Source organism: Gossypium hirsutum, chromosome A01 (assembly GCF_007990345.1).
Source record: "Gossypium hirsutum isolate 1008001.06 chromosome A01, Gossypium_hirsutum_v2.1, whole genome shotgun sequence".
In the NCBI taxonomy this organism is placed as follows: Eukaryota; Viridiplantae; Streptophyta; class Magnoliopsida; order Malvales; family Malvaceae; genus Gossypium; species Gossypium hirsutum.
The window spans coordinates 26,119,629-26,191,717 of record NC_053424.1 but is presented as its reverse complement, the minus strand read 5'-3'; the positions used below and the strand labels follow the sequence as shown (position 1 = coordinate 26,191,717).

At 34.5% G+C, this 72,089-nt stretch overlaps 4 protein-coding genes and 2 long non-coding RNA genes across 7 annotated transcripts; 2 read left to right on the top strand and 4 right to left on the bottom strand.

Annotated features, from left to right (window-relative positions):
• The first annotated feature begins 15,282 nt into the window (after window positions 1-15,282).
• Window positions 15,283-22,721, top strand: LOC121211342 (uncharacterized). The gene is made up of 7 exons (XM_041084080.1): window positions 15,283-15,422; window positions 19,063-19,545; window positions 20,073-20,214; window positions 20,675-20,794; window positions 21,267-21,347; window positions 21,705-21,995; window positions 22,608-22,721. The coding sequence occupies exons 1-7, from the start codon at window positions 15,283-15,285 to the stop codon at window positions 22,719-22,721; spliced, it is 1,371 nt and encodes a 456-aa protein (XP_040940014.1).
• A 9,754-nt stretch (window positions 22,722-32,475) lies between these two features.
• LOC107916822 (protein DA1) lies at window positions 32,476-37,099 on the top strand. Of its 2 annotated transcripts, none has more exons than XM_016846196.2 (12): window positions 32,476-33,080; window positions 33,559-33,710; window positions 34,007-34,085; window positions 34,245-34,380; window positions 34,476-34,596; window positions 34,713-34,796; window positions 35,331-35,450; window positions 35,567-35,779; window positions 36,142-36,204; window positions 36,306-36,424; window positions 36,611-36,669; window positions 36,758-37,099. In XM_016846196.2, the coding sequence occupies exons 2-12, from the start codon at window positions 33,600-33,602 to the stop codon at window positions 37,069-37,071; spliced, it is 1,419 nt and encodes a 472-aa protein (XP_016701685.1). In that variant the 5' UTR covers window positions 32,476-33,080; window positions 33,559-33,599; the 3' UTR covers window positions 37,072-37,099. The 2 variants fall into 2 exon arrangements, with proteins under 2 accessions (XP_016701685.1, XP_016701684.1); XM_016846195.2 differs by having other exon boundaries at window positions 32,480-33,080; window positions 33,995-34,085.
• A 2,406-nt stretch (window positions 37,100-39,505) lies between these two features.
• Window positions 39,506-40,514, bottom strand: LOC107917626 (uncharacterized). The gene is made up of 2 exons (XR_001689771.2): window positions 40,230-40,514; window positions 39,506-39,957 (listed from the first exon to the last, which is right to left on the bottom strand). It is a non-coding gene; the product is annotated as an uncharacterized lncRNA (long non-coding RNA).
• A 2,901-nt stretch (window positions 40,515-43,415) lies between these two features.
• LOC107916600 (probable galacturonosyltransferase-like 1) lies at window positions 43,416-44,813 on the bottom strand. The gene has a single exon (XM_016845893.2). The coding sequence runs from the start codon at window positions 44,749-44,751 to the stop codon at window positions 43,594-43,596; it is 1,158 nt and encodes a 385-aa protein (XP_016701382.1). The 5' UTR covers window positions 44,752-44,813; the 3' UTR covers window positions 43,416-43,593.
• A 2,883-nt stretch (window positions 44,814-47,696) lies between these two features.
• On the bottom strand, window positions 47,697-49,071 carry LOC107918034 (E3 ubiquitin-protein ligase RNF185). The gene is made up of 2 exons (XM_016847529.2): window positions 48,825-49,071; window positions 47,697-48,530 (listed from the first exon to the last, which is right to left on the bottom strand). Exon 2 carries the CDS (start codon window positions 48,497-48,499, stop codon window positions 47,789-47,791), a length of 711 nt encoding a protein of 236 aa, XP_016703018.1. The 5' UTR covers window positions 48,500-48,530; window positions 48,825-49,071; the 3' UTR covers window positions 47,697-47,788.
• A 1,351-nt stretch (window positions 49,072-50,422) lies between these two features.
• LOC121222009 (uncharacterized) lies at window positions 50,423-51,881 on the bottom strand. Its single transcript, XR_005919156.1, has 2 exons — window positions 51,248-51,881; window positions 50,423-50,957 (listed from the first exon to the last, which is right to left on the bottom strand). It is a non-coding gene; the product is annotated as an uncharacterized lncRNA (long non-coding RNA).
• Between the last annotated feature and the right edge of the window lie 20,208 nt (window positions 51,882-72,089).

Sequence of the window (72,089 nt, the reverse complement as noted above, 5' to 3'; positions counted from 1 at the left end):
CTTGCTAAGTTTTTTGTACTAATACCGAACCATATCTTCCACTTTGTTGGAGAGAAATGAGAGGTGAGCAAAGGAGAAATAAAGAGGTGAGTTTCATGATCACATATAGGGGAAATGAGAACAATGTCATGTGCTATACTATATTGGGAAAAATAAGATTCGAAAAATTAAAATTTTTAAAGTCGGTTAGTGATATTTATAGTAATAAACCCTTTACCGAAATCACACTTGTGTTTTTGACTAGACGAATCCTTGTCATTCTCGGCTTTCAACCGAACGACCTTCTACGTTATTCTTGTACCACAAACTGCTTTGAGTGTGGCCTTGAACGAATTCGAATCAAATACAAAACTAAAAATTATTAACTTTAAATACAAAACTAAAAATTATTAACTTTACTTCCAATGGGAAAGCAAATCACTTTTCAATAGAATATGATAGATTTGCTATTCTCGAAAATAGAATTTATACTTAGAAAATAAATTATTACTATTTTCGGGCAGAATAACAATATCTCAAAGTTATAGATTTAGTTCTACCAGTACCATCTATTTATAAGGAGAAGAAGTGAAACTCATGTTGAATTAATAAAAAGTTTATTTCAATAGAAAAACTAGATCCTATTCTAACTAGAATTGGGGGCAACAACCTAGTTAAATATACTAGGGTTTGTCGTCCCTAGCATTAACATGAGGACATAAGGGGCTTTCGGCATCTCTTATATCAGGTCCATTATAAATATTTCCTAGACTTTTAACCTAATACTTTATAACTTCAATCCAACCAAATACTTGTTTTTCCATTTCCCCAAAAAAACATTACAATTAATTTCTCAATTAAATATTTTCTCAACCCAATTCCAATTCCGTTAAAATCAATACAACTTTACCATAATATAATCTATAAGAAAATATATCTAATATTTCTACATTTAGCGGATTCAAAACAACCAATTAATTTACTTCCATGTTTGAACTTCAATTATTTAATTAAACAAGTAAACAATAATTCGAAAAATTATAAATTAATTTTCAAGTAATTTCATTTAGAGAAAACCATATTTATTTTCCCATTTTTCTAACTTTACTATTTTTATTCTTTTGATTCAACATGCAATCCATTTTTGGTTTCAACAAGCTAATGGAGGGACATATTAGACATATGCAATTTGGTCTTAAATGATTTATAATTTAAGTTCCAACTTTTCACCTATTAATTATAAACTTATTTAGTCATGGAGTCATTCTACTATAGTATCGTGACTGAGCTATCCTTAATGACATACCATTACGAAAGTAACTCGATCAGTGCTTATCTAATGACCTTGTCATAAGTGTGTTACCCTCATAGGATATCCTTAATCTCTTTGGGGATAAATTAGCTCTTCCAATATGATTTTATTTTTATCTCATGGTAACCATTACAACTTCCTTCATGAAAAGTCAATTACTATTAAATAATAATCAAGTCATTCATCAAAAAGATGAACGACTCATGGCCATGTTTACTTTTCATCTATCATGTAATGCCAATGAGAGGATATCATTTACCCATATCTTGGGCTATGAATTCCACTATTTTGAATGATACTACATACTACAGAAGTCGTATACCCAACACACCAATTTTTTGCTCCTTATCAATTTGAACTCAGACTTTTATTTACATCAAAGTATATGAGTCACTCATACATAGTTCGTCATCTGCTCAGGAGGCATTATAGATGGAGGACGGGGTATTTTTTGTTGAGGATCTGAAGGGGTAGCTCTCATTTATTGTGTAAACCGTTGGTTCATCATTTGTAAGACAAAATCTCTTGCCTCACTCCTTAGCCCTTGCAAAATGGGCAAGCTTTGGGTAACTCCTTGATCGGAAGTGAGCGTATTATTTTCAACCTCATTAGATAAGACTCAATTGGTTTCAACCGACATGGTTATCTATATTGAAAAACAAAGTCAACTCGAATAAAAAAACATCACACTATTATAGATTATTGTGGCATGTATTTCTAAACTCAACACACGGTATGTTTCAATCTTAGAATTGACTAAATCGTAGTTCTGATACCATTAAATGTAACGCCTTTCACCCAACCTTATCGTCAGGTCCAAGCTACAGAATGTTACATTCGTTACAGAGAAAAAAATAAATTCATATTAAAATAATCATTTACATATGCAATCCAATGTTAATGACATTCATTTCAGGTTAAACAATCAATTCCGAGTCTTAATTGAGTTTAAAAAAGCTATTTTTTCAACCCGATCACAAAATAGGACCAAATTGCACAATTTTAGAAGTTCAGGGTCGACGTTGTGACGTCACCAAAAAAATTATGTCACGTCACGACCTCATACCACTCGACATCACGATGTCACTCACTATTAGTTGATATTGCAATGAGGTAGGTTGGTCGTTGAGACGTGTGTAATGACCCGAACTTTACGGTTATCGAAAAAGTATATTTTGAGGTCTCCATTTCTGAAAAATGTATTCGGAAATATTTATTAAAAATATTTACGAAGTTAAGTGAATGGTTAATTAAAGTTTAATGAAGTGAATTAGCTTAAATTAAGAGTAATTAGATAAGAGGATTAAATTGAATATAGTGTGAAAGTTTAATTATAAAATAAAGAAAATTGAAGTGACTAAATAAGTAACTAAGTCAAAGAGAATGCCAAGTGTGTGATAAAAATAAAATACATGTGTAATAAATATTATACATACATTTGTAATACATGTATGTATTTACTTATTATTTAAGTAAATATTATTATATTAATATTATTTTATATTGATTAAATAAATAAAATAAATAATTGAAAGACAAATGTGTGGTTATGATTTGATACAAGTCTATTAATAAAAAAAAATATATAGATTTGTAATGCATGTATTTAATTATTAATAGATATTTATTATTTATAAAAGATATTTATTAATTAAGTAATTATATTATAAGATATTTATATAATAAATAAATTTAATTATGACAAGTGTATGGAGATTATGATATACAAATTTAAAATGAATATTTGATATTAAATAGAAATTTTTATAGTTATTGATGTTATTATATTATATATATATAGTTAAAACATAAAATAAAAGAAACGAACAAAAGAGATGAGAAAAAGAAAGAGAATATGAAACGTTAGCACGAGAAGGTAAGAATGAAAGAAAGAAAAGAAAGAAAAGAAAGAAGAAAGGGAAATTTGGTTTGAAGCTTGAGGTTTAAATAGGTATTTTAATTAAGTCATTTATAGAAATTTTAGAACAAAGTTTTATAGAAATTAAGTTGAGATTTTGGAAGTTCTTAGGTTTTTGAGTATAGTTCATGTTGAGCAAATGATTGAATTAGGGATTAAATTGATAGAATCCTTATTTAGAATTGATTAAAGGATTAAATTGTAAAGTAAGCTATAAGTTTTATGTTTGAGGGGCTAAATTGGAAGAAATTTGAAATTAGAGTTTTATCATGAACATTGGATATTTATGTTGAGTATGATAGAAAATTGAATAGCAATGAAGTATGAATTGAGTGATAAAAGCAAATGTGTTAATTGGGATTAAATTGAAATTTTGACAAAAGTTGAATAAAAATTGAAATATTTAATGTGAAATTGAGTGGTAGTGTATTGATATTTAATTTTTTTTAATTTCCATAGCTAACGTTGTGCCGGAAAATCTCGGCTAAGCAAGGAAAAAGGCAAAGTCGACGAGGGTTAGCTCGAAAATTACGATTTGTGTTTCTATAATCCGAACTTAATATTTAATTATTGAATTTATTACTTAATATGTATAGAAAGTGCTTTGAGATGAATATTTGAATTAGAATAGATATCAGTTAGAGTTCAAAAGTGAAATTATTTATTAATTGTTGAATTTTGATTGAATATTATGATAGTAATTGAGGTGATAAATATTGTGTTTTATAATTGAAATGGATTGATTAGGTATGTGTTAAATTTATTGAATTTATACGGATATATGCGATTATTGTGAAAATTGAATATTTGTTATTGAAAAAGTGAAATGAATTATATCGAATTATGAATATATATGATTGTTGAGAAGTGTAATGATTGGAAACTGGAAAATGAATTAAAAATCCTATTAACAGTATCGGGCTAAGTCGGATATAGTTGGCATGCCATAGGATTGGAAGTGTTTAGGGATATTCCGACTTTGTGTCAATGAGACACTATAAGTGTCACTTTACTGTTACTGTTCTGGATTCGTTCCGAAGAGGTACTCCGTACCTTATTGTTACTGTTACTGTTCCAGATTTGTTCTGATGAGGTACTCTGTGTACCGCTACTGTTGCTGTTGCTGTTACTGTTACCATTACGGGTATTCCGGCCGATGAAACACTGTATGCTATCCCGGTGTGTGGGTTGGATCCGTGTATCCGTCTAGGTCCGAGTATGTTAATGGGGGGTAAATTACTGTACTAAAAAATTGAATGACACTCACAGTTACTGAATAATTGACTGATACTGAATAACTAATTGTCACTGAACAATTGATCGTTACTAAATGATATTGATAAAGTGATTAATATTGAAAATACTGACTGTTACTAGAATGGATAAACACAGAATAATGATTGATAATTGAATCGTTGAATAATATTTATTGATATTGAATAGTGAACTGAAGTATGAAAAAGACATATGAGTTAAGTATCTCTGAATTGAATTAGTTACAAGGAATTTATCTATGTATTGAACAATTATATTAATGTGATTGATATATGATTTTTATGTAAATGTTATATTTTCATATTATTAAGGGTTCAGATTATAGAGATACCACTGAGTTCATATTCAGCGTACGGTTTGTTTCCGTGCTCAAGTTAGGTTAAGGTCAGACCATTGAATCAGCATCTTAGGCCGATCCCGAACTCAATAAGGTAAAGCATGTTAATTGTTGATAATGGCATGTACCTAGGATGTCTTAAGTGTGTTATTTTGCATTGTGATTGTAATAGTGAAATAAGTAAATTGATAATTGATAATGATACATGATAAGTGTTTTAAGTCAAGTATTGGATTGGTTTAGTATTGGTATTTGTATTGGTTATGGTTTGAAATTTGCAAGGTTGGCTAGTAAAGTGTGAAAGATTCATTATTGAGTCCACACAGCCTGGTACACAGGCGTGTGACCAGACCGTGTGAGACACACGGCTTGCACACGGGCATGTTGTTAGGCCGTGTGTCCCCTGCACCTAAAATGTTACAAAACAGATTGCCACACGAGCTGAGCACACGGACGTGTGTCTTGGCCGTGTGAAATTAATTTGTTCATAGGTAAAAGTCAGAGAGCTCCACGGGTAGTGGACACAGACGTGTCCAGGCCATGTGAGTCATACGGTGTGGCCACACGGACGTGTCACATAAGCTACACGGGCGTGTGGTACTGTTCATAAAAGGGAAATTTTAAAAATTTCCTGGTTTGGTTTTAACATACATTTTAAGTCTCGGAGGCCCGTTAAAGGAACATTAAGATAAATTTTATGAACTGAATTATATTTCCTTCTTTATTAATTGTAATCAAATTGTAGTGACTGGTAATATTCTGTAATCCTGTTTCGACTACGGGATAAGGTTAAGGGGTGTTACAACGTGGACCCTATTTTGTAAAAATGAACCATTTTGTAACTATTTTGAAGTTTCCAACCAAACTTATCAATACGTTCATTAGATTACCAATTCTATTGGACTCAAAACCTACCAAAACATTCCAATCAAGTTCAAATATCCACATTCAACTTCTTATCAAACATTCAATAGTTGTACATCAATTAGATTCAAACATTTCATTGTCATGAATCAAACACCAATCTAGTCATTCAATTACCAATCTTTACATTTGCTAAACCACCTTGAAACATGTCAATTCACTTTCATTTCAAAAACTTATGTACACATATACACATCTATGGCTTATAAGCATGTCGATGATATTCTACTTATCGAAAATGATGTAGGAGAATTGTCATCGATTAAACTGTGGTTATCTCAACAGTTTAAGCATGAAGGGTTTGGGTGAAGCTAGTTATATTCTTGGAATCTGAATTCTTAATGGACCAGAAGAATAAAACGATAGCTCTATCTAAAGCTTCATACATCGATAAGGTACTGGAGTGTTTAGCAATGATCGATACAAAGCCAATCGTTCAGCTGATTGCATCAGGTTTTCATCTTTTTTTAGATGACTGTCCTAAAATAGCAGAAGAAAGAGAGCATATGAGTAAGGTTTCTTATGCTTCATCAATTGGAAACCTTATGTATGCGATACTTTGTACACGTCCAGATATCCACTTCGCAGTAGGAATGGTTAATCGATATCAGGCAAATCTAGGTCTCAGGCATTGACAAGCTGTAAAGCATATATTAATGTATCTTAAAAGAACCAGATATTATATGCTTGGTATTCTAAGGAGGTCCTTACTCCTGTTGGATACACAAACTCGAACTTTTAAACCTGTAAAGATTCAAAGAAATTGATGTCGGGAAATGTATTCATCTAGGCTGTGAAGCCATAGTATAGAGAAGTGTAAAAAAAACTTGCATTCTTGACTCTACTATGGAGGCCAAGTATGTGGCTGCTTTTGAGGCAACAAAATAAGCAATATGGCTTCGAAAGTTCTTAACCAAACTTGAAGTTATTCCTGGTATAGAAAAAGCTATAACATTGTATTGTGATAATAGTGTTGCAATAGCAAATACCAAAGAAATGAGAAGTCAGAAAAGGACGAAACACATTGATCAAAAGTATCACTTGATACGACAGGAAATAACCGAATGAATTGTAAATGTGATGAAAGTTGCTTCTGAAAATAACCTTGCAGATCCGTTTACTAAGACTCTTGTAACTAGGAGTTTTAATAAACACCTTGAAGATATGGGAATGCGAAACATGTCACATTTACTTCACTAGGGCTAGTGGGAGATTGTTAGGAAATATGTCCATATTGTAGTAAACATGTAACTATTTTCTATTTATTTGAATGATGAATAAATAAAGTTAATTTCACATTTCACTATTATTCTTTTTTTATTTTCTGACTTTTATATTTTACATGCATAGCTAAATTGTAACAAGCAAATATTAGCTTATTGGTTGTATAAAGTTCAAACTGAAGATAAGTGGCATTGTAAAGAATGTTTACATTGCAAGAAAGACAACTTACTCCAATAGATAATCTAATTGAGCCCGTAATCTCGTAAAAGAATCAAAGTGACCGTTTGATTCAAATATTGAGAAGGATTATTATGTCGTCTACAATTTCAATTGGGGAGATGGCTAGTCTTGGCTATCAGAGCAGTTGACTACACGAGTAGAGACATAAATGTATTCATTGGTAGAATGATACATTGGACTGGGCCCAAGATGAATTAATTCTAAATCCATTTATGAATTAATTCACTTTTGATGTTCGTGGTGTGATTTACCTAAATCTTGATTTAGTCACTGACTATGCGTATGGGAACTCATGTGCTTTAATATAAGTGGAGGCTTATGCTTTAAAGATGATTGAGCCCATAACCGGTATGTTGAGTACATGATTTGTGTATGGCATGACTTTACTAGCAACAGTGGAATTCATAGCTCAATTAAAGAGTTAATGATATCCTCTCATTGGCATTTTGTGGATTAATAAATATGGAACGTGGCCATGGGTTGCTTGTTCTCGAACGAGCAATTTATCAATCATTTTTTACAGTGATCATATTAATCATTAAGAAGACACAATGGTGACAATGAGATAAAATAGGATTGTATTGAGTGAACGGATTTAACTTAAAGAAATTAAGGATATCATATGAGGGTAACACACACATGACGAGGTCATTGTACAAAACAATTGGATAAATTACTTTCGTAAAGAGTATACAATAAGGAGTTTTCAATCATGGTACTTCTTGTGGACTAACTCCAAGATTAAGTAATTGCGAATTATAGGAACGATGCTTCTAGACATAATTCAATCACTAAAGTAAAATTGTATATGTCCGATTGGTCCTTCCGCTAACTTAATAAAAGCTCGATCGAACTGCGTTTGAATCAGAAGTAAATTCTACGACTTTAGAAATAATTTAATTGAGTCGATTTATTCAATGTGGAATTAAATTAGGTGGTCATGAGAATTGTTCAACTAGAGAATATGATTTAAAAATTTTCCTAAAAAACTAATTTGGAAAATCTAAATGATTTGTGAAAAAATTAATTTTGATCAAGTAAAATTAAATTAATCAAATTAATTAAAATTAATATTATATTTTTAGAAGCTAATTTTCAAGTAAGACAATTGGCCCAATGGGTAATTGAACTTGAAAATTGGATCTGAGATCATAAATTGGATCCTAAATCCCAAAACTGAGATCAAGACCCAAAAATTGATTGAACTGGGCCCGATATGTGAAATCGAGTTGATAGTGGCTAGACCGGATCGGTCGTGTCATCATTGACTCGGATCGAACCTCCTGTAGCTAAACCAACTCGGACTGTCGTAAGGGGGTTGCAACTGCATCTCTGGACATGATGGTGCCTGAAATAGCCCTTTTTTATGGTGTCATAAACAGTGGTTTCAGGACCACAAATTCGACAAATAAGTTTGTATAATTAATATTTAAATTATACGAGTCAATAATAATTTTTATATTGAATTTGATTTGGTGATTTTATGCAATTGAATTAAAAGTTGGTATAAATGGTTTTGTTCAAAAGTCAAGTGGTTATTGAAAATGAGGTATTAAGACCTCGTTTTCGTATTTAAAATCGTAAATATTTTTACTAAATATTTATAGAGTCGTACTATAGGTGAATTGAAGTTTGGTTTAGTAATTTTGACGATTGATTGCTTAATTAAGGTAAAATGATTAAATTGTAAAAGAAGTAAAAGTTAATTGCTATAGATTTAAAATAGAAAAGGGACGATATGGTAATTAAATCATGGTCAAAAAGTTCAAGCAGTGGTGGCATGATTAAATCCACTAACTTTTGGGTTGTTTGCTCATTTAGTCCTAATTACTTTAGGATTAAATTGTATTAAGTTTATTTAGTTGGAATTTAATTTAATTTAAGGACCAATTGTGGAATTAAACTATAAAGCCCTGAATAATTTATTTCTGCTTCTGTGAATATTTGATACAAATATGTATTTACTTCTGCGGTTAAGTATTCTAAGGGTGTGTATGAGTTCTTAGGTTCAAGTCTTAGAGTTGTTAATTTTGTCATTTTTTATGCAAGTCTTACCCTTGGGGAATGGGCTTATATAAAATTGCCTGTAAATCCATATCAGAATGAGCCTACTGGTTTAAGTGGTAAAGGAATTGATGTGTTGGAGGTCTTGTGTTCAAACCCCTACGAGAACAAGGATAATATTTTTGCTCGGTTTTGTGTCAGTGTTTCGGTGGAGCTAAAATTCTAAGTAATGGGTGGTTAAAATTGTGGATATAGTGGGATTTGAGTTAAACTCATCTATTTCCCCAAAAATCTCCCTTTTTGAAATATGATGTTTCTTTCATCTTTTCTCCGTAATTCTTTCCTTTTTGTTTCTGTTCATCATTCCTTTCCTTGTGTTGGGCAAAATTGGTTCCTAATCACGGTGTTTTGATTCAAGGGGTTCGTAAGTTGCAAATCAAGAGGAAAGGGGCTCTCCCATTGCAAAATTGTAATCGAAATCGTTCGGGGTGTTGGGGTTTTAATGGGTTCATGTTTGCAGTGGCATCAAATTAAATCAAGGTGTGTACCCAAAATACAGAAATCGAGGTTTCAAAAAAAGCCAAAAAATTGCACTGTTGATGCCCACGTGCGTGTGGTGGCCCATGTGGAGGGCTATGTGCGAGACTCAACCTTGTAATTAACGAAGGCTTGGCCGTGCGCAAGATACAGCCATGAGGTGGCCTGTACGAAGCCGTGTGAGTCACACGGGCTAGGCCAAGTGGGGAGTGTGGGCCACACGGGCGTGAGAGCCCATACAGGAATTTCACACGGGCATGTGGATTTTGGGCTAGGCCGTGTAGACCATACAGCCAAGGCCAATTTTGTAACGTCCCCTAACCCTATACCGTCACCGGAACAGGGTTACGAGACATTACCAGTCAGTACAGTCCAATTTCGGTCATTAATTAAAATAAATATTCACACACATCCTAGTTTTAAGATGTCGTCCCTTTAATGGGCCCTCGCGGTCCAATATGAACAGTAAATTCAATTCGGGACTAATTTAGAATCACTACGAATTTTTAGTAAATTTCAAAATTCATACTACATACCGTTGCCAACCATAATTTACTCATTTCATCAATACTTTTACAACCTAAATGACTCTCATTAAACATCCTGGGTACATGCCATTATCAATACTCAACATACTTTACCTTAATGAATTCGGGATCGTCTTGGGATGCTGATTCAACGTACTATCTTTACTTAACCTCTGAGTATGGTATACTCAGTGGTATTTCTATAATCCGAACATTTAATAATATAACAAACACTTAAGATCATAATAGCAATTACAATTATGCAATTATTTATTCATAGATAAATTTCAACTACTTACCATATAAATTTTATACAAATCATATAATAAACACAATAACATAATTGTTCAATTCTTAAATAAATCCATTACTATTTACTCCGTTCTTTCACTTACTATTCGGTATAGCTTTCCTCAATTTATTCACAATTCAATATCATTAAACTATATTCAACTATACGCTTATCAATCATATTCCATTTTAATTCATTTCAATAACAATCAATTTCATTTATATCATATCAACTTACTATCCCTGATAGCTTTCAGTATATACATACGATTCATATATCTCAAATCACATTTCAATTCATCAAGTAGCATCATATATCATCAATTCGAACTCCAATCATTTCATGAACCTTTGGTTCATATTTTCAATTTCATATCTAAATTTTCAATTCTCAATTCAATTTCTCGTTTCATTTCAATAGCTTGATCAATCAAATTTATTCGATTTATCTTTCACTTATTTACCCCTATTAACAAACCCGGACTTTGACGGATACACGGATTCCAACCTAAACACACCAGTACGGCACATTGTGCCTAAAACGGTACATAGTACCTGATCAGTATACGACACATAAAGTGCCTAAAACGACACACGAGGTGCCTGATACGACACACGAGGTGCCTGAAATATGACACATAAAGTGCCTGATCGATAAAGCCGGTAAATCCCGTACACTTCCATATCCTATGGCATGCCAACTATATCTGACTCAGCCCGACTAGTTAATAGGGTATTTCATTCACTTTCTCAATTTAATAATTCTTTCATCAATATCTCAATCCGATAATTACACATATTTACCCATTTTCACAATTCATACAATTTCATTCAATTCAACAAATATAATTCAATTATGCACATTAATTCATAATTCAATACAATTCAATTCACTTTTCAATACCAAATATTCAAATATCACAATCTCATATATTCATATCAATTTCCTCATATTTCCAATCAATATATTTTTCAATATAACATTCATTCAATATTCAAATTTCTACACAAGTCATATATATTATATAATTCAATCAATATAATTTCAATCAAAATAATTTCAATCAATATAAATTCAATAAATTCATCGCATACTAAAATCAATCTATTTCAATTGTAAAACATCATAATTCAATCACTAACATTTTCCATATGTATATAAATATAATAAATAATGACTAAGTTCGGATTATAGAAATACAAACCGTAATTTTCGAGCTAACTCCCGTTGACTTTGTCTTGTCCTTTCTTAGCCGAGATTTCCGGTACCACATTGACTACGAAATTAATACAATTCATAATCATTAATACATTACTAATTCATATCTTGAGTTAAAAAATTCTAAATTAAGATCCGTTAATTTTCCCTGAAACTAGACTCACAAATCTTCTTACAATAAAATTTTTAGAATTTTTGGTTTAGCCATTAAGTACAGTTTATTCCTTAAATTCACCCCTATTCTGCTGTCTGACAGTTTCGTCCCTTCTTCACTAAAAATTAATTATCTCACAGTGCAGAATTCGGATAATATTCCCGTTGATTTCTTCTGAAAATAGACTAATTAGAAATTCTAAATATATAACTTTAAACCTCTAATTATTTTTATTCAATTTTTGGTGATTTTCCAAAGTCAGAACAGGGAAACTCGAATTCATTCTGACCTTGTCTCACAAAATTCATTATATCTCATAATTTACAATTCAATTGCTTATACTGTTTCTTCTATAAGAAACTAGAGTCAATAATCTTTAATTCCATATTTTATTCGTCCTATAATTCAATTTCTACAATTTTTGGTGATTTTTCAAACTTAAACTACTACTGCTGTCCAAAATAGTCTTAGTACAAAATGTTGATTTACTTTAATTTCAATTTAATTCTAACTAAATTCACTTACTTTTCTATCTTAATTCGTACTTTATTTCTACTCAATTTTTAACCAAATTTAGACATAATTATCTATTTTTCATCATAAAACCATAATTTTGAAGTTCTTTCAATTTAGTCCTTAAAGCATAAAACTTATGAATCACTTTACAATTCAATCCTTGTATCATTTTTAACTTGAATTTCTATCAATTTAGCCCTTAATTCATCATTTTATTTAACATGGAAAATATCTAGAAATCTAATAACTATCAATATATCAACTTAATTTCATCAAAACTTTGTTCTAAAACTTCTAAAACATCAAAATTAAGTAAAAAGGGCTTGATTGACTTACCTATTAAAGCTTAAAGCTTCAAACCTTAAATTTTCTCTTTTCTTCCTTTCTTTCTTTCTTTTTCTCCCCTGCTCTCTGTTTCGTTTCATTCTGTTTCTTTTTCCTTTCTTTTGTTTCTTTAGTTTATATAATATAATATAATATAATATAATATAATATAATATAATATAATATAATATAATATAATTAAAACATAAAATATCTTTATTATATAATAATATAATAATATACTAAACATAAAAAAAAATCTTAGATTTTCTTCACGGTAAACCGCCTCAATTTATACTTTTTGTATAATTTCTTTTTTAGTCCTTTTTATTTTCGTTTAATCTATAATTCAACTTTTACCCCTTATTCAATTTAGTCATTTTTCTTAATAACTATTAATTAAATTAAATTCACTTAATTAAACTCTAATTAACCACTCATTTTACTTCGTAAATATTTTTAATAAATATTTACGAATCCATTTTTCAGAAACAGAGACCCAAAAATACACTTTTTCGGTAACGGTAAAATTCGGGTCGTTACAAATTTTTGCATGTGGGCCCACACGAGCAAGTGGGCCCATGATTCTGAAATTCTCCCTAGGGTCGCACAGGTTGCTCCAATCGACTGTGGGCCTACGGTAGGATCGGTAAGGGCTATTAAACCCTAAATTGTATGCTATGATATTCTGATAGATTGATCTGAGTAGGATACTGAATGTTTGCTTGATTGTATTGCTATATGTATATTTGTTATCTGTATATAAGCATCTTGAGCATGTGTGATCTGTTATATTTGAATTTAATTTGTGCATCTATTATTGGGTTGGGATTTGTATATGAGGGGGAAGTGTTCTGTATGGCGATCATCGCTTATATTCTAGCAGCTTGGCTACACCTTATTTGATAAGTGTCGTAATGGCACTATACAATGTGTAGGGATAGGTGGGTGTTTTTAACCCTATATGGTGTGATGGGATGGTCGGAGTTGGTGTGTAGAGGATAGGGGTAGGATTCTAATTATTTGACTTGAATATCTGATTCTGTTGACTGTATCTGAAAAGGACATGGGCCCGAATCTATATCTGATTGTATATGTGATAATCTGTATGTTTGTATGCTTAATTCTGTTAGGTTACACACTGATTTTACAAAAACTCACATCCGTCTGTCTGTTCTGTTTAAGTAATCCATAGAGTTAGGTGGATCGGTGTGGTGGAGACTCAGTGGTGACCACTCGACCGTAAACTATTTAAAATTATTATTTTATAGTTTATTTAAGATTTTTGGTTTTTAATTGAAATTTTGTAATTTAAGGGACTCTTTGGACTGTAGAGACTTTTACCTGTTGGTTTGGTTTCAATTCTCTATAATTGCATGCTTCGATAAAACGTTCTCTCTAAAAATGATTTTAAGCAAACGAAGGTTTTCCTAAAAACTTGGCTGCAATTTTCAAATTATAACTGTTTTGAGGCTTTTGCTATAATAAGTTTTTGGCAAATAAACTAACTAATTGGTGTTTTCAGTAAATTGTGAATGTATGTGAACTATGAAATGTTAATGGTTTAACAAGTTGACACCATTTTCAAAACTCATTCCTTGTGACGTCACCAGATTCGTCCATAACATCTAGGCCAGATTTGGGGCGTTACATTTAGTGGTATCAGAGTCGAGTTGTAAAACTCGACTATGAATTTTGAGTTCCAAAATTGTGATTAAAAAAGAATTGGTTTTTAAATAATTTAAATAAATTGAATAATTTTGAGAAAGTACGTGGTACATCGAGTCTCCGGCGTCGATCCTGTAAGTATCTTTATACTTGATAGAATTATTCTGAAACACTATAAATAGTACTTTCTAAAAACTATACTGAAATAGTTAGAGACTAAAATTTCTGAAATAATTTTGAACTTCTGATAATTTATGCATAAAATATCTGTTAATAAATATTGGAATTGATGCATAAAACTTTATAATGTAGATAAATTTGAAAATTTACGATGAGTACTTGAGGAACTCGCGGAATTGGTATTCAAGGCCGTGGTAGAGGTCGTAGGGGGCTCGAGCTGAGTCTTTCTCTTTGGGTAGTATGCCACACTTAGATACGAGTAAGACACCAGTTTCGCCTGCTAATGAGACTGGGTTTCAAATTTGTTCGGTTGTGGACGATGCACTGTCCCAAGCCATGCTGAGGATTTTGGAGAGGGTCACTGGACCCCATCTAGATCTGAGGGCTGAGGGTCGGTAACTGAACAACTCCGGTCTAATGGTGCTGAGTTGTTTAGGGGTGTCACTGGAGTTGCCTCTAATGTGGCCGAGTATTGGTTAGAGGCCACTAAGAGGATCATGAACAATTTAGACTGTACTTCCGAGCAAAAATTTAAAGGTGTAGTTTCCTTGCTTCACAACGAGGCATATCAGTGGTGGTTGACGGTTGAGGAGGGTACTTAACTTGATCGTCTAAATTGGGATTTCTTTAAGACCATATTCTAGAGTAAGTATATGGGGGCGAGTTATGTAGATGCTCACAGGCGTGAGTTCATAAATCTCACGCAGGACAATAGATCTATCGCTGAATATGAGGCTGAGTTTTTTAGGTTGAGCCACTACGTTCGAGGCATGGTGGCATCTGAGGATGAGAGGTGAGTCTGGATTGAAGATGGATTAAGGGATAATCATAGGGTATTGATTACTCCACAAAGGGAGCAAGAGTTTGCAGTTCTGGTTGAGAAGGCAAAAATCATAAAGGATGTTAAGCGCGTGGAGTGCTAGAATAAGGACCGAGAGAGAGGCAAGAATAAGAGGGATTTTGAGCCCTCTAGTTTTGTTCAGAAGCCTAAGAAAAATGTCATACCTGATGGGTCGGTTAGAGTGGGAGCCCCTATTACTCCTACCGGAATTCAACTGTGTGAAGATTGTGGTAAGCGCCATCCGAGCGAGAGTTAAAGGAGAATAGGGGCTTGTTTGAGGGGTGAGTGTAACAGTCTAATTTAGACCCTAATCGGAACAGTGGTTTCGAGACCACGAATCCAAGTTAGAAAAATATTTAAATATTACTTTTCGTGTTTATTATATGTGAATTAGCATGTGTGAAAGCTTCGTATGAAAATTTGATTGTTTGTGTGCTTAATTAAATAAAAGGGCTTAATCGCGTAAAATGAAAACTTAATAGTTTAAAGCATAAGGACTGTAGTGTTAGTGGCTTTTTAATATGGAGTACTTATGTTGTAATTAGGCCTTTAGCTATATGAGTGGACTTATTATTAAATTTTTAAGGTTAAAAATGTAAAGTAATAAATGGTATATATGATATATTATAACATAAAAAAATAAAGCATGCATTTTGTTCATACTTGGTGACCAAAACCTTAAAAAGAAAATAAAGAAATAAAGCTTAGGTATTCGGCAACTTTAAAGCTTGATTAAGGTATGGACCTTGCTCGATTTTTGATAATTTTTACGTTTTTGAGATAGTTGCTTCGAGTACTACCCGATCCGTGCTTGAATTTTTGATTTTGGTGAATATTTTGAGTTATGTAATTGATAAATATTTGTGTTTTGTGATGTTTAATGATAAATTATGAAAGATATGTTTTGGATTAATATGTTTTGTATTGGAGTTTTTGATGATTTTGAATTATTACGACTAAATTACGAAAATAATAAATTGAAGGACTAAAATGTAAAATAAATGAAATATATGGATTAGTATGAGCATAAGGAAGATTCAGCCTAACTATGATGAGGTAAGATTTTGTGTATTTTGTGTTTTGTGCAATTAGGTCTAATTTGTAAAAGTATGAAATATCAGGGATAAAATGGTAATTTTCCTATTTATTTGTTGTTGGATTAAATTGAATGAAATTGTGTTTAAATGAGGTTAATTTGGAATTATATAGATCAAGAACAAAAGAAATCAGACTTGGATTAGGGAAAAGCAAAAATAGTCGAATAGCCGATTTATAATGTTCGTCGATATCCGAGGTAAGTCTTTAAGCAATTAAACATCATTTATTTCGAATATAAAATGGTTTACTATGATGATTCAAATTTTATAGTTGTATAGCAAGGTAGCCGAATGTGGTTTAACATTGAATTAATGTGGTTGAGTTTTATTCGGTTGAGTTAAAACCTTTAAAAGTGATATTCTGGCTTTGAGCCTAGCAAGCCTTGTGCTGGTGAATTTGATCGGGCTTTGTGCCTAGCAGGCTTATTGCCGATGAATAAATATCAGACTTTAGGTCTAGCAAGCCTTGTGTCGGTGTGTGATTCAGGCTTATGCCTATCAGGTTTTATACCGGTGATTTATTTTTAAGCCTATTCCTATAAGACTTCACATTGATGTGGAAATTGAGCATGTAAGTTGATCTATATGACCTTGTATATTCGGCCACATAGGTATGTACATATGTGATGATATATTGAACTTGTATATTTGGCCACATGTGATGTTATATTAAACTAAAATATTTGACTACCTGTGATGTTTTATTGAGCTTGAATATTCGGTCATATATGATGATAAATTGTACTTGTATATTTGGCCATATGTGATGATATAATAAACCTTGAGTATTCGGCCATACAAGTAAGTGTTTATAAGATGATATATTGGATCTGGAATATTCAGCCAAATAGGTGTGTATATATGTTATATTATATTTGATTTTCTATAATAGACCTAATGAATGATGTTGGTTTATAAAGCTGAATTTAATTCATGAGTATATATGTTTGAATGTAAGCATAATTGAGATAGTGTTATTTTGGGAATGAAAAGTTGAATAATATTATGCTAAATGAGAAATATTAGTATTCGGCCAAGATAACTTATTTGTGCGAAAGTATAGCATTAATGATACAATTCAGCTTGTTTGAAATGTTTTGATTATTCATTTGAGTTGTTTAATTTTCTTAAAGCTTACTAAACTAAGTTAGCTTACTCTGTGTGTTTTTGTTACTCTGTTTTATAGATTTTGGTTGTAAGTTACGAGCTCGGGGATCATCATCAAAGTAATCCACACTATTGTCAACCTTCGATATTTTTAAAAGTCTATTTTCGAACTTATGGCAAGTATAGGCTAATATGTATTTTGTTCAACCTTGAATATGTATAACTTAAGCCATGCGAAAATGGCTTAATCTCCATGATAATTTCGGTCATACTTTGATTATGGTTTGAGCTCACTTTTGGTTATGATGTTATATACATTATAAATGAATGGTCTATGTGATAAATGTTATATGTTTAAAAGTGGCTTAATGGTGTATTTAGAAAATGCAAATTGTAAAACTTTTATACATGTTTCTATGTGTAGTTGTATATTTGTTTGTGATGAAATAAAGTTGGAAGGAAAAATGATGATAATTATGTGTATATTCGGTAATAAGATGAAATTAACCAAATGAATAGTAACTTTTGTCAATTACTATTATAAAAATTATATGTGTTTTATGTTATGTATAAATGTTTAACTTAATATTAAATGAATACTAAAAATGAAATGATCTTTATCAAATGATTATAAGTAGTACATTTCGTGTAATCCATTTGTGTTTGGTTATAGTATGCGACTAAAGTGTAATGAAGTCTGTTTATCTGTATGTATTATGAGTTTAAATTAAAAGTATAATCAGCTATGTGGTAGTAGAGATTAAATTGACTATTGAAATTCAAGTACATGTATGTGATCATTTTAATTTGTGTTTTTGACTGGTAATACCTCGTAACCCTAATTCAGCAATGGATACGGGTTAGGGGTGTTACAGTGAGTCTTTGGAGCATCGAATTTGAGAGTGTCCATAGAGGGCTGATTAGATACAAGCTTTGGGACCAGGTTCTGCACAGCCTCAGAGGGCAGTTCAGCAACCACCTAGAGGTCGTGGGCTGGCTAGGGGTGGTAATGGTGAGGGCCTTGGGCAAAGAGTACCGGGCAGAGGTGCTAATCAAACAGAGGCAAGGCAGCCTACATTGGTTTATGTTGCATGACGCTGATACGTTATTTATATTTGATGTACCTTATACTACTCTAATAGACATAGGTTCTAGACACTCCTATGTAGCTAGTACTGTATCTGAAACCCTGGGATTTCTGTTGAGAACACTACTAGTGAGGTTAATGTACTAAGTCCGTTGGGGCAGTTTGTTCGGGTTAGTAAACTTTATAGGGACGTTTCATTAGAGGTGCAAGGGGTTGTATTTCTGGCAAATCTGATGGAGCTTCAATTTAAGGAATTTGACTTGATCCTGGGCATAGATTGTTTGGTTAAACATTGAGTTAGTTTGGATTGCGCGAAAAAGAGGGTCGTTCTGAGAACTGAGGATAATAATGAAGTTGTTGTAATCAATGAGCGCCGGGATTATCTGTCCAATGTGATCTCTGTGCTTGTGGCTGAGAAATTTGTTCGGAAAGGATGTGAGGTGTATTTGGCTTATGTTAGTGTTTCTGTTTCTAAAGACTCTTCTGTTGAGGATATTAGAATAGTGAGGGATTTTCCAAATGTCTTTCCTAAAGAGTTATCAGGTTTACCTCTGAATCAAAAAGTTGAATTTAGAATTGAGCTTTTACTAGGTACAGCTCCGTTGTCTATTGCTCCATACCATATGGCACCGAAGGAGCTTATAGAGCTTAAAGCTCAACTACAAGAGCTTCTAGATCGTGGTTTCTTCCATCCTAGTGTGTCTCCATGGAGAGCATCAGTTCTATTTGTTAAGAAGAAGAATGGGACCATGAGGATGAGCATCAATTATCGGCAGTTGAATAAGTTGACTATGAAGAATAAGTATCCACTTCCGAGGATCGATGACTTGTTTAATCAGTTTCGAGGGGTTTCAGTGTTTTCAAAGATTGATCTTCGTTCTGGCTATCACCAGTTGAGGGCTAAGGAGGTGGATGTTCATAAGATTGCATTAGGACTCGTTATGGACATTACAAGTTCCTAGTGATGCCTTTTGGTCTGACGAATGCTCCTGCGACATTCATGGATTTGATGAATCGAGTGTTTCAGCCATATCTCAGTCAATTCATCGTGGTCTTTATCGACGATGTTCTGGTATACTCTAAGACTAAAGATGAACATGATGAGCATCTTAGAGTAGTGTTTTAGATTCTATGTGAGAAATAATTTATGCTAAGTTGGGCAAGTGTGAGTTCTGGTTGTGTGAAGTGACTTTTCTAGGGTACGTGGTTTCTACTGAGAGGATCCATGTTCATCCGAGGAAGATAGAGGCTGTGCTTAATTGGAAAAGCCTAAGAACGTGTTTGAAATTTGTAGTTTTCTGGGTCTGGCAGGTTATTATCGGGGGTTGTCGAGGGGTTCTCTTTGATTGTAGTGCCTTTGACTAAGCTTCTGCATAAGGGTGTTCTTTTTGTTTGGACTAATACGCAACAATCAAGCTTTGGGAAGCTCAAGTATGTTCTAACTCAGGCTCTTGTTCTAATATAGCCTGAATCTGGTAAGGAGTTTGTAGGGTACAGTGATGCGTCGCATATTAGTGTGGGATATGTACTGATGCAAGATGGTAAGGTTGTAGCTTATACGTCCTGTCAACTTAAGTCACATGAAGGGAATTATCTGATGCATGATCTTGAATTGGCTGCGGTGGTTTTTACGTTGAAAATTTAGAGGCATTATATGTATGGTGAGAGGTGTATCATCTACACCGATCACAAGTGTCTCAAGTACCTTCTTACCCAGAAGGAGTTGAATCTTAGACAGCGTCGCTAGACTGAGCTGCTCAAAGACTATGACTGCACGATAGAGTATCATCTTGGTAAGGTCAATGTGGTAGCTAATACTCTAAGTCATAGAGTGATGACTGATTTGAGGGCGATGTTCGCTAGATAGGAGTCTATTAGCTGAGTTACAAGTTAAGCCAACTTAGATTGATCAGATTCGGGTTAAGCAGTTAGAGGAACAGTCTTTGGGTTTGCGGCATTGTCAAGTTGAGAGTGGCAGTACTACAGATTTTGAGGTGAATAATGATGGTGTTCTGTGTTTTGAGGTCGGATCTGTATGTCAAATGATTCAGATTTGAGGCAGTCAATTTTAATAGAGGCGCATAGTAGCCATTATGCTATGCACCCTGGTGGTAATAAGATGTATCGCGATCTTCGTGAGTTATACTAGTGGCCGGGTTTGAAGTGTGAGGTTACGGATTTTGTTTATCGATGTCTGACATGTCAGCAAGTTAAGGTTGAGCATCAGTTGCCTTCGGGTTTGCTACAACCCGTTAAGATTTCCTTATGAAAATGAGAACGATAAACGATTAACTTTGTTAGTGGGTTTCCCTTAACACCCACTAACAAGGATTCTGTTTGGGTCATCGTGGATCGATTGACCAAGCCCACTCATTTTATTCCAGTTCGGACGGACTTTTCTTTGCAGAAGTTGGCGAAGCTCTATATCTCTGAGATTGTAAGACTGTATAGGGTTCTTGTTTCAATTATTTCTAATAGGGATCCTCGTTCACTTCTCGATTTTAGATGAAATTGCATGAGGCTTTGGAGTCAAAACTGGAGTTCAGTACTTCGTTCTATCCTCAGACCGATGGGCAATTTGAGAAGGTGATTCAGATATTGGAGGATATGCTTCAGAGTTGTGTGATTGATTTTTGAGGTAGTTGGGAGGATTATTTGCCGCTAGCTGAGTTCGCCTACAATAACAGTTTCCAGTCTAGCATTCAGATGGCCCCTTATGAAGCTTTATATGGTCGTAAGTGTCGTACACCGCTATGTTGGACTGAGTTGGGTGAGCGTCGGGTTTTGGGTCCTGAGTTGGTGTCTGAGACCGAGAATAAGGTTAGACTGATTCGAGATCATCTGAAGGCAGCTTCTGACAGACAGAAATCTTATTCAGATCTGAAGAGGTGAGATATTGAGTACTCTGTGGGGGACTTCGTCTTTCTTAAGGTTTCTCCGTAGAAGAAGGTTTTAAGGTTCAGTCGTAAGGGTAAGTTGAGCCCTAGATTCATTGGACCGTATCGGATTCTGAAGTGTATGGGAACGGTCGCTTATCAGTTGGAGCTACCTCTAGAGCTAGACCGTATTTATGATATGTTTCATGTCTCGATGTTGAGGCAGTACCGGTCTGACCCAACTCACGTTGTCTCTATTGAGGAGATCGAGGTTAGACCGGACTTGACTTTTGAGGATGAGCCGGTTCAAATTCTTGATCGAGATGTTAAAGTTTTGAGAAGGAAGTCCATTCCTTTGGTAAATTTTCTGTGATGGAATCATGGCACTAAGGAAGCTACGTGGGAACCTGATGACTCGATGCGTTAGCAGTATCCTCATCTATTCTAATCAGGTAAATTTTGAGGTCGAAATTTCTTTTAGGGGGTAGAGTTGTAACACCCTGAATAATTTATTTCTACTTCTGTAAATATCTGACAGAAATGTGTATCTACTTCAGTGGTTAAGTGTTCTAGGTGTGTATGAGATCTTGGGTTTAAGTCCTAGAGTTGTTAATTTTGTCATTTTTTATACAAGTTTTACCATTGGGGAGTGGGCTTATATAAAATTGCCTATAAATCCATATTAGAATGAGCCTGTTGGTTCAAGTGGTAAAGGAATTTGTGTGTTAGATTACCTCTGTTCGAACCCTTGCGCAAACGAGGATGATATTTTTGCTCGATTTTGTGTCAGTGTTTCGGTGGAGCTAAAATTCTGAGTAGTAGGTGGTTAAGATTGTGGATATAGTGGGATTTGAGTTAAACTCATCTGTTTCCCCAAAAATCTCCCTTTTTGGAATCTAACGTCTCTCTAATATTTTCTCTACAATTCCTTCTTTTTTGTTTCCGTTCATCATTCTTTTCCTTGTGTTAGGTAAAATTGGTTCCTAATCTCAATGTTTTGATTCAAGAGGCTCGTACATTGCAAATCAAGAGGAAAGGGGCTCTCCTCTTGCGGACTCGTAATCAAAATCGTTCAGGGTGTTAGGGTTCTAGTGGGTTCGTGTTTGCAGTGGCATCAAACCGAATCAAGGTGTGTACCCAAAACTCAAAAATCAAGGTTTCGATAAAAGTTGAAAAACTGCACTGTCGACACCACACGGGCTTGCGGTCACCCGTGTGTGAGACACGACCGTGTGATTGATGAAGGCTTGGCTGTACACAGGACACGACTGTGTGGTGGCCGATGCGAGGTCGTGTGAGACACACGGGCTAGCCCAAGTGGGGTGTATGGGCCCACACAGGCATTTCATACAGGCGTGTGGATTTTGCGCAAGGCCATGTGGACCACACGGCCAAAGCCAATTTGGGCATGTGGGCCCACATTCTGAAATTCTCCTTAAGGTCGCACAGGTCACTCCGATTGACTGTGGGCCTACTGTAGGGTCGGTAAGGGTTATTAAACCCTAAATTGTATGTTGTGGTATTTTGATAGATTGATCTGAGTAGGATACTAAAGGTATGCCTGGCTATACTATTGTACGTATATTTGTTATCTATATATAAGCATGCGTGATCTGTTATATTTGTATCTGATTTCTGCATCTGTTATTGGGTTAGGATTTGTATATGAGGAGGAAGTGTTTTGTATGGCGATCATCGCCTATATTTTGGCAGCTTGGCTGTACCTTATCTAATAAGTGTCGTAATGGCACTATACAGTGTGTAGGGATAGGTGGGTGTTTTTAACCCCACATGGTGTGATGGGATGGTCGGAGTTGGTGTGTAGAGGATGGGGTTAAGATTTTAATTATTTGATTTGAATATCTGATTCTGTTGATTGTATCTGAAAAGTGCATGGGCCCAAATATGTATCTGATTGTATATGTAATTATATGTATGTTTGCATGCTTAATTCTGTTAGGTTACACACTGAGTTTACAAAAGCTCACATCTGTCTGTCTGTTCTATTCAGGTAATCCACAGAGTTTGGCAGATTGGTGCGGCAGACACTCAGCAGTGACCACTCGACTGTAAACTGCTTAAAATTATTATTTTATAGCTTATTTAAGATTTTTGTTTTTTAATTGAGAGTTTGTAATTTAAGGGACTTTTTGGACTGTATTGACTTTTAACTGTTGGTTTGGTTTCAATTCTCGATAATTGCATGCTCCGACAAAACGTTCTCTCTAAAAACGACGGTTTTATGCAAACGAAGGTTTTCCTAAAAACTCGACTGCAATTTTCAAATTATAACTATTTTGAGGCTTTCACTGTAATAAGTTTTTGGCAAATAAACTGACTAATTGGTGTTTTCAGTAAATTATGAATATATGTGAACCATAAAATGTTAATGGTTTAACAAGTTGACACCGTTTTCAAAACCCATTCATTGTGACGTTATTAAATTCGGCCATAACGTCTAGGTTGGGTTTGGGGTGTTACAGAAACCTTCGTTAAATGGTAATTATACCATGTTTATATATATTAGACATTTTTGGGCATGTTTCAGTGACTTATAAGTTATAAATTAAAGGTTAATTTTGTAAATAATTAAAGAATAAGTTTTAAAAAAAGATTTAAAGGATGATATTATAGATTTTCTTTCTTCTTCTTATTGGACAAGCCGAATGGCCATGGGAGACATTGGGAAACTTTCAACCGAGCTAAGGCACCTTGATTCGATCCTACAATAGTGGAAAACTAAGGAAAAGAGAAAATTATCAAATAGCTGCAATTTAGTTTGGTAAGTTTGTACGGTTTAAATTTAGTACATTTTTAAATGTATTATATGCCTTATTTGTATAATGTTTGGATTATATTGATGAGTGTTAATTGAAAATGAAAATAGTGAATTGACACAACCTCGATCATTGATTTAGCTATTCTAGATAGTTACTACAAATCAGTCCTTTAAGTTTGTATTTCTAGTTTTTATAATTAGTGTTTCTTTCTATACATTTTCTGTATTTGATATGTGGAATTTCTTAGCATACTTGATCAATTGAGAGTTGGTGATACAAACGATTAAGGTGATTCAGCCTTAGGCTGGGACTTAAAATGATAAAATGATTAAATATTCTGTTCCAATGGTATAGATCGTTCCAATGGCTAAGAACCCTGCATAAGTTGCGGATTTTCGATAGCTTGTGTGAGCAGTATCTAGAACTAGTGAAATGTCTGAATACTCTATTTTGATGAATGAACCGTAACAATGGCTAAGGTCCTGCATACGTTGTAGATCCTCGTCAGCTTGTGTGAGCAGTATTGCGAAACGGTCAATGTTCTGGAAACTAGCTCGAATGAGCGATACCCTGCATTTCTGAAATGACCAGCTAATGACATATGAGAAAATTGATTTAATGAAACATGTAGCTCTTACATGTGGTGGATTGTGAACGGTAAAGAATTACCTTATTAGTTATTCAATTGTGTTGTTGAGTTAAATTGTGATAAGCTTTACTGTTATTTTTACAAACTTACTAAGCTTCAAGTAAGCTTACCTCTGATTGTCCTTTGTTTTGTAGATTTCGTTTTACGATTAGGAGATCGGATCAAGCTCAAAGAAACACACTATCTCAAGGACTCTTTTGGTAGATTTAGGATGACTTGGTTATATGGCATGTAATAGCAACATCCGGTTATGTTTTGTTATGACTCATAATATCTGAAATGAGCGTGCGTTGGGTATTTGATGTTGTGGAATAAGTAATTAAATGAAGTATACATGTTTCATCCCCAGTTCATTTAAGAAATGGTAAGTTGAATGAATATGGCATGACAAATTTGGTGTATGAGTTATGATTTGTAGGTGTTATAGATGATAGTGGTTTGGAATGGATAGCATTTTGTGATTTCAAGCATGACATCTTGTTTCAGTATTAGGTGATTGAAATTGGTATGGTTTGGTTGCTTTTATTTGTGGTTACAGCCTTGTAAACATGTAATATGAATTGGTATGCGTACCTATGCATATGGTTGAAAATCAAGCTTGAAATTGGTCATTTTTTGGCACATACGGTCTTAGATACGACTGTGTGATACATACGGGTAGGCCACATGGGCGTGTGTCCAGAATGTGTTTAAAAATAGTATGGGTGTAGTTTTTACACGGGCTAACACACGACTTATGACATGGCCATGTGAGGGCATTTTGAGTGTCACAAGGATTGGCACACGGCCTGTGACATGGTCGTGTGATCCAAATAAAGAGTTACAAGGACCATGCACACGGGCGTGTAAGATAGCCACATGACCATGTTTAGATTCACATGGGCTAGGCTCTGTTACACGACCTAGATACACGGCCGTGTGACCCCTGATTTAAAATTTTTTGAATTTGTCCTGAAAGCTTTGATATGTTCCGATTTGGTCCTTGAATGTTTGTAACTTATTTTTAGGGTTTTGAAAGCTCGGCTTTAATGTCGTAATTGAATGTTTTATTTCATTATGGATATTATATGTAATTATGGAATTAAATTGATAATTGAATACTATTTGTTATGCAATGTTCTGACTTGTACGATAATACTCCGTAACCCTATTCTAGTGATGGAAACAGGTTTTGGGTGTTACAGTGTCGGTGGCTGTGAGGCGGTGTCTCGGTGGTCAATGGCAGTTGGTCTTCGGTGGTTGAGCAATGGAAGAGTTACACTTCTACTGAGACTTTACCAAAGAATTTGATTTCAGATTAATTATTCCAAAAATAATATTATTTTAATAGTTTAATATTAAATTTAACTTAATAGTTATCTTAATAGATTTTATTAATTTAATATTAAAGTGATTATCTTAATATTAAATTTAATTTAATATTTTATCTTGTAGATAAATATTCTAGTATTTTAATAATATTTAATATTAAATTTAATTTAATATTTAAATATTATATTAATTTAATATTAAAATGATTAAGTTTAATCATAGTTGAACTCTCTAAACTCTCCTTATATAAAGAGAGCTTTGGGTCATTATTTACACACACTTGAACTCAAGAGAAAGTTGTAGAGAGAAAATTCTCTAAAGAGATTATTCCAAAAAATTTATAGAGATATTTTTAATATTTACAATTTGACCCAAAAGTTTAGAAAAATTACAAAATTACCCCACTAGTAATTTTTTTCAAAAATTTTCTGATTCGAAACGAGCCCACACTTGGCAGACGTGAGCTTGAGAATAGTAAATAAAACTACTTGGTCGAAGCACTCATCCTAAACGAATCGAAAATGTACAATTTTGATTAAGTGTTTATTACTTTAGATATCACAACCAAAATCTTGTTTTAAAAAAAATTTTAAAACTCTGGTTTTTCCCTAAATTTATTTTTCGATGCGTTTTCCAAACCCGTTTTTTCCAAAAATCACAAACCTTGAGTAAAAAATGATCGTATAACTATCGATTCGATGATAGGATAGTGTGAGCTTCAAGGCCATCCTGGCTTAACAAATTTCACAATGTGACGATCTACAATAAAAAAGGAAAATAAATAAGGTAAGCATATAGGATGCTTAGTAAGTTCATAGGTACTAAACAAAACTTACCTTATCTTTTATCTAAATACAAATAGCTACCATAATTTGGCACAATTTGGCTATACATGGCAATTCAAAACAACAACAAGGTAAGCTTTAACTTATAATCAAAACCATATGATATCACAATCACTTATCATACCAATTCATGTCATTTTACTTAACCAATCCCAAAACTTATTCAATGAAAAGAATATACAATTACATATGTGTCAAGTTCAATATTACAATACATTACTCATGCTCAATTCAATATTATTTTCATTTGAACATTAAGTTCACATCATCCCATTTCAATTTTCTCATTTTTACACCAACCGCTTCGCCCAATGAAACCTAGTAAACGGACTCAGATACACAAGTAACTACACTATACTAGTTGCTCATTCAAGCTAAAAATATATACATGTTAGGTTACCCGTCCAGGCTAAACCTTTAAAACAACATATCAGGTTACTCGTTCGAGCTAAACCTAGGTCACATGTAAATGAAATGTAACATCTCGAAATAGGACCTAAATGGAATAGTGGTTGCGAAACCACAAATCTAAGATAGAAAAGTTTATTTCGATTAATTTTTATGATTTACCGAGTGATTAGATGCATGTGTTAGAGTATTGATAAGAAATTTTATAGATTGCATGTTTAATTTGCCTATTAGGGCTTATTTGCAGAAGTTGCTGTAACAGCCCGATTTAGCGCCTAAACGGGACGATGGTTTTAGAACCACGAGTTCAAAGTCGTAAAATTTATTTCGATTAAGTTTTAAGGTTTATTTATTGATTAAAATATTGTGTAAAAATATCGTTAAGTAATTTTACTGATAAAGTGCTTAATTGGACTTTTAGGACTAAATTGCAAAAGTTGCAAAATATGTGTTCTAATTCATAAGTACTTGATTGAAATGGGGTTTAAAGAGGAGGTCCTTAAATGAAATTAGACCATTATATTTTGTTTGGACAAAAATGGGCATGAATAGGACAAAATTTTAAAGAAAGGCCTTAAGGGCATTTTAGTCATTTGGTAATTAAAAGAAATAAAAAGGGAAAATAAAACCAAAATTGACTCATATTTTTCATGGAGGCAGAAATTAGCATGGGGGAAGCCATGGCTAGGGTTTTCAAGCTTTTCAAGCTCAATAGTAAGTCCGTTCTAGCCCCGTTTTTCAAGTTCTTTACGATTTTGGAATCCCGGTAACTTGATTAAGCTTATTCTAGCAATAATTTAAGCTAGGGTTCATATTTGGAAAAATACCCATAGGTGAAATGTGTTTATTTTGATGTTTTATGGTAGAGTATGAAGGCTGAAATTATGTTAAACAACTTTTGCTAAGCGGTTTTAAGCAAAAATGTGTAAAATGGCTTAATCGGTAAAAGTTGTTATTGTTCATAACTATGTGTTAGAGTGAGAATTTGATGTTTCCATAGAATGGAAAAATGATCAGCATGTCCTAAAACATAAGAATAAGGGATGAAGTTTAATTCCTGAGCCTAGGGGCAAAAGTGTAAATATGCAAAAGTTTAGGGGCAAAATTGTAATTTTTCCAAAGTTTGAGTTAAGGACTGTTTTGAATAGTAAATTAATTAAATAAGTAAAATGCGATATTTTAGATCTCGGAAAACTAGATTTGAATCTAGAATGAGAGAAAAATCAAAAATCGGGAAAGTTAGTAAAATGGCCGTTTTAGTATCGAGGTAAGTTCATATGTATAATAAGCATTAATTTATGCATGTTTCAATGTAAAATTGATATATTTACTATGATTGCCGAGGTGTTGAAAGTAAGTATAATTATGATGATTTAAATGTTCAATATTAATTCGACATGGAAATGAGAAAGTATGTAAGTTTGTATGTAAATAATACATTATCTTTATTATGTTTTTGTATTTCAGCATATTTTATGTATTGTAGCTGATTTTTGAATCATAATTGACTATTGGAAGTGTGGAATCAAGTATTAGAAAGAGAGAGAAATCTCGGTTGAACCTTCGGAAAGATTGGATGATACAGATGGTATGTAGCTAGGTCACATGTATGGTGCTGAGTGCACATCATGTGTACAAGAGAGCTACGAGACATTATGATGTAGCTAGGTCACATGGGTGATACTATGTGTACACCATGTAGACAAGAGAACTACGGGATGTATGTAGCTAGGTCGCATGCGTGGTTCCAGGTGAAGGACACGATGTAGACAAGAGAGCTACGAGATAAACTGGCTAGGTCACATGGGTGGCACTAAGTGTTCACCATGTGTACAAGAGAGCCAAAATTATGTGTACAATCGAGCTAGGTCACATGAGTGGTGCTAAGTGAATGCCACTATGTGTACAAGAGAGCTTCGATTTTAAAGGTGGGTTGTGTACGATACCATCGCGTATCTGTTATTATTCCGAAGATTTCAACTGGGAAATTGATTAAATGAAATTGTGTATGACTTTGTGATGATAAGTGTAAGTATATACGTGTGTTACTTATGAGCAATATGCTCGATATGTGATTGAAAATTGGAAAGATTGTTATGGGAAATTGATGAATACAATTGAAGTGAGAAAGATCAAAATTGACAATAAAACTGTTTTGGATAGTTGCAGTGACGTGAATCTAAAAATTTACCAAAAATAGTAGAAATTGAATCAGGGACTGAATGAGATATCAAATTAGAGCTTAATGAGTTTATTTTTATATAACAGAAACAGAACAAGCAAATGAGTTTTATATTATGGGATATTTAAGTTTTTGAGAGACTGGTTCAGAATGACTACGTAATCCCCTGTTTTGACTTGAAAAAATCATTAAAAATTGTAAAAAAATAATTATGGAATATAATTTATATGTTTGAAATCCTTAATGAGTCTAGTTTCAAATAAAATAAACAAGAACATCCTTTGAATTCTTTACGAGGAGAAAATTGATTCATAGTGAAGAGTGGTCAAAACAGTTGAGCAGTGAAACAGGGTAATTTCAATGAATAAACTGTACTAATTTGCTAAACCAAAAATTCTAAAAATTTTCTGGTAAGAATATATGTGAATCTAGTTTCAAGTAAAATTAACAGTTTGTAATTTGGAGTTCTGTAGCTCCAGAAATAAATAATTTAGTTGCTGGTACTCTGCTACATAGCTTATTTTGAACCTGTTTATGATTGTAATAGTGAAAGTATGTGTGTTTGTGATGGTAATATTCCGGGAACATATTGTGACTTTGTTTAAAGTATGATAATGTATTGTTTATTAATATTTACATACTTACTTACTAAGCTATAATGCTTACTCCCTTCCTTTCCTTTTTCCTATAGTGTCATAGATGTTAGCTCGAGTTAGAGGTCGCCGGAGGTTAAATCACACTATCAAACTATTGATCGATATATAAAGGTTTTAAAGTATTTTAAGTCTTTGGCATGTATGGAGACTCGTTTAATTGTTATTAAGTTGCTAGGAATTGGCTTAAAATACTGACCTATGTTATTTGAAGGTCTCTATTGTATAAAGTCATTTAATGTAGATAGTCTTGATTATGTTATTAATTAAATGATGCAATTTATGAATGTGCATGCTTGCCTATGTGTGTGGTTGAATTAAAGCATGATATGGGCCTTGTAAGCTCTTTTTAAGGGACAGCTTGAATGTGTTTGAAAAAGTTTTAAATTAGAGTGAAATTATGAATCGGTTTTTATACGATGATTAGTGATTAAGTCCGGTAATGTCTCGTACCCTGTTCCGGCGTCAAACACGGGTAAGGGGTGTTACATGAAAAGTTGCAACAAATGTTGGACCTCGGTAACATTTGTATCAATCTCGTATAGGTGCGCACATGACCTTATTAGCATGCTAATTTTATCCTAACCTTTACTATGTTCACACAGGCATCTTTTATGCATATATACATTTCTTTTCAGTTTAGTCCAATTCTAGCCTTTAGAACCAATTAACAACCAATTAATCTACAATCAAACACATATACTCAAATAAAATATATAACAACCTAAATAAATAAATAAATATCATATGAACTTACCTGGTCGAAACATCAAATAAGTTGATTTTTTAGGGACTACTCTACAATTTTAGCTTTTCCCTGATTACCTTCGGTTTGATCCAATTCTTAATCTATACAATTATTCCATACAATCCATCAATATCAAACATTTTCACATTATATCATGACATCGATGAACCTAGATAATCTTTTTTTAATACCCCTAAAGTTTTATATTTTATTTGATTTAGTCCCTAAATTCAAAATAATCATATCTTTCAATTTTGAGCCTCGATTTAAAAACCGACTTCAATTACATTCATTAGGGACCTTTTACTTTCTATTTATACCAAAATTTTATGAAAAATTTATATTTTATTCACTTTAGTCCCTATGTACAAAACTAACAATTAAATGTTACAATCTAGTCTCTTTTCATAATCTAAGTGTAAAATATATCAATTTAACACCAAATTCTTCAAGAAAATAATAATGAAAACTTTCAAAAACTTTAGCAATTTTACAAATTAGTACATGGGCCAGCTAAATCAATCTCCCATGACCTTAAAAATATAAAAATTACAAGAAAATGGCTTGAAATTGCTTACCAATCAGGGGTCGAATGCTTTGAGCTTCAAAATAGTTTTCCCTTAAGTTTTTATGCTTAAACAGTGAGGAAGAAGAAAGAAAAGATGACAAGTTTGCACTAATTCATCTTTTTATACTATGATTAAAATTTTATTAATTTTAATTAGCCTTACTTAATTAACTTACTAATCATGTTTTAATGTTTAAGCCACCATCATTCACTAACACATTCCAAATTGGTTTAATTTTTATTTTAGACTTTTAGCTAATTACAATTTAAGTTCCTAAATCTTTGACCAATAAAAAACCTAGAGCTATTGAACTTTTACAATTTAATTCATGTACTAAATTAACTATTAATTCGGCACAATTACCAGAACAAACTTTAAATTGCTAATATAACATCCTCATAAAGATTAATATTTAATAATTATGAGCTTATATTATATAAATGGGGTTTTGAAACTGCCTTCTCTAATACCACTAAAAATCAAACTGTTAGGCATGGTAGATTCATATTTATAGATAATAAGTATAAATGATATCACTATGCACTTAATAATAATAATAAAATATTTATAGAAATATTAATAAGAGAGAATTTTGTTTAGTGGATCAAAAGCTTTGTAAAGAAGTTGAAAACGATAAAAGCGGGGGCGAAGTGGTAGTATAAAAAGAAAATAATTATATAATTTTTATAAATTAGTTTTCTTTTTATTTATTTCCCTTTTCATTACGCTCTCAACAAAGAAAGCTTTGCGTTTTCTGTTTAGGGGGGGTCTTCTAGTTGATGAATCAGAAGAACCCCAAACTCTAAATATTAGAGGGAAAAGGTGAAAATCGCTCAATTGGATTTTATGAGTCCCTTTGGGGATTATGAAAAAATTCATCATTTTTTGTACGTCTTCTTAATGTTTTGACTTTGAATTTGCCTACCGTTGAAGAACGCTTGTGCTCTTAGTTTATTCGACTTCCATCCATTGTCATTGCTGAATCACGTCTTGAACAAAAATTCTTTAAAAAGACTTTCTTTTTGAGGGTTTTGGGTGTGATAGATTCTTCTTTGCAGCCAACGAAATAAAGGGTGTCGCTGTTTTTTCTTGTTGTTTTGCATCCTTGAATAGATTATTCAATTTTTATTCACCAAAAAAGAAAGAAAAAAAAAAGCAAAAGGGTGTGAGAGAATATATAGCTTTATAGAACTAAAATTTGTTTGAAACTTTTTGCGTTAATTTTGGGATCTTTCCTGATCTAGCTCTCTTTTGCAATCTTCTTCCACCGTTTGCTGCAGGTTATTGATTTGTTTGCGGTAAGTCATTTTCTCCACTTGTTTGATTCTTCATCTTGTGTTCTTTGAGAGCCTGTAGTTCAGTCCTTATCATGAATTTTATTGGCGTCTTCAGCTGGAATAAATCTGTCTTTTTTTTTTAACCTTCCCTTTCTCTTTATATCCACTTGGTTTGGGGAAATTTCTGATGTTTCTAACTAATGTTTAGCTTAAGCATTATGGGGTAAAACAATGTCAGGTTGTTGATTTTGATTTCTATTGTTTAACCTGGTTTCTTGCTTAGCCTATACAGTTATGTTAGCATTCTTCTCTTCATGGCTGTTTTTAATCAACTTTGACTTATGATCTTCTGTCAGGCTTTATTCATTAATGATCCTTCACTAAAAGCATGAATTCCATAGTTTCCTCTTTTGGCATATATTTATATTTACTGCAGTTTCAAATATATATGTATGTATATCTTTGTTTTTATTTGCTTCAATGCATGTTGTACTTGCAGGCAGAAACCTTATTGATTATGAGCAGATAACACCCTGCATTATGGATTGGATTAAAAAAATTTTTAAGGGCTCTGGCCAAAAAAACTCAGAAGGATATTATCATGGGGATTATGCAGAGGATCCTCAATTTTATGCACCATCTGGCACAGGGGTATTATATCTGTTACTATTTCTATTCCTACATGTTCTCGACCTTTTTGATGACTGGATTCCCATCATGCTACCTGTAATGCCGTTGATAGTACATACATAGAGGACCTATTACTTAAAGGCTTTTACTAGGTTGTGTTGAAAACATATTAAATTTAGACTATGAATCATGGGTTGTATCAATGGATGCTTTTGTGCACAAATATGTTAATTGGACTGTTTTATTTTGGTTAATTAGCTTTAATATGCTTTCTATGTTATATCTTGGTTTCGACCTTGATGTAGAACATGTGGCAGGAGCATGAGAATGAAGAGATAGATCGAGCTATTGCCCTATCCCTTCTAGAGGAAAGTCAGAAGGAGAGAAACATAATAAGTGAGTAGCATGTATACCGAATGTTAACATGCATGTTCTTTTCTGCAGTTTTTTTAATGATATCATCGAATTAGTTGCCAATGGGATGTTTTTCTCTGCCCTACATGTAATCTAACAATCCATAATTTAAATTATTAAGTTTCTAGAATTATTGAGTAGATGATGAATCTCAGCTTGAGGAAGATGAGCAACTTGCGAGGGCTATACAAGAAAGCTTGAGGTTTGAACCTCCTCCCCAATATGACAATGCAAATACATTCCTGCCAATTCCAATCCATTTTCCGATGGGAGACAGGTATATGATATGTCATTGACTACAATAAGTATTTCACCCCTTGCTTATCTTTGAGCTTTTATCCTTGCAAATATATGCTAATAATCTTTTTGTAGGATTTGTGCTGGCTGCAATACTGAGATTGGTCATGGAAGATTTTTAAATTGCCTCAATGCATTTTGGCATCCAGAATGTTTCCATTGCCATGCTTGCAACTTTCCAATTTCTGATTATGAGGTACAAATTTAAGTTCTTAGCAGGCCTTTTGGTAGCTATCAATGTTGCTGTCTGGTTCTTTCACTAGATGTTTCGTCAATGAACAAGCTAATTTAGAGGCCCACCTTTTTCTGCAGTTCTCTGTGTCTGGGAATTATCGTTTCCATAAATCTTGTTATAAGGAGCGTTACCATCCAAAATGTGATGTCTGCAGCCACTTTGTAAGCTTTTTGGCTTATGCTCTAATTTGTTTCATTTGTAACTCAATGCATAAATGTTAAAGGTGGTATTATATATGATATGATTTCTGCATATTTCAGTGAATTTATTTATATTTCGAGTGTTAAATGTCAACAATGAACTTATAGTAATACCAAATCACAAATGTGTTTTTCATGTTTTCTGCATGCTTTTTACATAATAATGAAATTCCAAGTGCTAAATAAACCTAAACCTGAAGGTCATACAAGTACATGTGAATACCATGCAATAGAGTCATGTATATATGATGGCATGAAGAGTAGTTCATAGTTTATGTCACCCTCTGTAGTTCTGAGTTTAAACTATGTAAAGCAATAGAATGAAACTTGGAATTGCAAAAGGAACTTTAAGATATAGGAAACCCATATCTACCTATCATGTGCAAATCCTTGTATATTGTTTTTTTAACTAATGTTGAACCAGCAGAACATAAATTTACTGCAAGTCACTCATTGCTGGTTGGTGTTGTCTTTCGGCATATATACTTTTGACAGATTCCAACAAACCCTGCTGGTCTTATTGAATATAGGGCACATCCTTTTTGGATCCAGAAGTACTGCCCTTCTCATGAACATGATGGTACTCCACGATGCTGCAGCTGCGAGCGAATGGAGGTGAGTATGATGACAAGCTCTTATTTAAATTAGCAATGTTAAATATTGGTTACTATTTCCAAAGATGAAGAGAAAAAAAAGGTTAAAAGCTTCACACTTTTGCTCATCATATACAGCCACAAGACACGGGATATGTTGCCCTTGACGATGGACGGAAGCTCTGCCTTGAGTGTCTAGATTCTGCAGTTATGGATACCAAGGAATGCCAACCCCTTTATCTTGATATACAAGAGTTTTATGAAGGGTTAAACATGAAAGTGGAGCAGCAAGTTCCATTACTCCTGGTTGAAAGGCAGGCGTTAAATGAAGCCAGAGTAGGAGAAAAGAATGTAAGCTATGTTTATAGATTTTAATCGGAATGTGAGGCTTTAAACCGGAGTTCTTCGGGCATGCTTCTGCTTATAGATGTTTTCTGGAAATACCATGTTTTCAATCTTTTCTTGCTGCTTAATGAAAATACTTGCAAGGACTTGGGTGTGTCGGATATGTGTGTATGTGTCCACCATGGTTATGTTTGTTTTTTCTATGTTTTTCCTCGTGTATTTAGAGGCTCATATCTCTATATCCGATTCTAGATATGTGTTAATTTAAGAAAAAAAATGAAGAGTCAGAGCAATACAGCTTGTGAGAGGAAGTGTTCATCTCTTCTTTACTTGTGTAATGATTGCATTCTAAAAATTGTGTTGGGCAGGGCCATTATCATATGCCAGAGACTAGAGGACTCTGCCTTTCTGAAGAACAAACTGTCAGCACTGTAAGAACATATGAAATCCTCTATATATAACTTTGAAATTTTCCATTGGAAGCTTTTGCATTGCTCAAAGATTTATGCCATCTTCAACCTGAAATCATCAGATTCTAAGGCGACCAAGTTTTGGGACTGGAAATCGAGCCATGGACATGATAACAGAGCCATACAAATTGACACGTAGATGTGAAGTGACTGCTATTCTCATTTTATATGGCCTGCCTAGGTATGGAATTATTTTCCACAATTGCTTCTACATAGCCTCTTTGTTGTCTTTCTAATTTCCAGAAACCTTTGTGCCCTTTTTTTCGAATCTTGCATATTTGTAGCAGATGATGCTGACTTTGATGTTACACTTAATACATCAAGTAATGTTTGAGGTAGTTGATGAGAAATTGAAAATCTTATGTAGGTTACTGACGGGGTCGATCTTAGCGCACGAGATGATGCATGCATGGATGCGACTTCAAGGTGCTTTCCATTTCCAACATAATATGTCGTGCTTCAGTTTTGGTTTCGAGTCTAGAAACATTTTGACAAAATTGCTACTTGTTTTCAGGTTTCCAGACTCTGAGTCAGGACGTGGAGGAAGGTATTTGTCAGGTATTAGCGCACATGTGGATAGCTACGCAGCTCGATTCTTCTTCGAGCAGCGATGTTGCGCCGACATCATCCTCGGGTTCTAGTAGAATAAGAAAAGGCAAAAGACCCGAATTTGAGAGGAAGCTGGGTGAGTTCTTCAAGCATCAAATAGAATCAGACACATCGCCCGTATATGGAGATGGGTTTAGAGCAGGGAATCAGGCAGTTTATAAATATGGACTTAGAAGAACTCTTGAACATATTCGGATGACCGGCAGATTTCCTTACTGAAAATCGCTATCCCTCACGGTTTTTTTTTTCTCTATTCTTTTGAAAGCTGTTTCATATGAATTTGATAGGTGGCAGAAGATGGAGATGAAGTTTCAATAGAAGATGACAACATGGATGGGTTACACACACACACACACACATATATATATATATAGCAGAAAAGAGAAAATTATTGTTTCAGAAAAATCCTGATCTTCTTTCTCACATGCTTAGTATGCAACTAATTTACAACATAAAAACAATTAGAAATTAAAATAACTCAACAAATTAATTCAAAAATAAAAAAAAACCCAACACCCTAGTTCATTTATCGTTTCCAAATTGAAAAATATTTATTTAGAGTTATGAAATTATTAAAAATATTATATACAAATACAAATATTGAGCAATATATAAAAACAGGGTTTATCATATTTCATAAATTAATGTTATCAAATTTCATTCCTGAGGAAACCATGTATATAAATAAAACAAAATAAGAATAAATTGTAATAGATTAATACATGTGATTAAAAGTATCAATTGATTAATTTGCTTCTAAAAATCTTACATTTCATCTTAATTCCAGAATACTCCTTTACTTTTTATATAAAAAAGAGTCGTTGCAAAAATTTCATGAATATATAGCATTTGCATAAATAAAATTAACACCAGAACATAATTAAATCCATGTCTTTTTTAGCATGCGTACATACATATAAACATATTGCATTTCACATCAGGTAATCCACATGTCCTAATGCATACACATGCACACATGACACCATGCCAATGTAACCACAAATACATATTATATTACTACAAACTTTATCACACATGTATGGACGTGGAAATCATGTATTTATAGTACAGAGTTGTGCTTAAAAATAACATACAAAAAATAACGAAATGTTTGATTTGAAACTAATTATTAATAATAATACATTAAATATGTAGGACTTTAAAAGAAAAAAAATTAGACTAAATTGCATCTAAAACGAAATTTAAGCACATGAGTACATCTGGTTAAAAATACTAAATGAATATAATAATTTATCACGGTGTTGTCATTAATCCTAAGTTAGTGTCGAGTTGATTTGTGACACCATCTTAATCAACAACATCATTAATATAGATACAATTGATGGAGGTAATAAAATGTGTATAATAAAACTAAAATATATAAATATATTCAAATATAATTTTCATTGAGTGGTAAGACTTAAGGTTTTTTTAATCTAATGAGCTTGTGTTCAAATCTTATTCTATGCATATTTTTATTGGTTTTTTTAAAAAAAAATCAAATAATATAACTTATTTTAAAGGGAATAACTTATATAAGAATTATCCTAAAAACTAAGGTTTTAGACACCAATAAAATTTTGCCACATCATCAAATTTTAAAGACATGAAAATATTATTATATACTCATCCATAGAGAAATTATTTTATGGACCCTTCCAACTATATTATTCATGGTCACTTCTCAATTATTTAACAACATTTCAACAATTTTTTTATATCATTAACACGTGAATTTGATAAAAAAAATTACATGAATCCCAAATCCTAAACCTTAAATCCAAAATGTAGAACCCCAAACCCAGACCATGAACCCGTAGCCCTAAACTCTTGAATCTTAAATCCAAACCTTGAATCTTAAACTCATAACTTGTAACCCTAAATCCTAAATTTAAACCTAAACCTTGAATTCTGAACCTAAAACCTTAAATTCTAAACTCAAACCCTAAATCTCGAGATTTGAGATTCAATGTTCGAGGTTTTGGGTTCAGGGTAAAATAATTACCACAATTAAGTGTTAATGACATGGAAAAAAATTGCACAAAAATTATTATATTTTTTAAAAAATTAGTTGCACAAAAATAACGTGACATTATTTTATTGGTGCTTAAAAACTATATTTTTTAAGAAGATCCTAATAAAATTTATTCCATATTTTAAATACTAAAAATAATTAATTGTCTATAAAAAATGCACATATAACCATGTATATACATTTATTTATATCTATACCTAAGACAAATAAATATATAGGCTTATGCTAATTCATGAAATGTGGGGTAAGACAATATCTGCATGGGATAAGCCAAGTGTCGTCGTATTTTCATGTCAAAAGTGAAGATTCAACAAGTTTGCATGAGAAATGCACGCGTCTTAGTATCTTCATGCCAACATGTGTTTACTTTTTTAAAACTCTGGTGTTTGAATACTGATATATTTTCTTTAAAAAAAATAACAATCAACGTATAAATGTCGAAGTTAATCTCACTTCTTGTGTGTGCATATGTTATATTGGCATTTTTCTTTTCAATTGTAAAAGCTTTAATGTATGATCGAAATATTTCTCATCTTTTCCTAATTTAATGCATATAATGATATACTAAGCTTGAAAAAGATTACTAAAAGTAATATAATATTTTCACAGTTCTGTTGAATCTCCACAAAGAGAAATTTTATTAATAAAATTAGTAACCAAAGGAAAACTATGAAGAGATAGAGAGCAAGTCATGGAAAAAGTCAGATAGTACAGTACAGCCAAGCAACAAGCTGCATAAAACGTTTCTGATCAAAAGAGTCCGCCATCCCACTGGGACTCCATGAAACATCTCCAACAATCCTTGCCTATGTATCCCAAAATTTTCATGGTCGAAGATCATGATGAATGCTCCATGTTAGAGAAATGAAATAACACAATCAGCTTCCAATCCATTGACAATTTGATCTCCATAGTATGAGTCCTTATTGATGCTTCTTTACTTTTTGAATAATTTTCAATGACAAACTTGGTCAAGGGATATACAATAATTACGGGTCAACATGGTCAATAGCAAACCTCCGCTCAAGCTTTGTGTTGCTTGCCTATATACCAAGAAAAGAAGCACACCCCTTGCAAAAAAAATGCAAACAATAATAAGAATAGTATGTACCATGTTAAAACATGAATAAACGATTGTTAGTTCTTAGACAATGTGAATAGTTATTAGCAAAAACAAAAAGGCAATTTAGCTAGAAATCATATCTCATTCCCTATTCTCTCTCGTGTCAAATGAATGTCAGATCTCTTAAATCAACAAAAATTTAATATTGTTTTGTTGGAAGGAAAAGGGTAGAAGAATGTTAGAGAAAGCAACAACTGTTGAAAATGATAGAAGCAGTACCAGGAAAACAAGTTTGAGAGTATATTTAAGGGATCTATCTTGGCTGTAAAATCATCAGAGCCGCTCATATCTCCTCCAAACACTAAACCCAAGATTAGGAAACAAGCTTTTAGGGTGAAAAAGGAATGAATGACAATAAGTCTTCAAGGAAAGTTGTTTTGAGAAAGATGGAGTTTTTCATGCGTAAAATGATTTAAGTTTGGATTTTTCATTCACAGTTTTAACTCTGATTTATTATTATCTTATTTAAGAAAAATAAAGATGACATCAAAAAAAAAAAAACCTGTATGAAGAAACAGAGGCGAAGCAAGAAAATATTTTGAGAGGTGCGGTTCTATATTTTTAGGATTAAAAAGAAAAATTCATTATTTTAATAATTTATACTTTTATAATTTAAAGGGTTAAATTAATTTTTTTTTCATTATTGGAGAGCTAAAATATAATACTAATAAAAAAAAATTATTTTAGGGGCTTGGCTGCTATATGAGATTCTCTCTTATTCTTAATTTTGAAATTGAATAAATTAAGCTCTTTTAGAAAATAAGAGTAATTTAATCACTTTTAATTTTGAAATTGAGTAACTAAGAACAATTAATCATGACATTAATATTTTTCATCAATTTTATATTATTTTGATTGGTATAATAATAAATTTAACCCTTAAAATTTACAGATTCAATCAATATGGTCTTAGTTTAACAAATTTATCCTACAACCGCCGGTAAATGTTAAAGGCTAAAATGACAAAATATGTAAACGTTAAAAACATAATTTGTTATTATATCAATTAAAATTATATAAAAAATATTAATTTCATTATTAATTATTTTAAAATATTCAATTTAAAATTTAATAATTTCCTCCTAAGCTTTTCATTTATTCTTGTACAGTGAAAGTCTTCCACTTCTGCACTTTTCTTTCTCTTGTTCAGAGCCTTTTACTCCTTTATTAATTAACTTCTTTTTCTTTTCTTTTTTATTAATAAATAATAGCTATAATTATAATAAATAAACAAACTATTATGAATTAATTTTAATAATTAGTTAGAGCAATTATGATAATTATTTGTCTTCCCTTATTTTTACTATATAATATTATTATTTTCCTCTTACACTAGAAGTCTTATTACACACGAATTTGTGTAGAAATTACATGTTTGAAATTAATTAATAATATATGAAATATACACGATATTAAAATAAAAATATAGATTAAATTATGAGTGAAACGAAATTGAAACACAAAAACACATTAGATTAAGAATACTAAATGAATACAATTATTTATCATTGTTTTGTCATCAATCTTGATTTGATGTTGAGTTTATTTGTGACACGACCTTTGGTTGAGTGAAAATTTAAAGTTTTGTTAACCTAATTGGCATGGGTTCAAATCTTATCATATACATATATTTTTATTCTATTTTTTAAATAAAAATATTAAAGTACCATCAAATAATGTAATTTATTTTAAATGAGAAGGGATATTAAAGTAATTTTCCTAACTGAGTTGAGACTAGACTTGTCCATGGGTCGGGCTGTGAAAGTCCGCTCGAAAAGTGAAATGATTTGGGCAAAAATATAAACTCAAAAAATGGACTTGGGAAAAAAATAAGTCCTGTTTTAAAAACGGGTCGGATCTCGGGTAAGATTTTTTTGGCCCAGGCTCAGTTGACCCAAATTTGAAAAAAAAAAACTATTATTTTCCCACTATTTTGTTGTTGTTTTGCTATTATTTTCCCCACTTTTTTTGCTGTCATCTCACTATTATGTTACTACTATTTTGTTATTATTATTTGGATATTGTATAAGTTTTGTTTTATGTTTAATTTTGCTACTGTTTTAGAGACATTTGTTTGTTAAATTGCACTTATCATAGTATTATGTAAGTATAAAAACTTTTATTAATTTATTTTCAATTTCTTGGGGAACATTTATTTTAATGTTTTTGATGTTTTTGATGTATTATATATTTGATTTTTATATAAATAAAATAAAATAAATTAAATTTCATATGGGTCGGGCTCGAGTTTAGCATCTATAATCTTAGTCGAGCTTGATAAAAAATTTAGGCCATAGTCTATCAAATGGGCCTAGAATTCTTTGAGGACCTGACTAGCCCGGCCCATGAACAGGTCTAGTTGGGACTCGGTTGATGAGTGACACCAATTTAGTAAAGAGCTCTATAAATAGTAAATATAAATATATATACAATAGATGGAGTTAATAAAGTGTGCATAATAAAATTAAAATGTATAAAAATATAAAAATAAATCTTTAGTTGAGTAATAATTTAAAAGTTTTACTTACATAATTGGCATAGGTTCAAATATTATCATATACATATTTTTATTGCTTTTTTAAATTTTAAAAAAAAATTAAAATTCACTCAAATAATATAACTTATTTTAAATGAAAGGGACATTAAAGAAATTCCACTAATTGAATTAAGACTTGGTTGATGGGGAGGCTTTATAAATAATATATAATTATTAAAATAGTAAAAATATGTTATAAAGACCCCTATTCTTTTTATTTTTTTTTTAAATTTGTTCCCCTTTAACCGTATTTTCCAAAGCCAAAGCTGAAATTGAAAAGGTTAATATTCGTTTCTTGTGGACAACTATGTTTAAATATTGATTAAATTCTGTTGTGGTATAAATTGTGAGTTTAATCCTAATATTTTAATGTATTTAATTTTAGTTTATATATATATATATTCTGATTTTTAAAATGTCTGATAGCAGCATTTAAATTCATATGGTTAAAATTTGTTATAAATCATTGATATAGTCTATGTTTTCTAATCCATATACTTGTTTTAATTTTAAAGTTTTAGTGTTGAATTAAACAATAAAATCAGGATGATAGATTTGGTAATATCCAGGCTCCATTACCATCTCTATTTGGGTTTGATATGGATATGAAGATAAGCAAAGTATGTCAATACCCATCCTCAATTTCATTCCAAATTGGGTTTTGATATGATAAGACAGTAAGTGACAAAATCCGTTCCCGCTCACTCCATTATTATCCTAAATTTAATTTTAGTAAGTGTTTAGATAGGTGTGTTTTACTATTTATGTTTGATTATAGACATTAAGTTTAATATTTATTAATTAAAAAACATGTAATTGCTAATAACATCCTTGTTACTCCTATAATCAAAGTTGAAACCTGTTGAGGATTAAATCAATTTGGTTCACATTTAATTTAATCCGTCAATCGTTTGTAAACACATAGCTAAAGCTCCGCCCTGGCATTATTGCAGCTTAGAGCTTTTATAGCTCCACCGTTTCTCGACGATTCCGTCACTTTCCTAGCCAACAAACACTTACACCCGAAGCATAATTTTGGCATTCGATTCAAGAATCAAAAGCAAATGAAGTATCCATGAGATCATAAGATGCCCACAAAGCATCCAAAAGGCAGGGTGTTTTAGCATCAAGCCTCGCCCATGGCTTCCCTTTTCCACTCCAATGTAAAACACTAACCGGGCCAGGATGCAAATCCCGGCAAAGACCATCAAAGTTATCACCCCCAAGCCCATGTTGATTCCACCTGTGATCCACCGGAACTATGTTCCCGGCGAAAACTAATAAAAACGGCGGCAATGAACCCAACTCATAAATCCTCATTCTTTTTTGAATCTCCATCCATTCTTCTATCTTCCTCGTGTAATCCCCTTCTCTCCATCGATCAAGATCCATCACCATTACTCCTGTGTTGAAATAACAAGCTTTACGATTCGCAAAAGTTAAGGATAAACAAGGGTTGGACCAAAACGTGGGAGTAAAGTAAGAAACGAAGTTGGCACTGCAATATTCTGTTGCCGCCAAAACTGAGTTATCTCCGAGTTGGATCGCGGCGAGTTCAGCAACGTCGTCAACGAGAATCAGGTCCGAGTCAAGATACAAAACACGGTGGATGCATGAAGGAAGGAGAGAAGCTAAGTAGATTCGAGCGTAGTTCAAAGGGCAATCTAAAGCTGAACGGATTGAGGTTGAAATAAGAGGAACAGATGAGTGATCAAAAGGGTAGAGTCTGAAGTAGAGGTAAGGGAAGGAGGAGGATATGGTGGCGCGTAAAAGTGAGGCGTTTGCGGTGGCGGAGATGAGGAAATGGAAGGCAATGTTGTGGGGACAAGAGGAGTGTTGAAGTACGGAAAGAATAGCGGCCATGGATCCCCTGATGTAAGCTTTGTCGATGGTCATTGCCAAATGAAGCGCTTGATGGGAGCATAAAATATAGGGTTCAGATATTGAAAGGCAAGCCGGAGAATTATAGAATTTAGAGGCTTCTTTTGAATGTTGATGGGTTATTGGTGTGACGGTGGCAGCCATGGTTATTAAGATGGTGAAAATTACTAAGCGATGGAGAAGATGAGCCATTGTACAAATTACTTTCATCATCAGCACAGAGTCAATATAAATACATACAATATTAACTCTGTATCTGAATAGACGGTTGATATTAAATGTAAAGAAAAGGGAGTTTGGATAAGAAAGGTGGTTTCTTCGCATGGAAGAAGAAGGAATCGAAGGGAAAAACAAAGTCCAACGCCATTCACTGCTTCCAAATAACACCTTCGTCTCCTTTTAAACAATTAATAAATATTTTATATAAAATTAATTTAATTTTAATAAAAATATACAAATCATCAACCATTTCAAGTATTTTTTCATAAAACTATACTTCACCGATATATATCTATACTTACTATTATTTAAATGTAATTCAATTTACTCAAAACCAACTTGATCAGAACAAATATTAAAAAAAATCAAATTTAAACAATTAATAGACATTGTCATATAGTGTTTTTGTATTTTATTCATTAATATAGAATTTATATTAAAAATTTTAAATTTAAAAAAAAATACAAAGGATGAGATTTAAACCTAGCCTATTAGTGCTTTGTTTGCTAGTAGAAATATTATTTTTTTACACATGTTTTAGTATATGAATTAGCAATAAACTAATTCAATTGGTAATATTTAGCCACATCTATAATTTATTTTTAGCGAAGAGAGGAAAAATTTTCGCTTAATTTTTACAAGAGTTATCATCCATCTTTCAAATTTTAAATTTAAATTTACTAGTTATTCTTTATTTTATATCTAACAATTATAATACATGCATAATAACTAAGTTTGTTTTGCTCATATAATTACACTAGTAATCAAACGAGACATAAGTATCTTAAATCTTTAATTTTACCATGTCATCCAAAGCTTCATCATACATAAAAAAATATTTTTCTCTCACATTCTGTTTTCTATATCTATGGTTACTATTATTTAAATATGTGACTAAATATCTCAACTCAACTCAACAACTTGATCAGGAAAAATATTTAAAAAAATCACATTTTAGACAATTAATAAATATTATTGTAGGATATTTGTTGCATTTCCTTACCTTTATATTAAGTTTATTTAAAAAACAATTGACCTAAACTATGAAAGGATTCTTAATTTTTAATTTTACCATTTCAACTAAATTCTTATTGTTATTTTAATATAAATTTTTCATAAAACTTATTTTTCACCCATATAATCTATATTTTTATTTAAGCCTCATGTTTTTTCTGTTATTTTTTTTATAAATCAATAAAAAAATCATACATGGTGATTGGAAACTTTTTAACTATTTTAACCTTTTGTTATTTAAATTTGAATTTTTTTAGAGGATGAGGATAGTGTGGTGTCCACCATATTAAAATGGCATATAATTCCTGGTTGTAGGCCACAGCTTATATACATTTGAGCAGGCAACTAGCTAAGGCAAAACAAGTGCTCGATATTATGTCACACAGAAGAACCGTGACATAAAGATACAAAGAAAGTGATGGTCACTTGAGACTAGAAACACTGGAACACACCCAGATCAGCCAGACTGTCCCCATGGACAGCTCCTAACGCACGACAATTGCTGCCCATGTTTTGTGCCATGTGCGCCTCAACAAGAGATAATTTTGCATGATGAAAAAGTACTTAACATCATTTTGTTACAAAACTAGCATAACATCAAACAGTAATTAACCCCATAATCCTGTAATTATCATCGAAACAGTTTCACAAAAAAAGTACAGGGAAAAAGAAATTACCTACCATGAGGCCTAAACGGCAGCTTCACCAGACCTCCGAGCAACCCATGTGCGTAAAGCTTCATCCAATGAACTAAAGGGCCACCCCAGCACTCAACCAAAAAAATCTTGAAACTGGTGGATCAGATAAGAGTAGGAGGAGGCTGATCAAATAAAGCCATTTCAGGACCACTTGTCAATAAAAGAAACAGATAGCAACAATTCATACCCGTTAACTATATTGGTTAAAAATAACAATTTGCTATAGACTCACTGTTTACCGAAGGCATCCAAATCATGTGATGCTTGTCTGAAAGTAGTAACACAACCGACACTGGATTCCATCATCCTTTTGATCATATAGATTTATTTCAAGTACCAACAAAACCAACTTATGCTATTGCGTGCATGTGTGCGCACAGGAGAGCAGAGGATACACAACAAGGTAGGATTCTATGTTATAACCAGCACAAAGCTGACAACAGCAAAACGTCATACACTATCATCAATTATAACTACTGAGATGCATTCCCCTGTTTTGCGAAGAATTAGCTGTGGATTAAAAAGTAACCTCCCTGGAGTCAACAGTGAGAATCACAAATCTCATTAACCAAACAAAACAAAGAAATCAAATCTAGTTGATATTCGTAGTACATGCACAATTAGCACTAGAAACACAAATTGGGTTGCAAACTTGAGCTTGGTCAGGAGCTATAATCACTGAAGTTTGTTATATAAACAACTATGCAAGCACAAAGAATTGCTGTCACTCAGGCCCAGAAAGGGAACCATTTTACTATCACTACATTAAAAAAATCTTTCGTTCATAGTCTCAAATGAAAGGGTAAAGAGCAGTGGAAACTGAACTGAGTATGACTAATGGCAAATGCTTACAACAAGCAGAGAGAAACAACTCCACCTACACTACCGATATTTAACCGCCCATCTAAATCAACTCAGCTATCCTCCCTCATATACTAAGGAAATAACCATGAAATATAGAAGGCCAAGACAAAATCTATTCAGATCGCAAGAAGTTCTAACTTATGAATAGCTAGACACATAAAATACTGCTACATTTTATGTTACCCAACACTTGAAGATATTATGACTGGAATTAGGATAAATAAGCTGAAAACACATGACCTTGCTCTCATGCCTCAATAATCTTGCTGAAACCAAGGATGCGCAGGGAGAAAAGAAAAAGAGCCAAATTAGTGTATTGTAGTTGCTAAAACACATTGATGCTTTTCAGCCATAGAGGACAGCGAAAGATATTCCAAAGCACAAATACAAAGGCGAACCAACAGATGAACCAAAAATCAACAGGGGAAGTACTATACAAAAAATTCCTCAATCACTAAGTAAAAGACAAAAAGGTAAATGAAAATGCATTTATTAGATTTACACAAGATATCGGATTGGCACTCCTAAAATAAGTTAGCAATTTATGCTTTGATAGCAGATATGGTCTATTGGTAAATCATTGCAAAGATAACACAAACAATGATAAACAGAAACAGCATCTTCAGATAATGATCCTGCTGGCCTTGTGCGGTGCGATGATGATGGTGGTGGTGGTGATGATGGTATCCATAAGCATGGCCACCAAGATATGAACTTGGAAAGCCGTATGGAAAACCAGCAGCTGGACCAAACATAGCCGCATCAGGAAATCCATGGACCTGAAGGTTAAACAAGGATGGGATAAGACCACCAAAAGCAGCAGAGAGTGTGAAATTCCCAAATCGAGCAGTTGCCATTGGTGCAAAACCTCCCAAGCCTCCCATGAACCCGAACCCATTTTGGGGAAACTGAATAGGTGGTGGTGGAGGAGCCGTTTCAGGTCTCTGTCCAGCTGGACGATTCGGAATATTAACACCCGGAATAGATTTGGACCTAGGATCAGTAGATGATTTCCCCCTTCCATACAAGGGAACCAATTTTTGTTCCTCAACAAGGGCTTTACAAACAGGACATTCCTGAGAACGGGAATGAATATGAAGCCATTTGTAAAGGCAAGGCCAGCAGAAAAGATGCCCACATAAAGTGACAATAGGGTCTTGAGCTAAGTCAAAGCAAATATTGCACTCAAAATCACCAGCATCACCATTAGCATTACTGGTGGAGCAAGATGGATTGTGGGGAGAATGGCTCGCTGATTCCCCAAACCCACCTGCCATTTCTTTTCCTAGACCTCCGAAACTCCGATTCCTACAAAAATCGAATTGGAACCAAAACAAACACCAATCATAAAATTCACCAGTATCAGAAAATTGCAGGAATTTCCCCAAAAATTGAAGGCTGTAATATAAAAACCAAAGCCTCTAAAGACTCAAATCATCTCAAATTCAAAAAAACCTCAGATCTCTTATGAAAATCAGCCTAACTAATTAAAACAAAATCTTTCCCGATTAATTAACGACAAAAATCGCGATTCAACGGCAATAAAAAAACAAATCTAGCTTTTTAAAATATAATGAAGAGAGAGAAATATGAATTACTGACCTTCAAAGAGATATTGAAGAGATAGAAGGACCGATCGATATGGCAATCGACCGATCCAAAGAAGTCAAAAATAAATAAAAAATAAAAAATAAAAAAGATGAAGATCGCAGAAGAAAACTCTTCGAAGAAACTTGGTATTTATTTACCGACGCGTTAACAGCTGAAAGATTCCCATCGTTCCTCTTTCCTATGTTTTAATACGCAATAGCGTTTGAGCTTTTGAATCCCCACGTGGCAACAATCTGTAGGTTCATTTCTCTTGACTCCTTGATGACCCGTTATTAGATTGCGCCTGTGGTTTGGATAGGCAACTACCGGCGTTAGAATGTTAACGCGTAAACGCTACGCTCCAATTATCGCATTGACTTTGTCCTTTTTTTTATTAATATAGCATTTGATACCTGAGTTTGTCTTTCATATTCAATTTGGTACATGAGTTTGGGTTTAAGGTCTAATTTGATACAAATGGTATTATGTGGTTCAATGAATATTTGACATGTGAACTCTAGTAAAAAAGTGACAAAAAATAAAATTAAATATTGAAGCTAAAGTTGGGTAATTAGGACCAAAAGAACTCAAATATCAAATTGAAAAGTTTAAGCACCAAATCGAACATTGAAGCCGAACTTAGATACTGAATTGAAACAAAAATACTTAAGTAGCATGTTAAACAATTAAATCAAATTCAAGTACTAAATTGTATTTAAACCCTTATTAATTTTAAGAATTTAAAAAAAAATGGCTCAGGTACCGGACTAATCCTTAATATAGCCAAATTTTTTGTTTTTTACGTTAGGTAACTTGTACGTAAAGATATATGTATTTATATAATTTATTTTAATAAAAAATTTAATTTTATATAATTAATTTAAGTAATCATTACTAAAAGATAAGGAATGTTAGATTTCTATGGGCATGGTCTCTCAAAATAGATGTAAATAAATTAGATATATTATAAATGCAATAAATAATAATATTATTTCGAATTCTAAAATAAGTATTTGCGTAATTGCTAATAATATTTTTGTTTTGATAATCATACTTGAAAGTAATTGTGAATAGGTTGTTTTAGTTAATATTATTAGTAAAATAATTAATTATAATTATTTTTGGTTTAAATATTATATAAATAATAATTAATCACATTTAAAATTTTTATTTGGATAGAATTATATCTAAAGTAATTTTTAATATGTTATTTTAATTAATATTAATTATTTTTTAGTTTAAGCATTATATTATAATATTTTATCATATTTACTGGAGAATGTGGAAGAATAAAACTACCCGCATGATTAGATTTTAGGCATCATACTTCTAAGACCAATATAATAAAAATACTGACAATAGTTCATAAATGTTTAATGCGTAAATTTATTGAGTTATCAATTCAAAATATTTTTTTTATTCAATGAAGAATTTTTTTTAAAATTTTTTTTCAATATCATAGAATTATATTTAACGTTGTTAGTAATATAGATCTAATTTAACTATTAGTTAGTTAGCAGATGTAGCAGTTAGTCTGTTACACCTATGTTAGTTCTCAATTCTGTTATTTCTCTTTTCTTTTTTAAGTTGTATATAACTAATCCTTTGAATGGTGAAAAAGAACTCTTAACAATTCCCTTACACTCCTTTTCTACATGGTATCAGATGTAAAATTCTCTTGCATTTTTCTACATTTTCTCGCTTCCCAAACACTCTGTTTCTTTGATTTTCATTGGTTTCTTTCTTTCCAATGGCACTCTATGATCCTACACTACCTTCTAGTCCTTATTACCTTCATCCAAATGGATGAAAATCTAGCCTTAGTTCTTGTTTTTCCTGCCTTATCAAGCTCGAATTATCATTCTTGGTCTCGAGCAATGAAACTGGCGCTCTTATCCAAGAACAAGCTTCAAGTTGTTGATGGCACAATCACAGTGTAAGGCCCAAATTTTACCCTTAGTCCAAATACAATACCCAAACCCAATTTATAAACCCTAATAGCCCAAGCCCACTATGTTAAAAAAAAAATTTCAGCAGCCACCAAAGTTTTCAGCCGCATGCCTTCAGCCACCAGCCTTCTCACGCGCGCCACCACCGCTCGGGGCGCCAATCACCGGCCTTCCACGCGTCTGACACTCCCATGACCTGCAAACATTTGGAAAAGAGGAAAAATGGCAGCAAGAAGCACAAGCAGTAGCAGAGAATAAAATAACAATATTTTAATATGGGAATCGGCTATAAAGCCGAAATGAAACTGATTGTAACGGGAGGGCGACGCACATTTGAATAAAAGAACAGAACAAAATTTAAAGGTTGATCTCTGATTTATTTTTTTCTTTGATTTCATTTCGTTCTTTCATCTCTTTAAATTTCTTTTTATTTATACTACAAATCTAAAAAACAAAAAGGGTATAAAATCAAAGAAGGGGACTTACCCGAATCGAAGTGACCGTCGTCGGAGATCGCTCCTCCGTCGTCGGATTCGACCCAAAGAGGTCGTAGGGGGTTCCTTCTTTGGATCTTCTTTGGTTGAGGAAGTTTTCGCTGTTGAGTTCGCCTTAAACAGGGGCTTGAAAGCCCGGTTTACACCCCAACCACCGCCTGTCGTGGCGCTGCGGTGAAGGCGGCGATGAAGGTTCTAAGAACCCTAACCGAAATGAGCAGGGAGAGGGAGAGAGGGTAAAGGCCCTCTGTTTTCTTTTTTCTTTTTTAAAATAGAAGCTGAAATGAAAAAGAAAAAAGAATGGCTTAAATGGCCACAGAAACGGCAGCATATTTTTTAAGGCTAAAATGGGATATTTTCGTTCACGGTCCCTCCTCTTTTCCTACGCCATTTGATTTAGTCCTTTTTGCATTTTCTTTTTTTTTTTAAATTTCGCCCACTTATTTTATTTCATTTCCGATTTAATCCTCGGCCTGAGTGGTTGAAATGCAGCGCATTTGAGACTTGGGATAATGTCCCATTTCGTCCTCATAACTTTGAATGCATTTTGATGTAGTCCATGACACTTATCTGTTATTATAATTTGTACCTTTTCTTTCATTTTGATTTTAATTTAATCATTTCCTCTTTATTTCAAACTGTTTCATTATATTTTATTATATGCCCCATTTGCGATTTATTTAGATATTATTTTATTTAGTTTCAAACTTATACGGTATTTGTATATTCGTCCTTTTTTATTTAAAAAACTGTTTTATATTTTTTTTACATATTAATTATTTTAATGCATACATATATTACATATTTTGTCTTCATTTTTATTAGACTATTTGTTCTTTTTATGTTCCATTATTGTGCATATTCATTCTTAAATCTTTCACATGATGTTTTAAACCTTTTTATTGATATGTTTTGGGTCTTTTATACTATTTTGCCTTACATTAAGATCTTTATTCATATTAGTTATTATAGATTGCTACGTTTTACTCCAAAGTACCATTTTTATTTTAAATCGTTTCATGTACTATTTATTTAAAATTATTTTGTTATCTTAAACCTTTTTATTTATTTATTTTTAGTATTCTATGTATTATTTATTTTAAGTTTTTGTATTACCCATTTTTAAACTTTATGTACTCATGTCTATGTTATTTGTTATAAAATTTATGTATATATTTTTTTGAAAATTGTCTTATGCATTATTGATTTTAAAAAATTCACTTCTTTCTATTATTTATTTTTAAGCTTATTTGCTATCTTTTTCAAATGGTTCATACGTTTTATTTATTTTGATTGGTTCCATACTTTTTAAATTGTTATATATGTCCTTATTGTTCTTCCTTAGCTAATTCTAGCATGTAAAATAATGTATGTTGAATCATTATCATCATTGTATGTACCACAATACGCTCGCTTATATTTTCACATTATCATCGTATATTTACGTGGTGTTAGGCATGTGTTATCGCCTATATTTATTCTTATATCGTATTTCATATCATTGCTTTACAAATTAGACCCCAATACATTTACCTAATAAATCGTTTTATTTTAACCTAAATAAATAACACTTGTTGCTTAAATATTGCATTCGCTACTATTCAAAAACGAAATTTTCCAAATAAGGCAATGTTATTCATTTTGGAACATCGAGGAATTGTGCCCTAACTTACGAGGTTTCGATTTTCTCATTGTTTCTAAATAGCAAATATCCTTTTCGAGTTTTAAAACACATGGATTTCCAATTAAGATTAAAGACAGCTTACGCTCGGGAGTTCATGGTATCGTGTCCTAACTTACGGGATTTGACACTTCGATATCTCGAGACGAGGAAATCTTTAGCAACCACTTTGATTTAATTCGAACTTTTTAAAATTAATATTAATAGAAAAGATCGTATTTCAAATCCGTTCCCGTTTTAATTTTCACTTTCAAAACCAAAGTCAATCCCGTTTTCAAAAAATGGTTACAACACTATCTTGTATGTTATATTTTATCATGTTAATGCGCTCTTTCATGCATCAGTTTTAAAAATGAGACTTCAAGGATTTCAAAAAATATAAAGGCAATGCTTGGTGTTTGGAAATTTCAAGAAAGTAGTGCCCTAACTTATTGGGTTGCAACTTTTCTCGTTGAGTTCGAATAGTCAAGTACCCTTCTAAGTTTTTAAGATTTTCAAAATACGAGCAACTGTCTTGGAATTTCAAAGCGTTGTGTCCTAACTTATTGGATGTGACGATTTGTCGTTTCGAGATAGGGATTTCCAAAAGGTTAACTTAGTGTCAATGTTTTGATACGATTGAACCCAAATTTTCGAAGTTAAAATATTTTAAAGAGGATTACATCTTAAATTTTTTTTAAAAATTCCGACATTAAAGACATTTGATAATCAATTAGGTATAATTTTTTGGGCGTTACAAGGGTGCTAATCCTTCCTCGTACGTAACCGACTCCCGAACCCGTTCTTTTATTTCGTCGACCAAAACTAATGATTTTAAAATAAAATGTTTTAAAGGTGATCCAATCACACCTAAAAAGATTGGTGGCGACTCTCGGTTTCGTTTTTTAAAATCGATTCCCATTTTCTAAAACTCGATTTGAAAATGGTTTCGACAGCTTGGCGACTCCACTAGGGACTAATAAGAGAGTCAGGCCATGTAATTGATTATCTCTTGTCTTAATGTCGGAAATTAAAAATTTTAAAATTTAATCCTCTTTACATTACATGTGTTTGTATTATTGTATGCTATATTCTGATCGCATTGCATTTGCATGACCGTTGTGGTCACACCCTTAAGTGGGAGTGAGAAGCTACGCCTTCGTGAGGTTTTCGCCTCCGTGCAGGATAGTGGATCACTTTCGGGATACATCCGTACCTATGGTTTCGTGAGATTTTCATCTCCGTATAGCCATAGGGAAATGTATTCCCCTGAACTGAACTCGATTCAAATGAGCCTATAACGGGTGAGGATCGAGGAATCTGCTGGTTCGGGTACCTCAAACTTTAGAACCAACCCTATGTCAAAGGACCGTATAAGCCCAACTTAGACATTACCCTTATAAGTTATCGTTGAAATTTATTGATATCATGTGATACTGACTATCTCTTTTCTTTTGCTTGCATGTCATTTTGCATTTACAAAGATATCGGTTCACGGTCAGTTTCTAAGTTAGGAAGTTTTATTATGGAGAACGGACTTCTTGATAAAGTGGAAGGCAACGTTAACGTCCACAGATGGTCCGAGCAAACTCAACTAGAAAAAGGAGATAGTATAGCTGAGGAATACATATCAGAGTTGTCAGATTACACTCGTATTAGCGTCACGCAGAATAATCTCCAAGAGCTTAAGGCAATTTGGGATCAGTGGGGCAAAGAGACTAAGCAATTATTCTACGGTAATTATGGAGACTTACCTTACTTGCTTGATGTTCAGATAGACGATCACTTATTCCGAGCCCTTGCTCAGTTTTGGAACCCGGCATACAGTTGCTTCACTATTGGGGAAGTAGACATGGTACCTACTGTGAAAGAGTACACTGCTTTACTTCATTGTCCCCGATTTCAGAATGATAGGATCTATTCCCGAGCTCCTTGTGTCCCTACCTTTTGGAAGAAATTGATGATTATTATGGGGATGAGCGAGCAATGGGCCATAGCCCGAATTAAAGAAAAGGGTGAGTGCAAGTGCATTTCGTGGGATGCTTTGAAAGATTTGATTCTGACACACCCTGATGAGACAAAGAAGGTAGATGTTTTTGCCTTAAGTTTATATGGATTGATGGTTTTCCCTAGGGCTTTAGGATATGTGAATGAGGAACCACGGATCTTTTTCATCGACTCAATAAAAAGGTCACTTCTGTCCCTGCAATTTTGGCAGAAACATTTAGGTCTTTAGGTGCATGTAGGAGGGCTGGTGCTGGCAGGTTCATAGGGTGTGCTCAGTTGCTTTTGGCTTGGTTCTACAGTCATTTTCGGTTGATAGATAGGGTGGTTTGTCGAGTTTTCTTTGAGGATTACTCACCGTTGAAAGATATAGTAGCTTCAACCAGGAGAGTTGATGTTCTAGAAGAGAATTGGACAGCACTGCTTCAGAACCTTCAGTCGAAAGATGTCGAGTGGAGGGCTCCGTGGATGACGCCTGGTGAGGTTTTTTACCGATGTGGTAGTTTTGATTGGGTACCCCTATTGGGAATTTGAGGTGCCATTGGCTATGCCCTTTTGCTCGTACTGAAGCAGCATGGATTGAGACAGTTCATACCAGCGACTCAGGGGTTGGCTCAAAGTGAGTTTGTATATAGAGGAGCCGATTACAAGAGGAGGGTTAGTGAAGTCTCTAGTGCTTGGAAGAAGACTTGTTGATTGAAAGGAGTAGCTATTAGCCCCGCTACGACACCGGAATACGTAAAATGGAGAGGTAGAAGGGTTAATAATATATTCCTAAGCCAAGTAGGGAAAGAGCTCGACCAATGGAGGAATATTTGCAAGTAAGGCCCTCAAAGTTAGAAATTATAAAGCAGGAGTTCGAGGGACAAAGCTTGGAATTCGAGAAGAGGGTAGCAAAGCTCGAGGAAGAAAAGATGTACTTGAGTTTAGAAGTTGATGTTCAAAAGATGAGAGTCGAGAAAGAGAGGAAAGAAAAAAGAAAGATGGAGGAAGATCGAGATGATCTAAAAGAGCATTACAAAAGGGCACAAGTAGCCTTGAGGAGGGCAAAAGTAGGAGGATCTTCAGATCAATTGCAGAAGGAGGTCCAAGAGGAAAAGGCTAGAGCTGAGTACTGGGAGAGGAAATTCCAAGAGATGCAGGTGCAGAATTTGGCATTAGAGGAAGAGAATAAATGATTGAAGACCAAGGTAATGGAACTTGAAAAATCCCTGCGTTGGCACCAAAACCATAATTCTACGGTCGAGTTAAAGGAGCTAAGAAGCAAGGTTGAAGATTTGGAGGAGACGTGGCATGACGGTGAACTCCGGGTTGAACAGCTCAAGGCGCAAGAGGATTATCTGAGGGGAGAGCTACACCAGGCTAAAGAACAGGTTAGAAAAAGGAATCATGTCATTGGTAAAGCCATAGCCCAGATTCGAGAGGTTGCTGAGTATGTGCAAGACTTGGCAATTCGAGTTGGCGTTTTGAGTCTAATGTATTCATCATCGTCAGATGTAGGACGAGAGTTAGCCCTTTTATTAGATAGAGTTAAAGCTTTGGGCCTTAGGGCGAAAGCGTATTTGTAATCCTCTTATATGTAAAGATATTCTTTTTCTAAATAAAATTTTCTAAATAAAGTTGAACCAGAATCGATATTCTTTTTGCATTCATGCATTTGCATCTCATAACATTTCATCACATCATTTGCATTCAAAGTTATAGAAAGACCCTGATTAATTAAAGTTTACTTTCCAAAGGTAGAAAAGAAAACCTGGAAATCACACATCCTTATGGCACTCGTACTAAAACTAAGAACATGGATCAAAGGTTCGAGCAATTACAAAAAGACATGCAAGATCAAATGCAAGAGCAGTTGGCCAAAATGCAGAATGAAATGAGGGAGCAGATGCAAGAGGCTCAGAGAAACATGATGGCTGAAATGGCTCAGCTGCTGAGAGCCATTGATAAAGGAAAAGCTCCCATGGCGATCACTGAAGAAGAGAATGAAGGTCCTCCTCTGGGTTTTACCCCGCCTCATGTGCCCCTGCAAACCGAGGCACCTCCTAGAAGGCCATTTGTCACAGTGAGGCCTCAACATGGGCCAGTGGATGCTGGAATCCCCATAAATTTCCCATCTGGGTTGGGAAATAATTTGGGTGATAGCTCGGTCAACCCTATTACTCCTGATCTGGATTTAATGGAGAAGGAAAGAATGGCCACTGAATCCTCGAAACAATTGGAGGATCGTTGCAGGTGGTTAGAGGAGAAGTTTAGGGTTTTAGAAGGAGCTGGCAATCATCATGGGATCGATGCCAAAGACTTAAGTTTGGTTCCAGATTTGGTGCTTCCTCATAAATTTAAGATGCCAGAGTTCGAAAAGTATAATGGGACGAGCTGCCCTGAAGCTCATATTAGATGTTCTGTTGAAGGATGACAGGGTATGTTAACAATGATCAGCTGTTGATCCACTGTTTCCAGGACAGTCTGATCGGATCTGCGGCCAAGTGGTATAACCAGCTCAGTCGTGCCCAAATTGGTTCGTGGAAGGACTTGGCTCAAGCTTTCATGAAACAATACGATCACGTAACGGACATAGCACCTGACAGAATTACCCTACAAAACATGGAAAAGAAGCCGAGTGAGAGCCTCAGACAGTATACACAACGGTGGAGGGAAATAGCGATGCAAGTCCCGCCACCCCTATTGAAGAAGGAAACGACCATGCTATTTATTAACACTCTAAAGGCCCCATTCATTAACCACATGTTAGGAAGTGCTACTAAAAGCTTCTCGGACATAGTAATGTCCGAGGAGATGATAGAAAACGTGGTAAGATGTGAGAAGATTGAAACGGGGGAAAATGCCAAGAGAATGGCTCCAAGAAGGAAAGAAAACGAGGTGAACAATGCGAGCATATATCATAAGGGTTATTTCAAGCCGGTCACAGTAAACCAGCTGAGGGCAGTGAGTACTGGCCATCAGGGCTCCGCGAGTCAAGATTCCAACCCAAGGCCTAACACGGAAAGAGTCCAGTTCACGCCAATCCCAATGACGTATAGGGAGTTTTACCAGAATCTGTTCGATGCGCATGTAGTGTCTCCCTTTTACCTAAAACCCATGCAACCTCCATTCCCAAAGTGGTATGATGCAAGCGCGCAATGCGAATACCATGCAAGAATTGCGGGGCACACAATTGAGAACTGCACGACCTTCAAAAAATTAGTCGAAAGGTTTATAAAGATGGGCATTGTGAAGTTCGATGATCCCACAAAACCTAATGTGGCGGGGAATCCATTACCCAGTCATTCAGACAATGGGGTAAACGCGATAAGCGAAAGTGGAGGAAGGAGAACTAAGATGGACGTATCGGAGGTAAAGACCCCGTTGAGATGGGTTTGGAAGAAAATAGTGGAAGGAGGTTTACTTATACAAGGTTTAGAGGAGAAGCCTGAAGGAGGGAAGTACTATTGTGAATTCCACGACGAGGAAGGGCATCAGATCCAAAAGTGCAATGAATTCAGGGCTCTGGTACAGAGATTGATAGAAAATAAAGAGATCGAATTCTTTAAGTACACTGAGGGCCCGAAGGGAGAAGATGTGTGTATGTTAGAGCAAGGGCCAACCAACAATGTTCGAATGATCAATCATCCAGTCGTAATTATATCCCGACCAAGAGTTAATGAAGTCGGAGTACCAATTGCGCCAAAGGTCATAATTCAAAAGTCTGTTGCTTTCCCTTATAAGGATAGCAAAAGGGTTCCTTGGAATTACGACTGCAACGTAACGATCCTGGGAGGGGAAAATCTAGTTGGCACTTCGTAAAAAGGTCAAGACGAGAGTTTCTATACACGCAGCGGAAGGCGTTATACTCTAAACACAAAGGCAGAATCAGCTAAAGGAAAATCCGTAGTCGTTGAACAAGAAAAGGAAAAGACGACCAGACCTGAATCACCCGTCAATGAGCCTGTAACTGAAAAAGAGGCTAAAGAATTCTTAAAATTCTTAAAACACAGCGAGTACAGTGTTGTGGAGCAATTGCACAAATAGCCTGCTCGCATATCCGTACTAGCCTTGCTCTTGAGTTCAGAAACTCACCGAAGCGCATTGATGAAGGTTTTAAATGAAACATATGTTGCGGATGACATCTCTGTCAACAAACTCGATCGTCTGGTCAATAACATCAGCGCGGATAATTTTATTTTCTTTAATGATGATAAAATACCACCGGGAGGCATGGGATCTACAAAGGGCCTACACATTACCACTCGCTGCAAAGGATACACATTGCCGGGGGTATTGATTGATAATAGATCGGCATTGAATGTCATGCCCTTGTCCACGTTAAATAGGTTACCAGTGGATAACTCTCACATGAAGACATGTCAAAACGTCATGAGAGCATTCGACGGTACGGAAAGAAAAGTGATGGGAAGGATCGAGATACCTCTCTTGATTGGCCCAAATACATTCGAGGTGGACTTCTTGGTAATGGACATCAAGCCATCATACAATTGCCTGTTGGGGAGACTGTGGATTCACTCGGCGGGGGCAGTGTCGTCATCTCTACACCAAAAGTTAAAGTTGGTAACTGAGGGTAGGTTGGTAACGATAAACGTGGAGGAAGATATTATTGCATCCGTCACCAATGACACACCGTACGTGGGTGCAGACGATGAGGCGATAGAATGTTCCTTTCGATCGCTAGAATTTGTCAATGCTACATTCATTGTCGAAGGAAACAAGATCCCAATGCCCAAAATATCCAAAGCTACGAGGATGGGCCTGCGACTGACGGTCGGAAAAGGAGCCCTGCCGGGAAGAGGACTTGGAAGGTGCCTCCAAGGAAGGAAAAGAGGTGAAAATTGGAGCTAGTATCGCTGCAGAAACAAAGCAAGACCTCATCAAGTTACTCCGGGAATTCAAGGATGTTTTCGAATGGTCATATCAAGACATGCCCGGATTGAATACTAATATCGTGGTACATCGACTCCCAATAAAGGAAAAATGCAGGCCAGTACAACAGAAACTCCGAAGGATGAGACCCGATGTTTTGTTAAAGATAAAGGAAGAAGTCAAAAAGTAATTCGACGCCGGTTTCTTACAAGTGGTCAAGTACTCAAAATGGGTAGCCAACATAGTCCCAGTTCCTAAGAAAGATGGGAAGGTACGAATGTGCGTAGACTATCGGGACTTGAATAAAGCCAGCCCCAAAGACAATTTTCCATTGCCTCACATTGATACACTAGTGGACAACACGGCAGGTTACTCACTTTTCTCCTTCATGGACGGCTTCTCGGGATATAACTAGATAAAAATGCATCCTGAAGACATGGAAAAGACAACATTTGTAACCATGTGGGGAATGTTTTGTTATAAAGTGATGCCATTCGGATTAAAGAACGCATGAGCAACATATCAGAGAGCCATGGTAACTTTGTTCCACGACATGATGCACAAGGAGATCGAAGTTTACGTTGACGACATGATTGTAAAATCCAAAACCGAGAAAGAGCATGTGCAAGTCCTGAGGAAACTATTCTTGAGATTAAGAAAGTTCCAACTAAAGCTCAATCCCGCAAAGTGCACCTTCGGGGCTAGGTTAGGAAAATTGCTGGGATTTGTAGTCAGTGAGAGGGGAATTGAGATTGACCCAGATAAAGTCAAGGCTATACAAGAATTACCCCCGCCACGCACTCAAAAAGAAGTTCGAAGTTTCCTAGGAAGATTAAATTACATCGCCCGTTTTATCTCACAACTAACGGAGAAATGTGACCCTATATTTCGTCTCCTTAAGAAGCATAATCCAGGTGTTTGGGATGAGGAGTGCGAGAAAACTTTTGATAAAGTCAAACATTATTTGTCCAGTGCCCCAGTACTGATGCCACCTTGCCTGGATAAACCACTGATACTGTACTTGACAGTGTTTGAAAACTCCATAGGATGCGCGTTGGGCCAACATGACGAGTCAGGAAGAAAAGAGAAAGCGATATACTATCTCAGCAAGAAATTCACCGAATGTGAGACAAGATATTCGTCGATCGAGAAGTTGTGTTGCGCTTTAATTTGGACAACCCGAAGACTGAGACAATACATGTTGTACCAGACAACTTGGCTTATCTCGAAACTAGATCCTTTAAAGTATGTGATAGAGTCAAATGCTTTGAACGGAAGAATAGCTCGTTGGCAAATTTTGCTTTCTGAGTTTGACATAGTCTACGTGAACCAAAAGGCTGTAAAGGGGAGTGCAATAGCAGATTTTCTGGCCAGTAGAGCTTTAGAAGATTATGAACCATTGAGCTTTGACTTCCTGAATGAAGACCTAATGTACGTTGCGACCACGGAAGAAGACTCTCAAGAAGGTCACCTGTGGAAACTAAATTTTGACGGAGCTTCAAATGCTGTGGGTAACGGAATCGGGGCAGTCTTGATATCCCCAAACGGAGATCATTATCCTTTCACCAGTAAACTGGATTTTGATTGCACAAACAATATGGCCGAATACAAAGCATGTATCATGGGAATTCGTACAGGAATAGAACGTAAGATTAAAGTGCTAGAGGTATATGGGGATTCTGCAATAGTGATCTATCAGCTTAAAAGGGAATGGGAGACAAGAGACCCTAAGCTGATCAATTATCGAAGGCTGGTTCTTGAGTTAATCAAGGAGTTTGATGATATCACTTTCTGCTATCTTCCACGAGACGAAAACCAGATGGCTGATGCTTTGGCAACCTTAGCTTCTATGATCAAAGTGAATAAACAAGAGGATATGAAGCCTATCCAAATGAGTATTTATGAGGCTCCGGCTCATTGCTGCAACATTAAAGAAGAAGAAGAGAAAGATGATCATCCTTGGTACCAGGATATTTTACGATATGTGAAGAGTCGTGAATACCCAGACCAAGCGACTGAGAATGATAAAAGGACACTAAGAAGGCTGGCTAGTGACTATATCTTGGATGGAGAGATCCTATACAAAAGAAGGAAGGATCAGGTACTCTTAAGATGTGTAGACGCTGTCGAGGTTAAGCAAATCCTGGAAGAGGTTCATGAGGGTGTCTGCGGAACACACGCTAATGGTTTCACCATGGCCAGACAGATTATGAGATTCGGATATTATTGGTCCACCATGGAGGGAGATTGGATCAACTATGCCAAGAAGTGCCATAAATGCAAAATTTATGGAGATAAAATGCATGTACCTCCTTTACCCCTTCATGTCATGACTTCTCCATGGCCTTTCTCCATGTGGGGCATGGATGTCATTGGGCCGATCTCACCAAAGGCATCTAATGGACACCGATTCATCTTTGTGGTCATAGATTACTTCACCAAATGGGCAGAGGCTACTTCTTACGCCAACATCACAAAGTCGGCAGTTAGTAAGTTCTTAAAGAAAGAGATTATATGTCGATATGGGATGCCTGAAAGAATCATATCCGACAATGCATTGAACTTGAACAACAGCACAATAGCGAAAGTTTGTAGCCGTTTCAAGATCAAACATCACAACTCGTCACCGTATCGCCCAAAGATGAATGGTGCAGTCGAAGCAGCCAATAAGAACATCAAGAAGATCATAAGAAAAATGACTGAGACTTATAAAGATTGACACGAGAAATTACCATTTGCCCTATACGCCTACCGGACGTCAGTCAAAACCTCTACCGGGACAACACCTTTTTCTTTAGTTTATGGAATGGAAGCGGTTCTGCCTATTGAGATCGAGATTCCCTCTCTACGCGTACTTTCAGAACTAAAATTAGATGAAGTAGAATAGATCCAGTTTCGATACGACCAGTTGAACTTGATTGAAGAAAAGAGGCTAAAGGCTATCTGTCATGGTCAAATGTATCAAAAAAGAATGATGCGGGCTTATAATAAGAAGGTTCACCCTAGAGAATTCCACGAAGGAGACCTCGTATTGAAAAAGATCCTCCCCATACAAAAGGACTTCAGAGGGAAATGGATGCCGAATTGGGAAGGACCTTATGTGGTAAATAAGGCTTTCTCTGGAGGGGCTCTGATTTTGACCGAGATGGATGGTAAGAGCCTGCCTAATCCTGTTAATTCGGATTCGATCAAAAGGTATTTTACCTAAAAAAAAGGAGAGGCCAAGGTGCAAACCCGTGAAAGGGTGATTTGAGACCAAAGGGGTTTGAATTGAAAACCCAGGAATGGGCAATTCAAATTTTGATCGAACATGGGGCATACGGTAGTTTTGCCTTCTCTGAATTAATAGGAGGGAGGGATGCTACATATCGGGGCATCAACAAAGTACTCTTGGTCTTTCAAACACATACTGAGTTCAAAAAGTCCTCGAGAAGTTTGTGCAATGAAGCTCATACTGCGATATCTGGGGCACCTATTCTTATCTTATTCATTTTGTTTAGCAGAATGTGTCACTTTGATTAATTCATAGGTTCTCGTTTTGTATCTTAACAAATGTACTATCTTAATTACCTTGTTCATCTTAAGCTTCGCTCTCAATAAAATTCCATCTTGCCTATTGCGATAATCTTTTTCAAGCGTCTCTCATTAAATTGATGATTAATGGACTAATAATATTCAAAAAAAGTTCTGCATATTACTCTAAAATTCTTCTAAATGATACAAGGATCTGAAATGGAACTAATTAGTTTGAATTACCCTACATTCAAAGGTTGGAAACGTTGGTGAAATAACAGCCCAAATTGTGATTATTTGTCGGGTTTTCTTCCAGAGATACCGGTCGAAGAAAAGGCAGAGTAATACGTCATTGATAAAATTTTGGTGAACGACGAGTAATATCAGATCAAGCATTAAAAAAATAATGATATTTTCATTCATATATCATTCATAACACGTCTAGTTAGGAGCATTTGATTCATTTAGATCATAGCATCCTAATTATTTGGCATAAGCATGGTTACCTGGAACCGATTCTATAGATAATACCCCTAGAGGATGGTGTAGCAACATCGGCAAATTCGCAGATCTTGGCCCCCTAAGCAGTAGGGAAATAGATCGAAGATGATGGGCTTTAACCCCTTAAGCAGTAGGGTAACAAGCCGAATTTACAAGCCTTAACCCCCTAAGCAGTAGGGTAATAGGCTGAAGATTTACAGATCTTAACCCCCTAAGCAGTAGGGAAACAGATTGAAGACGAAGGGTCTTAAACCCCTAAGCAGTAGGGTAACAGACCAAATTGCAGATCTTATCCCCCTAAGCAGTGGGGAAACAGATCAAAGACAAAGGGTCTTAAACCCCTAAGTAGTAAGGTAACAGACCGAATTACAGATCTTATCTCCCTAAGCATTAGTGGAGATAATCGAGGACGAAGAACCTTAAACCCCTAAGCAGTAGGGCAACAGGTTAAATTCACAGATCTTATCACCCTAAGTAGTAGGGAAACAGATCGAAGACGATGGGCCTTAACCCCCTAAGTAGTAGGGTAACAGGCTAGAAATCAAATATCCTCTCCCTGAAACAGCTTTGGTCGGCTAAAAGCCACAGTAGATCTCCTTGAAGTTTCAGCGAACCTCTTCTTCCTGAAATGGCATTGGAGCGGCTAAAAGCCACAACAGATCTCCTTGAAGTTTCAGCGGAAGAAGATCAAAACAAGTCTTATCTCCCTGAAGTTGCAGAGGAGCAGACTGAAAATAGCAGATCTGACATTCCTGTGCTTATAGTGAAGCAGATCAAAGATTTCAGCATGGCATCCCTATGCTTATAGGGAACAAGTTGAAAACAGTAGATTTGGCATCCCTGTGCTTATAGGGAACAGATCGAAGATAGCATATCTGACATTCCTATGCTTACAGTGAAGCAGATTGGAGATTTCAGCATCGTATCCCTGTGTTTATAGGGAACAAGTTGAAGATAACAGATTTGATGTCTCTGTGTTGATAGAGAGCAGATCAAAGATAACAGGTTTGGCATATCTGTGTTGACAGAAGAGCAGATCGAAAATGACAGATTTGGAGTCTCTGTATTAGACGGGGAGCAGATCAAAGATAGCAGATATCGCATTCCTGAGTTGCAGTAAAGCATATTGAAGCTGTCAAGAGGCCATTTAAAGAAGATCAAGGATCAAGAACTCATGACTCGGCGAGCCCGGGCAAAATTGGTCCTTCTATAATCTTTGCTCCGTTCTCGTTACACGATAATGAGCAAAGAGGGGCAGCTGTAAGGCCCAAATTTTACCCTTAGCCCAAATACAATACCCAAACCCAATTTATAAACCCTAATAGCCCAAGCCCACTATGTTTTTAGCCGCATGCCTTCAACCACCAAAGTTTTTAGCCGCATGCCTTCAACCACCAGCCTTCTCACGCGCGCCACCACCGCTCGGGGCGCCAATCACCGACCTTCCACGCGTCTGACACTCCCATGACTTGCAAACATTTGGAAAAGAGGAAAAATGGCAGCAAGAAGCACAAGCAGTAGCAGAGAATAAAACAATAATATTTTAATATGGGAATCGGCTATAAAGCCGAAATGAAACTGATTGTAACCGGGGGGGTGACGCACATTTGAATAAAAGAATAGAACAAAATTTAAAGGTTGATCTCTGAGTTATTTTTTTCTTTGTTTTCATTTCATTCTTTCATCTCTTTAAATTTCTTTTTATTTATACTACAAATCTAAAAAACAAAAAGGGTATAAAATCAAAGAAGGGGACTTACCCGAATCGAAGTGACCGTCGTCGGAGATCGCTCCTCTGTCGTCGGATTCGACCCGAAGAGGTCGTAGGGGGTTCCTTCTTTGGATCTTCTTTGGTAGAGGAAGTTTTCGTTGTTGAGTTCGCCTTAAACAGGGGCTTGAAAGCCCAGTTTACACCCCAACCACCGCCTGTGGTGGCGCTGCGGTGAAGGCGGCGATGAAGGTTCTAAGAACCCTAGCCGAAATGAGCAGGGAGAGGGAGAGAGGGTAAAGGCCCTCTGTTTTCTTTTTTCTTTTTTAAAATAGAAGTTGAAATGAAAAAGAAAAAAGAATGGCTTAAATGGCCACAGAAACGGCAGCATGTTTTTTAAGGCTAAAATGGGATATTTTCGTTCACGGTCCCTCCTCTTTTCCTGCGCCATTTGATTTAGTCCTTTTTGCATTTTCTTTTTTTTTTAATTTCACCCACTTATTTTATTTCATTTCCGTTTTAATCCTCGGCCTGAGTGGTTGAAATGCAACGCATTTGAGACTTGGGATAATGTCCCATTTCGTCCTCATAACTTTGAATGCATTTTGATGTAGTCCATGACACTTATCTGTTATTATAATTTGTACCTTTTCTTTCATTTTGATTTTAATTTAATCATTTCCTCTTTATTTCAAACTGTTTCATTATATTTTATTATATGCCCCATTTGCGATTTATTTAGATATTATTTTATTTAGTTTCAAACTTTATACGGTATTTGTATATTCGTCCTTTTTTATTTAAAAAACTGTTTTATATTTTTTTTACATATTAATTATTTTAATGCATACATATATTACATATTTTGTCTTCATTTTTATTAGACTATTTGTTCTTTTTATGTTCCATTATTGTGCATATTCATTCTTAAATCTTTCACATGATGTTTTAAAGCTTTTTATTGATCTATTTTGGGTCTTTTATACTATTTTCCCTTACATTAAGATCCTTATTCATATTAGTTATTATAGATTGCTACGTTTTACTCCAAAGTACCATTTTTATTTTAAATCGTTTCATGTACTATTTATTTAAAATTATTTCGTTATCTTAAACCTTTTTATTTATTTATTTTTAGTATTCTATGTATTATTTATTTTAAGTTTTTGTATTACCCATTTTTAAACTTTATGTACTCATGTCTATGTTATTTGTTATAAAATTTATGTATATATTTTTTTGAAAATTGTCTTATGCATTATTGATTTTAAAAAATTCACTTCTTTCTATTATTTATTTTTAAGCTTATTTGCTATCTTTTTCAAATGGTTCATACGTTTTATTTATTTTGATTGGTTCCATACTTTTTAAATTGTTATATATGTCCTTATTGTTCTTCCTTAGCTAATTCTAGCATGTAAAATAATGTATGTTGAATCATTATCATCATTGTATGTACCACAATACGCTCGCTTATATTTTCACATTATTATCGTATATTTACGTGGTGTTAGTCATGTGTTATCGCCTATATTTATTCTTATATCGTATTGCATATCATTGCTTTACAAATTAGACCCCAATACATTTACCTAATAAATCGTTTTATTTTAACCTAAATAAATAACACTTGTTGCTTAAATATTGCATTCGCTACTATTCAAAAACGAAATTTTCCAAATAAGGCAATGTTATTCATTTTGGAACATCGAGGAATTGTGCCCTAACTTACGAGGTTTCGATTTTCTCATTATTTCTAAATAGCAAATATCCTTTTCGAGTTTTAAAACACATGGATTTCCAATTAAGATTAAAGACAACTTACGCTCGGGAGTTCATGGTATCGTGTCCTAACTTACGGGATTTGACACTTCGATATCTCGAGACGAGGAAATCTTTAGCAACCACTTTGATTTAATTCGAACTTTTTAAAATAATATTAATAGAAAAGATCGTATTTCAAATCCGTTCCCGTTTTAATTTTCACTTTCAAAACCAAAGTCGATCCCGTTTTCAAAAAATGGTTACAACACTATCTTATATGTTATATTTTATCATGTTAATGCGCTCTTTCATGCATCAATTTTAAAAATGAGACTTCAAGGATTTCAAAAAATATAAAGGCAAGGCTTGGTGTTTGGAAATTTCGAGAAAGTAGTGCCCTAACTTATTGGGTTGCAACTTTTCTCGTTGAGTTCGAATAGTCAAGTACCCTTCTAAGTTTTTAAGATTTTCAAAATACGAGCAACTGTCTTGGAATTTCAAAGCGCTGTGTCCTAATTTATTGGATATGACGATTTGTCATTTCGAGATAGGGATTTCCAAAAGGTTAATTTAGTGTCAATGTTTTGATACGAGTGAACCCAAATTTTCGAAGTTAAAATATTTTAAAGAGGATTACATCTTAATTTTTTTTTAAAAATTCCGACATTAAAGACATTTGATAATCAATTAGGTACCAATTTTTGGGCGTTACAAGGGTGCTAATCCTTCCTCGTACGTAACCGACTCCCGAACCCGTTCTTTTATTTCGTCGACCAAAACTAATGATTTTAAAACAAAATGTTTTAAAGGTGATCTAATCACACTTAAAAAGATTGGTGGCGAACCCGATTTTATTTTTTAAAATCGATTCCCATTTTCTAAAACTCGATTTGAAAATGATTCCGACACATAGTTCCGATCAAAACGGATCCTCTTTATCCAGCTTGGGAAAGGTGCAATACTATGGTGATTTCTTGGCTGCATCACTCTATCTCGCCTTCGATCATGAATAGTATTCTCTGGCTCAACTTTGCTTATGAGATTTGGCTCGATCTCCGTGAACGTTTTTCTCAGGGAGATATTTTTCGCATTTCTGATCTCCAAGAAGAGATTTCTGCTTTCAAGCAAGATGATCGCTCGGTCACTGATTACTTTACTGAGTTGAAGATTCTCTAGGATGAGTTGTTGAATTTTCGACCTATTCCCGCCTGTTCTTGTTACACACCTTGTTCCTGTGGGGGTTTTTGCTACTCTTCAGAACTATCATGATAATGACTGTCATTCGATTTCTTAAAGGCCTTCATGATCGATTTGCTGGTGTTCGCTCTCAAATTATGCTCATTGATCCATTGCCTACGATCAATAAAGCTTTTTCTATGGTCATTCAACAGGAACGCCATCCTACTGCTGGATCTTCTCAAGTGTTTGTTAGTAACACAATGCGCCAACATTCTTCTTCCAAAAAATCTCAAGCAAAATCTTCTACTGATTCAAGGCAATACACTTTTTGTGGCAAATCCAGGACACTGTTGATACATGTTATGAGAAGCATGGTTATCCACCTGGTTATAACTCTCGTGGCCGGACTTCTCGTGCACACAATGTGTTTGATGATGGTGCTGCACAATTTTTGCCCTCTTCACAGTCTGTTGCTCCCTTGCCATCTGATCCTTGTGTCAATTTGACACAAGAACAGTTACAACAGCTGCTCGCATTGCTTCCATCTTCAAACTCTACCTCCCCACCTCATGTTACCAACACTGCATCTTCCTTACACCAAACGACTTCTACATCTGCAGGTAACACCTTTTCCTTTCAGTCCCACCATTGGATTATAGGTACTGGTGCAACCGATCATATTACACATTCTTTATCCTTGTTTGCCTCTTTCACTCCAATTCAACCCGTGCATATCACTCTTCCTAATGGCACCAAAGTTTATGCTCGATTTTCTGGTACAGTTATTTTTAGTGATAGCCTTTATATTACAAATGTCCTTTATGTTCCTCACTTTGCTTTCAATCTCTTATTTGTCACTAAACTTACTGCCACATTACCTTGTTCATTCACTTTTCATAAAACTCATTGTTCCCTGCAGGCTGTTTGGTACAGCTAAAGTTTTTCATGGTCTTTATATTTTGGACTCACCAGCTCAAACCTTCTCCATTACTGTTCCCACTGTCTTGTCAACCACCACCACTTCCTGTTATCTTTGGCACCATCATCTTGGTTGCCTTTCTGATTCAAGATTGAAGTTACTTTCTCCTTATATTCCTTATTTGTCCATAGCTAATAATTCAGATTGTAAAGCTTGTCATTTGGCAAAACAAAAGAAAATTCCTTTTTCTGTAAGCAATTCTGTTTCCAATAAAGTCTTTGATCTTGTTCACATTGATATTTGGGGTCCGACTGATGTTGTTTCTGTCACTAGTCATCGTTATTTTCTAACTATTGTTGATGATTTCAATCGTTTTACTTGGATTATTCTATTGAAAGCCAAATCTGAAGTTCGTACTCATATTCAGAATTTTTATACACTTATTGAAACTCAATTTTTCTCAAAAATTAAGGTTTTTTGCACTGATAATGGCCGTGATTTTGATATTCCAACTTTTTATGCTTCTAAAGGAATCATTCATCAAACTTCTTGCGTTGAAACCCCACAACAAAATGGTCTTGTTGAATGTAAGCATCAACATATTCTTAATGTTTCACAGACTCTTTTGTTCCATTCTGGTTTACCTAAGCATTTTTGGGGACATGTTGTTCTTCATTCTATGTTCCTTATTAACCGTACCCCAACTCCTCTTTTGGCTAATCTCACTCCTTTTGACAAACTTTACCAAGCCAAGCCTGATTTTCAGCATTTACGAGTCTTTGGTTGCCTTAGTTTTGCTACAACCCTTACTGCCCATCGTTCTAAATTTGATCCTCGAGCCCGTGCGTGTATTTTTCTTGGGTTTCAACCTAATGTTAAAGGGTATATCCTTTTTGATCTGTTGTCCCATGCCATATTTGTTTCAAGAAATGTCATCTTTCATGAGTCAACCTTTCCTTTTTCTCATTACCCATCTTCTTCTTCCACCCCAAAACTGGTTTTTGATCCTTCCACCACTTATGATTTGCCATTTCAGCCACAAGTTACACCAATCTCTCAGCCCAATGTTACACCCACTTCTCCCTTACAATCTTCCAGACCATCTCGTACTTGGAAACCACCTTCTTATTTAGACCAATATCATTGTTTTTTAAGCAAGGCTGCTACCAATCATCTTCGATGTCCACCACCTTTCTTCAACCCATTTACATTTCACTCTTGCCATTAGTGCTTCCTCTGTACCTAAAACATATTTACAAGCTAGTAAACATTTTCATTGGAGAAATGCAATGCAGGCTGGAATTTCTGCTCTTGAACAAAATCACACCTGGATCATTATGGATTTACCTCCAGGTAAGACTGCAATAGGTTGTAAATGGGTTTATCAAGTGAAACATAAAACTGATGGTTCCATTGAACGTTACAAGGCTCGTCTGGTTACAAAGGGGTTTACACAAATTGAGGGCGTCTATTATTTTGATACTTTTTCACCTGTAGCCAAGATCACCACTATACGCTTGTTACTTGCTATTGCTGCTTCTAAGAATTGGTATTTGCACCAGCTTGATGTTAACAATGCTTTTTTGCATGTGATTTGAGTGAAGAGGTTTATATGATTTTACCTCTTGGTTTTAATTCATCAACTCCCAATAAGGTTTGTAAGTTACAAAAATCCTTATATGGTCTAAAGCAAGCAAGTAGACAGTGGTTCTCTAAGCTCATATCTGCTCTTACTTTTCTTGGTTATATTCAATCCAGTTCTGATTTTCCTTGTTCGTTAAAAAAGATGTTGTTTCCTTCACTGCCTTACTGGTTTATGTCAATGATGTCGTCCTGGCTGGTGATAACTTCGATGAAATAGCAAGAGTTAAAGCTTTTTTGGATTCTACATTTAGAATCAAAGACTTGGGTGATATAAAATATTTTCTTGGACTTGAGGTTGCTCGAAGCTCTGCTGGTATTCATCTTTTTCAACGAAAATATGCTTTAGACATATTGTCCGATTTTGGTTTCTTAGATTGCAAGCCCGTTAAGATTCCAATGGCTACAAAAATCCCTCGAGATGCTTCTGTGGAATTACTTCCTGATAATACTCTTTTTTGGAAACTTATTGGCCGACTATTATATCTGGTTTCTACTAGACCTGATATTGCTTTTGCAATTCAACAATTGAGTCAATTCTTGGACCAGCCTACAATCACTCATCTGCAAGTTGCTGATCGTGTTCTTCGTTACTTGAACGGCTTCCCTGCTTCTGGTCTTTTCTTTTCTGCCTCTTCATCACCTGTACTGAAGGCTTTTTGTGATTCTGACTGGGCTGGTTGCCCTGTGACACGCCGATCTGTGACTGGTTATTCTCTGTTTTATAGTGACTCCCTCATTAGTTGGAAGGCCAAGAAGCAAACCACTGTGTCTCGTTCTTCCTCAGAAGCATAATATCGCGCGCTTGCCTGTACTGCTTGTGAAATTCAGTGGCTTCGATCTCTTTTGCGTGATTTGCACCTACCTATTTCTGGTCCTACTGCTTTGTTCTGTGATAACAACTCCGCTCTTCAGCTTGCTGCAAATCCCATATTTCATGAACGTACTAAACACATAGATTAAACTGCTTCCTTGCTCCTCCAAGGATCAACTAGCTGATATTTTTACCAAATCTCTTGCTGCTGTTCCTTTTCAGATCATGTTGTCCAAGCTGGGATTGCTTTCCATAC

Coding starts and splice junctions, on each gene's coding strand:
- LOC107918034 (XM_016847529.2), bottom strand. CDS start 48,499: ATGGCAGGTGGGTTTGGGGAATCAGCGAGCCATTCTCCCCACAATCCA.
- LOC121211342 (XM_041084080.1), top strand. CDS start 15,283: ATGGGGGCGAGTTATGTAGATGCTCACAGGCGTGAGTTCATAAATCTC. Junction 20,795..21,266: donor TGTGTTTTGAGGTCGGATCT/GTATGTCAAATG, acceptor TCTCGATTTTAG/ATGAAATTGCATGAGGCTTT. Junction 21,348..21,704: donor CCGATGGGCAATTTGAGAAG/GTGATTCAGATA, acceptor GTTTCTCCGTAG/AAGAAGGTTTTAAGGTTCAG.
- LOC107916822 (XM_016846195.2), top strand. CDS start 33,600: ATGGATTGGATTAAAAAAATTTTTAAGGGCTCTGGCCAAAAAAACTCA. Junction 34,797..35,330: donor GTGATGTCTGCAGCCACTTT/GTAAGCTTTTTG, acceptor TACTTTTGACAG/ATTCCAACAAACCCTGCTGG. Junction 36,670..36,757: donor TGCATGGATGCGACTTCAAG/GTGCTTTCCATT, acceptor ACTTGTTTTCAG/GTTTCCAGACTCTGAGTCAG.
- LOC107916600 (XM_016845893.2), bottom strand. CDS start 44,751: ATGCGAAGAAACCACCTTTCTTATCCAAACTCCCTTTTCTTTACATTT.